General features: G+C 36.3%; 3 protein-coding genes and 2 pseudogenes across 4 annotated transcripts; 4 read left to right on the top strand and 1 right to left on the bottom strand.

The window, feature by feature from the left end:
* The first annotated feature begins 1,421 nt into the window (after window positions 1–1,421).
* Window positions 1,422–2,471, top strand: LOC149403415 (putative F-box protein At1g44080). The gene has a single exon (XM_089608688.1). It carries the CDS (start codon window positions 1,422–1,424, stop codon window positions 2,469–2,471), a length of 1,050 nt encoding a protein of 349 aa, XP_089464814.1.
* A 5,436-nt stretch (window positions 2,472–7,907) lies between these two features.
* Window positions 7,908–8,756, top strand: LOC149403414 (F-box protein At4g35733-like). Its single transcript, XM_089608687.1, has one exon. The coding sequence runs from the start codon at window positions 7,908–7,910 to the stop codon at window positions 8,754–8,756; it is 849 nt and encodes a 282-aa protein (XP_089464813.1).
* On the bottom strand, window positions 8,756–18,845 carry LOC149403413 (uncharacterized; annotated as a pseudogene). The gene is made up of 8 exons (XR_016296012.1): window positions 18,632–18,845; window positions 13,285–13,319; window positions 13,174–13,237; window positions 10,819–10,986; window positions 10,634–10,745; window positions 9,585–10,567; window positions 9,403–9,491; window positions 8,756–9,316 (listed from the first exon to the last, which is right to left on the bottom strand). The product of XR_016296012.1 is annotated as an uncharacterized LOC149403413 (transcript).
* Window positions 18,846–38,735: 19,890 nt separating this feature from the next.
* LOC149403412 (uncharacterized) lies at window positions 38,736–39,176 on the top strand (annotated as a pseudogene).
* Window positions 39,177–46,700: 7,524 nt separating this feature from the next.
* LOC149403411 (chaperone protein dnaJ 16-like) lies at window positions 46,701–50,559 on the top strand. The gene is made up of 11 exons (XM_089609461.1): window positions 46,701–47,066; window positions 47,840–47,963; window positions 48,112–48,194; window positions 48,336–48,447; window positions 48,537–48,641; window positions 48,897–48,947; window positions 49,216–49,305; window positions 49,406–49,514; window positions 49,609–49,757; window positions 49,839–49,892; window positions 49,984–50,559. The coding sequence occupies exons 1-11, from the start codon at window positions 46,930–46,932 to the stop codon at window positions 50,212–50,214; spliced, it is 1,245 nt and encodes a 414-aa protein (XP_089465587.1). The 5' UTR covers window positions 46,701–46,929; the 3' UTR covers window positions 50,215–50,559.
* Window positions 50,560–72,089: the final 21,530 nt, after the last annotated feature.

The raw sequence follows: 72,089 nt of genomic DNA, 5'->3' as shown, positions 1-72,089 counted from the left end.
TTAATTTACTTCGAAAAATAGTCTACCATGCCAAAAGAATTTAATTAACATGGTTAGGTTAATTAATTTACTTCGGCATAATTAATTTACTTTGACTAAATAGCCGTAAATAATGATGTGACATAATACGGATGTGGTTATTTATCTAATATTTACGTCTGTAAATACATAAAAATGACTGTTTACCTAAGATTTACCAAACATTGACTATTTAGCAATATCAAACATTTAAATTGGCTATTTTCCTAATGAACCCATCTATATTCAGTCAAAATCAATTAGAATCGTTAAAAAAATATAGGATGTTAATCTATTATTAAGCGGCTAGTTTTAATCGGTTTAAAATCAATTAGAACCATTAAAAAAATAATCGATCCGAAGAATAGTGGTTAAAAGTCGCTTCTTTACACAACTAATTATTTTTTCATGTTAATGTATTTTAATTGTTTTATAATTTAAATTTGATATTAATTATCCTTAAAATAGTATTAGTTTTCCGTCTAGTAGAGTTACAGAATATAGTAAAATTAGCATAAATATAAAGAATATAAAATTTACACAAGTTAGCAAATGAGGTCTCTTGCTATATTACTGATATTGAAAACATTAAGGTATTATTCTGTACGCATCTTTTTCTTTTTTTGCATCAGTATTTATTTTGTGCGCTTCAAAAATAAAAATAAAAAAGTGATATGGAATTACTCAAAAAGAAAATAAACAAATTGATCGCATAATTCGTGGGGTTTTTTATTTTTATTTTAATAAGTCGGAGTTGTCACTGAAGGAAATATTTATGCGGTTATAAAAGGCCTCCTATTCTTCTTCTTTCTTTCATATTCCCAGCCTCTCATAAGTCTCACAAGTCACAGCCTGATTATAGTGATTTCCTTAGATCTCGACCTTCTTCCTATCCTCACGCCGTCAAAGCTCCGTTAACCGCCGTGCCTTATTCGTCGTAAAAGTCCACCGCCAACGTCTACACACTCTATCCAATAACATAAAAGCAATGAAAGGTACGAATATTGTTCTTATAGTGATTACTATATATGGGGTGAGAATGAAATAATTCGTACGTGACAATGAACTTCAAGAAATATTATGGACGACTATTTTGTTTACAATCAGAAAAAAGTTGGAACTTCAGATATCAACTTCAGGATATAGCTTAGGAGACTAGAAACTAAATTTTGGAGCATGACAAAATTATTGTTGAACATTTTTTTGGAGAATGAAAATCAGAGAATAATATGCTAATATATTTAGTTTTGCAGTGTACTAATATCAACTTTTTTTTTTTTTCTTTCTTTTCAGATTGGGCGGAGTGTCCGGATGATATGTTGGCTATTATTTTTGAGAAATCAAAGTCGTCAATCGATTTTTTGGGACTTCGGTTAGTTTGTAGCTCGTGGCGCAAGATTATTATGGATCGCAAGATAAGAGCTTCATCAGAGCATCGAATTCCTATGTTGATGGTCCCAGGCAAAAAAAAGAGCGTTTGGAAACTCTACCATCCAACTCAAAACAAGTATTTGGAGAATCTCAGTCTCAAAATCCCCGGCGTCGACATGTCTTTTAGCGGCTCCTCGGCGGGGTGGTTAGCGGCGGTGAACGATGACTTCACGATCACACTCCACAAACCCTGTTTTGGGGTCGGCTTTGTCGGTCGTCGAAACCAAACCATTTGCCTTCCCTCTTTATTCCCTCCTGATATGACCTACGTAGATGATCTCGGCCACAGTAAGCGTAGACTGTACGTACTTTTCGAACGGGAATATCACGTCAAAAAGATCCTCGTAACAGCCGATCCGGTGTCGAATCCGGAGAAGTGTGTCGTCTTAGCGATATTCGGAAGAGACGAGAGATTGGCTTTCATTAGGTACGCCAAGGACACAACATGGACCACAATAGATTTGGAAGAAGATCGCGGACAATTCCACGATGTCGTGCAACACAAGAATCACTTTTACGGTGTAAATGAATTCAACAAGTTGGTGTGCTTCGATATTCCTGACGAGGCGGGTCCGGTCACCGTCAATGTCCTCACGCCTAGATTGGATTCTGAACCGTGCATGGTTCAAAGGTATCTCGTGAAAACTCCGGAAGGAGATCTTTTGCAAGTTGCAAGGCAAAAGGCTTGTGAGGATTTTTGTTGGACGATTAGGTTTAAAGTTATGAGATTAGATGCGGGTGAGTGTAGTTGGACGAAAGTGAAGAGTCTTGGTGACGTGGCTTTATTCTTGGGGGACAATGCTTCCATTGCCGTTAGGGCTTCTGACTTTTATGGTTGTCAATCGGATTGTATCTACTTCAACCAAGACAAAGACCCAATGGACATGATTCATCACTTCGGAGATTTTGGCATTTACGAAGTTGGAAAAAAGAGGTTCAGCTCGAATTTGAACATCAATTGGTCTACTCTAGATAGAATGCCCAAGAGACCACTTTGGATTCTACCCTCAAATGTACACTAGCATATTCCGTTTTTGTGTTTTTTTTTTCTTCTTTTCGTTTTACCCGTAAATTAGTTTCATAGTTAAGCCGTATACTAGTATCTAACTTTAGTGATCAGACATTAAGAAATACCTATTTTTTTTGTTTGTTTTTTATTTTAGTGCAATAAGGAAATATAATAAATAGAAGTCTTTTTTCGGTATTCGGCATCTCAGTAAATTTATGATAGATAAGTTGAAGACAATGAAACCAGAGAAAAGAAGGAAATAGGAAGGTCTAGTTTCTCATTACTGAATCAAACGTATTTTGTACAATAATTAAGCTAACAACAACTACTAAATACTCGGAAATAAACTAATAACAAACTAGGAGGATAATAGCTTACATCACACGTAACAACCTCCTAGACTTTAGGAAAAAAGCATAACTAATATCTAAAGACTAGCTAACAACTTCAGATGCACGTTAATCAATTAACTAACTTCAACACTCCCCTTCAAGCTAAACTATACACGTTTAATAAGTTTAGCTTGCAACACAAGTCACTGAACAAGGGTGAAGGAAGAGCCTTTGCCATTATGTCAGCAATTTGTTGGCAAAGAAGGAATGTGATGCAGGTTGATATCCTCATTGTCAATCTTCTCACTGATGAAGTGCTTGTCAATCTCGATGTGCTTGGTGCGATCATGGTGAACAGGGTTCTTCACTATGCTAATGGCGGCTTCATTATCACAGTGAAGAAGAACCTATTGTTCATAGGGAATCTTCAGGCTGTTGAGTAGTCGTCTGAGCCAAATTCCTTCACAAATCCCTTGAGCAAGTGATCTGTACTCGGCTTCGGCACTGTTACGTGAGACACTAACTGCTTCTTACTCCTCCAGGTCACCAAGTTGCCATAAACAAATGTGCAATAACATGATGTAGATATTCTACCAGTCTGAGAACCACCATAGTCAGCATCAGTGTATACTTCAATACTTTGAATGGGACTCTTCTTGAAGAACAACCCTTTTTCTGGAGTTCCTTTGAGGTATCGAAGAATTCTGAACACTGCTTCCATGTGAAGCTCCTTGAGATTACTCATGAACCGGCTCACCAAGCTGACAGCAAACCCAATGTTTGGTCTAGTGTTTTCCAGATAGATCAGCTTTTCTACCAAACGTTGATATCTTCCTCGATCCACTGCCTCATCAGACTCAGCTTCATCAAGCTTGAGCTTTGACTCCATAGGAGTATCAGACGGTTTACAGCCAATCATTCCAGTTTCCTTGAGAAGATCAAGGGTGTCTTTTCTTTGAGACACACAAATACCCTTTTTAGATTTGAGTACTTCCATACCTAAGAAGTATTTTAGTTTACTCAAATCCTTAACTTCAAACTCTATGGCAAGTATGTGTTTGAGGTTGACAAATTCTTCCTCATGAACACCTGTGATTACAATGTCATCAACATAGACACTCAGAATTGTAATTTTACCACCGGTACCATGTTTAGAGAAGAGAGAATGATCAGCTTCACTTTGAGAGTATCCGACTTTCTTCAATACCAAGGAAAATCTGCTAAACCAAGCTCTAGGACTTTGCTTGAGTCCATATAGACTTTTCTTCAACTTGCACACTTTTGCTTGAGAATGTTGATTCTCAAAACTAGGTGGAATGTCCATGTAGACTTCTTCTCTTAGCTCACCATTTAGGAAGACATTCTTGATGTCTAACTGATGCAATGGCCAATCAAGATTTGCTGCTAGAGAGAGTAAGACTCGAATAGTATTTTACTTATCCACGGGAGCAAATGTCTCTTGGTAACCACCTCTAGCAACTAACCTTGCCTTGAACCTCTCGATGGATCCATCAGAATTGTACTTGATAGTGAACAACCAACGACAACCCACAGTCATTTTTCCAGGTGGCAGCGTAATGATATCCCATGTGTCATTCTTCTTTAGGGCTTTGATTTCTTCATAGGTGGCTTGCTTCCATTCTGGCTTTGCTAGAGCTTCTTGTATTGAGGAGGGAATCTGAGTGAGGAAGGCTTTGCAGCCTGCTGAAAGATGGCCATAGTAAAAAAAATCCTCTATCTGATATGGTGTGTGAGCTCTAGCATATTTTCTCAAGGAAATAGGTAAGTCCTACCTGGATCATGTTTGTCAGCTGGCAAGGGACTCGGATCCAATGATTGGTTGGCTTCAGGCTCAGCTGGTGATGACTTTGTGAGGTGGTTGTTGGATTTTGTGATGTGGAATCTGTTTGGACAGGCTCAATGTGAATTTGTTGAGGCACAATTGAAGAGTGAGTACCTTTATCCTGAGATTCTATGAATTTTTCCCCCTGAATCGAAGCGTAGAAAGTATAGTTTTCTAGGAAGGTAATGTCCATGGTGTGAAAATATTTTCTGAGAGATGGTGAATAGCATTTGTACCCCTTTTTTGATGGTGAATAGCCTAGGAAAATGCATTTCAGGGACCTAGGATCTAGTTTGTTCTGATCATAAAGATGAATAAAGGCTGAGCATCCAAACAGTTTATGTGTGATTGTTGAAAGGAGTTTAGAATTCGGAAAGCTCTCAAGCAATTTCTGGCAAGGAGTTGAGAATTTTAGGACTCTTGAGGGCATTCTATTTATGAAATAAGCTGCGGTTAGAATTGCCTCTCCCTAGTATTGTTTAGGCACATTAGTAGTGAACATGAGTGATCTAGCTACTTCTAATAAATGCCTATTTTTTCTCTCTGAAATTCCATTTTGTTGAGAAGTTTTAACACATGAGCTGGTGTGTATAATACCATTTGAGAGGAAAAACTCACTTAGGATTGAGTTGAAAAATTATGTGCCATTATCTGAATGAAAGATCTGAATTTTTGTGCTGAATTGTGTATAGATCATCTGGTGAAATTTTTTGATGAGACTAGGAGTTTCATACTTATTTTTCATTAGATAAACCCATGTGAGCCTAGTGTGATCATCAATGAGAAGCAAAAACCATTTTGCACCAAAAATGCTAGAAATCTTAGAGGGTCCCCAAATAACCGAGCCCTGAGTGTCGCGAGCGAGAATTCCTGCAATAGATCTCTCCAATGTTGACAACCGGGAAGTTGAACCACATTGATCCAACGGTGAGAATAAAGGAAAAAAGTGGGAGTGCTTGCTTGTGCACAAAGTAAGGTCGTTGGAGAGTAGTGGCACATGAATATGTAAGGTCGTCAGCGAAACCTTTGTCTCTCAACTACTTCCCTCAAGCCCCACAAGGCCTCTGAAAAGGTGACAACGATGATCCCCGATAATTCCACGAGTCTGAATTTTAAGCTTCCAAATCTCCCTCCAATCATGCTTAGGATCAAAGGAATCATCCGTCGAGCGGCATATTTGATGGTCAAGGTTTCAACCTCCGATTCCTTCCATAAGCACTTGTCTCTCAGAACCCGAGTCTCATTCCAAATACTGACTTCTTATTCTCTCTAGCGGAGCAGAGAGAGAGAGAGAGAGAGAGAGAGAGAGAGAGAGAGAGAGAGAGAGAGAGAGAGAGAGAGAGGGAGAGAGACCTGATTTTGTTGTTGAGGATGGGTCGGGATGGTGGTGGAGAGCGGATTTTGGTCGAGGCTAAGGTGTAGAGAGAAAACCCGAACCCATATATATATTTTGCATGTTTAATTTTGTTTTGTGAAAAAAATGTGTGCTCCCTGAAGTTAACTTCTGGCTCCGCCATGAAAGCGCAAAAAAAAATAATATTTTCGATTAAAATATTTTATAGGATGTTAATCTATTATTAACCGGCTAATTTTAGTATATTGGGTGTCGAAAACCTTAACGAACGAGCATGTGTATCGAGAGGAGAACATGGTCGTTGACTCGCTTAGTAAGCTTGGTTTTTCTTTGGATTGTTTTACTTTTTTTTAATTCTGATAGTTTACCGACTCATATTCGATATGTGATTGTAAAATATGACACGAGATAAAGATATCATAAAAAATAGGCAAATTAAGCCACTAGCCCAATAACCCACTATCATTTTAAAAATGACTGTTTACCTAAGATTTACCAAACATTGACTATTTAACAATATCAAACATTTAAATTGGCTATTTTCCTAATGAACCCATCTATATTCAGTCAAAATCAATTAGAATCGTTAAAAAAAATATAGGATGTTAATCTATTATTAAGCGGCTAGTTTTAATCGGTTTAAAATCAATTAGAACCATTAAAAAAAATAATCGATCCGAAGAATACTGGTTAAAAGTCGCTTCTTTACACAACTAATAATTATTTTTTCATGTTAATGTATTTTAATTGTTTTATAATTTAAATTTGATATTAAGAATCCTTAAAATAGTATTAGTTTCCGTCTAGTAGAGTTACAGAATAGAGTAAAATTAGCATTAATATAAAGAATATAAAATTTACACAAGTTAGCAAATGAGGTCTCTTGCAATATTACTGACATTGAAAACATTAAGGTATTATTCTGTACGCATCTTTTTCTTTTTTTTGCATCAGTATTTATTTTTTGTGCTTAAAAAAAAAAAAGTGATATGGAATTACTCAAAAAGAAAATAAACAAATTGATCGCGTAATTCGTGGGGTTTTTTATTTTTATTTTAATAAGTCGGAGTTGTCGCTGAAGGAAATATTTATGCGGTTATAAAAAGGCCTCCTATTCTTCTTCTTTCTTTCATATTCCCAGCCTCTCATAAGTCTCACAAGTCACAGCCTGATTATAGTGATTTCCTTAGATCTCGACCTTCTTCCTATCCTCACGCCGTCAAAGCTCCGTTAACCTCCTCCGTTAACCGCCGTGCCTCATTCGTCGTAAAAGTCCACCGCCAACGTCTACACACTCTATCCAATAACATAAAAGCAATGAAAGGTACGAATATTGTTCTTATAGTGATTACTATATATGGGGTGAGAATGAAATAATTCGTACGTGACAATGAACTTCAAGAAATATTATGGACGACTATTTTGTTTACAATCAGAAAAAAGTTGGAACTTCAGATATCAACTTCAGGATATAGCTTAGGAGACTAGAAACTAAATTTTGGAGCATGACAAAATTATTGTTGAACATTTTTTTGGAGAATGAAAATCAGAGAATAATATATGCTAATGTATTTAGTTTTGCAGTGTACTAATATCAACTTTTTTTTTTCTTCTTTTCAGATTGGGCGGAGTGTCCGGATGATATGTTAGCTATTATTTTTGAGAAATCAAAGTCGTCAATCGATTTTTTGGGACTTCGGTTAGTTTGTAGCTCGTGGCGCAAGGTTATTATGGATCGCAAGATAAGAGCTTCATCAGAGCATCGAATTCCTATGTTGATGGTCCCAGGCAAAAAAAAGAGCGTTTGGAAACTCTACCATCCAACTCAAAACAAGTATTTGGAGAATCTCAGTCTCAAAATCCCCGGCGTCGACGTGTCTTTTAGCGGCTCCTCGGCGGGGTGGTTAGCGGCGGTGAACGATGACAATCCACAAACCCTCTTTTGGGGTCGGCTTTGTCGGTCGTCGAAACCAAACCATTTGCCTTCCCTCTTTATTCCCTCCTGATATGACCTACATAGATGATCTCGACCACAGTGAGCGTAGATTGTACGTACTTTTCGAACGGGAATATCACGTCAAAAAGATCCTCGTAACAGCCGATCCGGTGTCTAATCCGGAGAAGTGTGTCGTCTTAGCGATATTCGGAAGAGACGAGAGATTGGCTTTCATTAGGTACGCCAAGGACACAACATGGACCACAATAGATTTGGAAGAAGATCGCGGACAATTCCACGATGTCGTGCAACACAAGAATCACTTTTACGGTGTAAATGAATTCAACAAGTTGGTGTGCTTCGATATTCCTGACGAGGCGGGTCCGGTCACCGTCAATGTCCTCACGCCTAGATTGGATTCTGAACCGTGCATGGTTCAAAGGTATCTCGTGAAAACTCCGGAAGGAGATCTTTTGCAAGTTGCAAGGCAAAAGGCTTGTGAGGATTTTTGTTGGACGATTAGGTTTAAAGTTATGAGATTAGATGCGGGTGAGTGTAGTTGGACGAAAGTGAAGAGTCTTGGTGACGTGGCTTTATTCTTGGGGGACAATGCTTCCATTGCCGTTAGGGCTTCTGACTTTTATGGTTGTCAATCGGATTGTATCTACTTCAACCAAGACAAAGACCCAATGGACATGATTCATCACTTCGGAGATTTTGGCATTTACGAAGTTGGAAAAAAGAGGTTCAGCTCGAATTTGAACATCAATTGGTCTACTCTAGATAGAATGCCCAAGAGACCACTTTGGATTCTACCCTCAAATGTACACTAGCATATTCCGTTTTTGTGTTTTTTTTTTCTTCTTTTCATTTTACCCGTAAATTAGTTTCATAGTTAAGCCGTATACTAGTATCTAACTTTAGTGATCAGACATTAAGAAATACCTATTTTTTTTGTTTGTTTTTTCTTTTAGTGCAATAAGGAAATATAATAAATAGAAGTCTTTTTTCGGTATTCGGCATCTCAGTAAATTTATGATAGATAAGTAGCTAGCGGTATTTAAAATAACTATAAAACAATGCCATTGTTATTCATATTCTCGTTCACATTCCACTTTGCATTTTCGACCAAACATGCCCTAAATTCATCATAAAAATTAAATCAAAGCAATTTCTGCACATGAATACAAATTTTCCCCAAGTAATGAACGGAAAATTGAATTTACATATAGAATTGAAAGCAACATATTTCAGACGAAGATGCACTTGAAAAGTTCTGAAAAGTACCATGTAATAGTTCTGAAAAGTTCTACAATGGTGGTAGAAATGAGCAACCGCGAAAGCAATATCTTCCGTAGTCCTGGAAGGCAATGATTCGCCGAAAGCAAGAAACCTGGAAGAAGAAAAAAGTAACTCATCAAATGACTTATAAATACGAACAGGGACCTAGGTTACATGTAAAAGAAAAAAAAAAAGTACCATCAAACCCAATTCTCGGTCCACATTCTGGGTTTGTTGTACGAGTTCGGGCTGAACAGATCGCAGTAAAATCCATTGCAAGTGTTGATCTGCAACAAGTCACTTGTTAGAATAATTATAAAAAAAAAAAAGGAAAAAAGAGTGTAGAGATCGATGTAATTCATCGGAGAAGACGGTCTCACAGTGGGATCGGAGCATCTTCTTGCTGGCAGATGACCTTCTAAGGACCGTTATCAGTTCGAAGCTCGACTCGAGGGACGAAATGCTCTACACATGGAAACCAATGTTGACATAAGTTGAATCAAAACAACTATAGATATATCTTCTAAATTCTAATTAAACCCAAACTGAAAAACAGTGAGAGAATTTAATACAGTACTAATCCATAGTTCCACTCAGCGCAAGCATAAGGACCGAACCGTAAATGCACATACATATCGGCCTCACCCACGGCCTCGACGAACTGAACAGATCTTTGTTTCCTTTGAAATCATACTGAAAGAAGAGCACGATTATCGAAGAGAAGCATAAAAAAAGGCATTCTATTTCAGGGAAAAAAAGAAAAAAGAAAAAAAAACAGAGCGCTAATCAAGTTTCATTGTAAAATTTTAAATTAACCTGGCCTCGACTTGGCTCGTGAATGTTCCATAAAACGTCTGTCTCGATCACATTAAGACCGAAGGAAAGAAAAAGAAGAAAAAGCTAAACATACATGTAGTTGCACAAAGTAAACATATACATAATTTGCACAGACCATTACTTACTCGGTACAATCAGAAGAAGAAGAAATCATAACCATGAACACGCCATTAAATATCATTAGAACGAACTCTTCAAACTTGCACATGTTTATTTTTCAAGTACCATCGTACGATCGGGTCTATTCTCTTAATATCTCCAGATTGTTCAGCCATTTATTAACAATAAGTCATGTCCATTCTTAAAGCTTAGCTTAAACGTCATGTCCATTTAAGCACTGAACAATTAACACTAAAAGTAGCTTATGAAGCTTCCACTTACAGACCATAAAAAATTAGCGCACTGGAACTGAAATTCAACGATATGGTTGGGAGAGGCGCGAGTGAGGAGTGAAGTCCATAACAACGGGCAAGGCGAGAGACAGAATGGCAGCCGCAGGGAAGTACACAGCTCCGTCCTGGTGAGCCTAATGCCAAATCACACTCATTCTATCATATATACAGAGTGTACACATACAAATAAGACAACCAACCATGATCCCTTGGTTTAGAAGGTACTCGTTTATCAACACGTGATGGCTTCTGGGAATACTCCGCTTATTTCTTCCCTTATTTTCTGTGTAACCTTACTCAGCCACAAAAGCACTACAACAACAAATCATCATTACTATTATTAATTATTAATTATTGCAATTACTCTTTCAAAGGTCACACTCACATGGTTGCGCAATTAGACCCTTCTCATGGACTACACCGCCTATGCAAACAAACTCACTCACAAAATTAGCCACGTCACTCTTAACTCCAACAGGAAAAGGAAAAAGAAGGAAACATACCCCAATTCTGGAGCCAAGGATTTCCACTTGGACACAGGAGATGTGTTGATCTGCAGAGAAGCAAAGTTAGGAAAGAAGACAAGACGGGAAATCACTGAGGGCTTCTTCATCCCTGCTGTAACACCTTGGTTTTGGGCCAAGGTGTTGGCGAGCATACGGCTCTGCTCCATGGCGGCAAAGGAGGCCACGCTGGGCCCACCCATGCGATCCAGCGTCACGAGCTGAGACTGCTCCCGAGAACACAATACACATTGGAATGAGTCAGATGGTGATGACGGGAATGAGCTGAGAATTCGGCATTTTGAACCTGGTTGAATTCGTCGGCCCAGGCGTCGGGGCCGTGGTTGGTGAAGTTGGCGAGCCAGGCGTCGGAGGCGTGGAAGGCGGGCTTCTGTGACTCGTTCCAGTAGCGGTCGAGGTCTCGCGGTCGGGCAGGGGCGGGGTGGGCGTCGATGTCGAGAGAGGAGAAGAGGGAGTCGAGGTGGGCGGTGATGAAGTGGTCCCCTTGGTGGGCGAAGATGTGGCGAGCCATGATGGTGCTCCGGTCCCGTTGCTACTATAAAGATCATTTGTTTGATAACATGTATGTCAATAAATCTTAAATTTTATGACAAATCCTGGATTAATTGACATATATATCACCAAATCCAAGATTTATTAACATATAAGTAAAACAGAAAGGGTAAAAAAGATATTTCAAAAAAAAAAAAAAAAAAAAAAAAACTTATTCATACTTTTGTCATGATTAAGCTTTTGGTTGTTCATGTAAAACTCTTCTAAACTACTAATATTCCCCTGCAAATTTCAATCTAGCAAAACTATTATTATGGGTCTAATCACACCTATATACCCGAGTTCCGTTTACTTGCAAAACTATATACATCTGATATATTTAAATCCTTGCATACACCGAAACAAACGACCTCAATCTAGGACCAACTGGCTAGAAAATGGAGGCCTTTCGACGTAATCAAATCCGACCACAAACTCAAACATTGAAATATGTAAACAATAATACATATATGATACACAGAGCATAAATATAGATATGATCACTTACCTGTTAGGCCTCACCCAAAGAAGATCGTCGCAGTGTCTTTCAAGTCAATCGTCTTGACGCCCAAAAACCAAGAATTTGTTGACCATCAACATTCTTTCTTTCTTTCTTTCTTCATGTACTCTGAGAATTTTGGCTGTGGTTTCGTACACTAAGCACCGAGCGTTCTAGAGTAGAGCTCTTTGAGGGAACCACGAGCACAAGCGATCCCGAGTTCGTCGAGCAGAGATTGTTGAACTCGAACTCGGAACACCTTCATCTCATGAACCAGCCTGATCGCCTCCACATACAACTCGCTCCGTACGTAACCGCCGAGCATCGCGTTCCAACACGCATTGTTTCTTCTTCTTCTGGAGTCCATCACATCTCCTGGGTCGCCGACTTCACCAACCACGGCCCCGACGCCTGGGCCACCGACTTCCAGTGCCACCACCAAGGCCCCGACGCCTGGGCCGACGAATTCAACCAGGTTCAAAATGCCAAATTCTCAGCTCATTCCCGTCATCACCATCTGACTCATTCCAATGTGTATTGTGTTCTCAAGAGCAGTCTCAGCTCGCGACACTGGATCGCATGGGCGGGCCCAGCGTGGCCTCCTTTGCCGCCATGGAGCAGAGCCGTATGCTCGCCAACACCTTGGCCCAAAACCAAGGTGTTAGAGGAGATGTGATTATGCAGAGAAGCGAAGTGATGAACTCGGGAACGTACGAAAGCGTACACTTTTTATCGTTCATTTGTCCAGAAATAGATAAAGGGTGAAACGTACTAGAGTGTCAGCTTCTCCATACAACACGAAAACTATAAAAAATATATCACCACTTCTACGTACAGCTCTGTGCTTTTGTAATGATAACGAGCTGGTTTGCGTTTCCATTTTCTATTAAGATACACATTAAAACAGAACAGTGCAATGCTTGCTCAAACTTTAAATTCAATCATATATCTACATACCTACACTTGTATAGTTACACTATCACCTGGAAATCAACAATAATACATAAACACTTATAAGGAATACTTTGCATTTCCATTTTCTATTGAAGTACACCAAAAAACAGAACAGTACAATTCTCGCTCGAATTCATAATTTCGTTATATATCTAAATACCCAACACCCATATGGTTACACTATCACCTGAAAAGTCACCCTAAAGCATAAAGAGGCAAAAGGAATACGAACCGCCATTGAAAAGGTTTCTGTATGAGTGACTGTCTTCGCTACTTCCTAAAATGTCTCTCACAGACTACTTCGTTCCAGCCGTGGCTGGAACAGAGTCGAGTCGAGCCAAACGAGGCATTCGATTTCATTGCCCTTCTCTTCACAACCTGCAAAACATCAAATTCGAAGATTGCAAATAACATAAACGCTATTCGAAAGAGGCAAGAATTCGATTCTGCCAAACATAAACGAGACAATGCATTATTTACTATGCATTGAAGAACCAATTTAGCTTCCTCTACTGTGGCACTATTCAAAAGCTTAAACACTCAGAGCTCTCGATGCCAGTAACATGGTAGAACAAGTCTAGGTTCTCTGAATATACTCTGATTAACATGTGAACATAACGATTCGTGTTCGTAACCTTATTTTATTAATTTTTTCTTTCAATTTCTGCGAGATTTAATCTGCGACCTGTGTAATGCCATTTTTCTCGGCAGACAAATACGCAATCAAGATCATGATTTTTTTTCCTCTCCTTAAGCAAGAAACGAACAAGATTGAGGATGAAAAAGAAATAGAAACTACTTGTACATGTCCTCGACGGCCTAGATTGATGGTGACTCGGCTCTCTGCCATGGATTCGAAACGCAATATCCGAAAACCCTAATCTTGAAAGACGGGAATTCGGTTCTGCAACATTCCAGGCTTGAAGCCGAAACCCTAAATCATCGTTCACCACGATGGCGAGAGCGAGAAACGGAGGTTGGTCGAAATCGATTTCATGGCAAATCGATTTCACCATAATGCCACGTGGAGCTCCGAGAGACTCTCTCGGGACCACCCATAGTCCACGCATATAAATATATATATACTAGTTTTTTAGCATCGCGCTACGCGCGAATGATTTTAGCATATTATAATGATAATAACAAGTAAAATTTGTAGAGGTTAATTTGTGTTATCAAGATTTGTAAACAATGGACACCAAAGAAACCGGCAATTAAGAAAAAATCCTTAAAAATAATAAACGAATAATAAAATGAAAAAAATTATTTTGTACATTGATTAGACTTTCATGGGTAAATAAGACTTGCGTTCGCTTTCCAATGAAATATGGAGACGCATATAAGGTGAAGGAAAATAAATATCAAAGAGAAACTAATAAAGAAAATATAAAACTGTTGTCGCTGTTTTTCGGACAACGATTTAGGAGTCGCAGGCGGTTAGACCCGAGGCCGGACCAAGTGGTCTCGTCTCGACTCGAGCGTGTCGGACTCGGTGTCCCGAGTCTTCCCTTAACTGTCAGTGGTGTTTGAGCTCGCCGGCCCACATGGAAAAGATGAGAGAACCGTGAGCTAAGAAGGGAAAACAGAGGGGGTGCCTCTGTTTACCTCTCCGACGATCAACATTAGTGGGATTGAGGTGGAGTATAGAGGATTTAGAGGGTGAGAGGCCAAAGATGAGTGAAACGAGAGAAGTATGAGTTCTACAGTGTTTCGGGACTCAAAAATGGGTTACCTTTTGAAGAGAGTGGGCTTCTTGTATTTATAGGCGACCAAGGGGTCATTGGTGGGCCCATTGGCCGAGGATAACATAGGCTCGGCCATTGGCCGAGGATAGCATAGGGTGGCCGAGGATAACATAGGCTTGGCCGAGGATAGCATAGGATGGCCGAGGTCGAGCTCGTGAGGCCGAGGTCGAGCTCGTGAGGCCGAGGTCGAGCTAAGGCCGAGGTCGAGCTCATGAGGCCGAGGTCGAGCTGAGGCCAAGGCCCAGCTCATGAGACCGAAGTCGAGCTCATGAGGTCGAGGCCGAACTCATGAGGCCGAGGTCGAGTTGAGGCCGAGGTCGAGCTCATGAGGCCGAGGTCGAGCTGAGGCCGAGGTCGAGCTCATGAGGCCGAGGTCGAGCTCGTGAGGCCGAGGTCGAGCTCGTGAGGCCGAGGTCGAGCTAAGGCCGAGGTCGAGCTCATGAGGCCGAGGTCGAGCTAAGGCCGAGGCCGAGCTCATGAGACCGAAGTCGAGCTCATGAGGTCGAGGCCGAACTCATGAGGCCGAGGTCGAGCTCATGAGGCCGAGGTCGAGCTGAGGCCGCGGTCGAGCTCATGAGGCCGAGGTCGAGCTGAGGCCGAGGTCGAGCTCGTGAGGCCGAGGTCGAGCTCGTGAGGCCGAGGTCGAGCTCGTGAGGCCGAGGTCGAGCTCGTGAGGCCGAGGTCGAGCTCGTGAGGCCGAGGTCGAGCTCGTGAGGCCGAGGTCGAGCTCGTGAGGCCGAGGTCGAGCTCATGAGGCCGAGGTCGAGCTGAGGCCGAGGTCGAGCTCATGAGGACGAGGTCGAGCTGAGGCCGAGGCCGAGCTCATGAGGCCGAGGTCGAGCTCATGAGGCCGAGGTCGAGCTGAGGCCGAGGCCGAGCTAATGAGACCGAAGTCGAGCTCATGAGGCCGAGGCTGAACTCATGAGGCCGAGGTCGAGCTCATGAGGCCGATGTCGAGCTGAGGCCGAGGTCGAGCTCGTGAGGCCGATGTCTAGCTCGTGAGGTCGAGCTCGTGAGGCCGATGTCGAGCTCGTGAGGTCGAGGTCGAGCTGAGGCCGAGGTCGAGCTCATGAGGCCGAAGTCGAGCTCGTGAGGCCGAGGTCGAGGTCGAGCTGAGGCCGAGGTCGAGCAAAGGCCGAGGTCGAGCTGAGGCTGAGGCCGAACTCATGAGGCCGAGGTCGAGCTCATGAGGCCGAGGTCGAGCTGAGGCCGAGGTCGAGCTCATGAGGCCGAGGTCGAGCTGAGGCCGAGGCCGAGCTGAGGCCGAGGCCGAGCTCATGAGACCGGTCTTTGGCCCCTCGGCCATGGGATCCCGCGGGCGCCGTCGACCCGGAATGGACTGACAACAAAAACTAACATACACTAAAAAGAATGTATGTTATTGATATAGGCTACGTTTGTTTGTGATTAAAAAGCTTTGTTTTTGTTTTTAGGAAAAACAAAACTGTTTATCCGGTGATTGGCAAAACTGTTTATCCGGTGATTGGCAAAACTGTTTTTACAAAAAATTTCAAAAACGTTTTTAGATTTTGTACATGAGATAGAAAAGCTAGGATTCTTAACTTTTAGAAAAAGTGTTTTTAAGTTTGCTATATAAATTACTGTAATATCATCGTAAAAAATATTATTTATATATATGTATATAAATAAGCATATCAATAATTATTATTTAATTATTAAGAACATAACTATTTTAGTTTTTTTACTATAATATATTTATTTTACAAAACGCTAAATCAGTTTTTGTTACCAGAAACAACTGTTTTATAAACAGTTTACCAAACACTTTGTCATTTTTTTTAAAAAAAAGTTTTTTATAAAATCAATTTTTTTAAAAACAAAGCTATGTCAAACAGGGCCATATTATAATATAGCATTAGTAATTATGACTCGATTATGATTATAAAATAACATAAAAAAAATTACACAAAATATATTGATGAGAGAGAGAGGAAAAAATATATATATATATATATATATATATATATATATATATAAAAAAAATACAAAATAGATTGGATAAAAAAAAAAAAAAAACGAACCAATGAAATATGTAGACACATATAAGGTGAAGGGAAATAAATATCAAAGAGAAAAAGAAAGATAATCTAATAAATAAAATATAAAACTTATATACACTCAAAAGAATGTATGTTATTGATATAGTATAATACAACATACATTATGATTATAAAATACATAAAAAAAATTACACAAAATATATTGATGAGAGAGGGAGGAAAAAAACAATATATATAAAAAAAACTACAAAATAGATTGGAAAAAAAAAACGAAAAAAACGAACTAATGAAATATGGAGACACATATAAGGTGAAGGAAAATAAATATCAAAGAGAAAAAGAAAGATAATCTAATAAAGAAAATATAAAACTAATATACACTCAAAATAATGTATGTTATTGATATAGTATAATATAGCATCAGTAATTATGATTATAAAATAAAAAAAAATTATACAAAATATATTGATGAGAGAGGGAGAAAAAAAACAATATACACTCAAAATAATGTATGTTATTGATATAGTATAATATAACATCAGTAATTATGATTATAAAATTAAAAAAATTATACAAAATATATTGATGAGAGAGGGAGGAAAAAAACAATATACATAAATTTTTTTTTACAAAATAGATTGGAAAAAAAAAAAAAAAAAACCCCAAAAAGGCAAAGGCAAAAAGAGGAGAAAAAAAAAAAAAAAAAAAAAACCGGAAAAGGCAAAGAAAATAGAGAAAAGAAAAAAAAAAAAAAAAAAAAAAAAGGAGGAGGCTGGCAGGGTAAAAAAGAAAAAAAAATGGGAAAAAAAAGGGAAAAAAGAAAAAACCCACGGGAAAAGGCAAAGAAAAAAAAAAAAAAAAAAAAAAAAAAACCGCCACGTGTCGCCGCCTGGCGACGCCACGTGGCGGCGTGTGGGTGAAAGTTGAGAATACCCTCCTCTTTATTATCTATGTTATAGATATATCCAAATAAATGTTCAAAAGCCACTAACCTTCTTATCTTAATATGTACTCAAATAACATTATTATATTATTTACATAAAATTAATTATTGATATAATTTATAATTTTAAAAAATTATTACAAATTAAAATTATATTAACTTATACTTATATATATTCAAAAGTTTGATTTTTTCTTACACAAAATGTATATAATTTAATTGTAATATGAATAAACATATATAAATAGATATTGTAAATATGATGTGGGAAAATGTAAATATATATATAATTTATAATACATATATATTTATAAAAAAAATTGCATACAATTAATTAGAAAAGTGATAATCTATACGTATTATAAATATATGTATATATATATATGTAGATTATTACAAGCGGATTTTATATTCTGGATAAAGTATATCATGCATAGTTACATAGGAGGGTTATCATCTAATATTAATATGCCACTATATTGCGTGTACTTTAGAAGAAAAAAAAAAAAAAAAAAGAGAATAGTGCAAAAGAGAAAAGTCCCACATCCAAATTGAAACAAAGCATTGGACGGAATCACACCTTATATATAGCTATAGAGTACATCATTTATGAATCATACGATTTTTCTAAAATATCGTTCGTTAATTTTTGGTAAGTATTTGAAATGAAGAATTTTCTACATACAAAAAATTGGGAAAATATATATCATATAATAATGAAAAAGTAATAATTGGGAAAATATTTATCATATAATAATGAAAAAGTAATAATGTGGCCTGACTAGTATTATAAATATATAAGAAAGAGAACGAAATAAAAAAAAAATTCCATTTATTCTATTCATTGTATTTCCTGGTACAAAATCCTTACAAATCTTCAACACCGATGAGTATAAATATTCCCGGAGTTAAGTCTCAGGCCACATCGGCAACGACGTCCAAATAAATTTTTGTGTACGCACTTAATGTGGTCGTGTAAACCTTTCGTCGTTCCTTGACTCTCCGGCACGCTGTGGAAGTAGCAGAATATTCCCTGCGGACGAGGTACGTTTTCTTCCTCCGCGACCTCCTCGCCGTCCTCTTCCGCGCCGGCGACGATCTCGCCTTCCTCCTCCACGCCGTCTTCCTCCGCGACGAGCTGGCCAGCATCGTCTTCCTCCGCGACGAGCACGACCTCCGCTCCGGCGACCTCCATATAGAATTGTAACCTCAGAGAACGAGCGAACGAACGAACGAACGAAGAAGCAGAAGATCAAGATCAAGATATAGAAGAAGAAAGAAGAGTGAGATCGAGCGATGATGATGACTTTCTTTTATAGGGAAAGATTAGCTAGAAGAATCGGCTAGGCTAACACAGTCTTCTTTTCATTTTGTCACGTAGAAGAAGAAAAAATTAAGCTAATAATTTAGTCCTTAAACTCTTTTTGAAGCATTTTGGTCCCTAATCTATTAATATCGTAGCATTTTGTTCCTTTTTCAAAAAAAAAAATATTTTATGAAATTATATACCTTATAAACATAAAACATGTTTATAAACTAAATTAAATTGTTAATTTTACAAAATAAATTTGTTAAATCATATTTTGATCCTAAAAGCACTAAAAAAATTAAACAAAATTATATTTTTATAGCATTATATATGTTACTTTTTAACTTTTTAAAATTATAAACAAGTTATTTTAGTTTGTAATTAGTATGTTTTAAGTTAATTTGGTGTTGAATTTAAAAAAAAAAAGTTATAACTTTTTTCAAAAATGATCAAAATGCTATAAAATCAATAGGTTAAGGACCAAAATATTTCAAAAAAAGTTTAGTGACCAAAACGGCACTATCATAAAAAATTGGGGACTTTGCGCCAAAAATTCTATACTTTTTGGATTCAAGTTTACCCGACAAGTATGTATATATTTCTTTCTACTTATATGTAACTAATAACTTTATTCTTTTTCTTTTTCGTTCACGTATGTATTTACCAACCGGATGAAAAAAAATATTGAGCTTCTACCACCAACAAGAGTATCTGAATCCACAGAGGAGCAGAAAACTAATAAAAACAGAGAATAAAACTTAGCCAGTTTAAAAATGCTGACCCGGTAGGTCATTTAATATTAACCAATAATTTACGTCTAATTGCTTTATTCTGACAACATTAGTCTAAAAAATCTACGTCTTTCATAATTTACAGAGTGCATGTAAATACATGCAATCACAAACTTTGATACAACACAAGGCTTGTATTACAATGCATGCTAAAACGGTAGTCAAACCTTCAGTTCTAAATATTTAGAGAAATTGCCCCATTTGTCACCAATTTTATAATTTTTTTCTCATTTTCCACCAAAAGACTCATTTTTCCCAAAATGCCACCATCTATCTCAACAATGTTGACATCTATTTTTGCGCTTCACTATGAGATGTCAACATTGTTGATATAGATGTCAACAATGTTGACATCTCGGTGGCATTTTGGGAAAAAATTAGTCTTTTGGTGGAAAGTGGAAAAAAATTATGAAATTGGTGGCAAATGGGACAATTTCTCAAATATTTATAGATAAGCTTCTAGACAATTGAGTCCCCAGTTTTCAACCACTCTAACTTTAGTCCAAAAAAAAAAATCCAAAAGAAGACAAAGGTAATAAATTTGTAATATTTTTTCTTTCAATCCCGCGTACTAATAGACCTAACTTTGTTTTGTAATGCAGAAACACCATCACCATCTCTAAAGCGAAAATTGCTCATGAACTATATTCATATACTAAATTCCTTATATTTTCCTCTATAAATTGTAACTTATAGTGAAGAACAGGAATAGCTCAAGAAAAGAAAAAGAAAATAAAAAAAGGATGGTAACTTTTTGCCATGTGCCTCTCTTTTGAAAAAACCCCAAGCGTTAAAGACAGGTACAAAGCAAGAAATTCAAGTTATGAGGGCTAATATGCGAAAAAAAGTTGAGGAGGGGACCGATTTGTAAATTTTTAGGATAAAAAAATATATAAAAAATAAAAAACGAGAAAAATGCAAACAAACAAAAAAAAATTTGAGGGGCCCCCTCTGGCTCCTTACTAGCTTTGTGCCTGGTTACAAGAGTATATGTATTCAATGTTGTATTATAAAATTACACGGACTAGTCAATCTTAAACGTTGAAATTGCGTTAATCCGTGTTAATTCATTCAATGTTAATTCATATTAATTTGGTTTATTTGTGTTTATTTGTGGGAGAATCGGTGACTCTGTGTCTCCGGTCGATGGTGAAGATCGACAGCAAATTGTGCAAGTTGACTTGGCATTGAAGATCGATGGTGAAGATCTCGTAATATTTATAAAGAATTCTTTAATCTATTAATGAAAGGCTTAATTATTGTAATATTTTTCATTTATCAATTTATTTATTTTAATTAATTTATATTTGTTAACCTAATGAGGGTATTAACCTTTGTTGCGCTTTGATCCATGAGATTGTGCGAGAATCGGTATCGCCTTCGCGATTTGGGAAAAATCCTTACTCACAATGACATCAAGAACCCTCATTTCATCTTTGATATAATTAAGATAAGCAAAACTAGACAACAAGTGCGAGAAGTTCAACTTTTCTCATGCTAACACATATCAAAAAGACAGATTTAAATAAGATCAACAAATAAGAAAATATAACGACAAGAGTAATTAGGACAAAATGGACCTTATGTTGCTCCGATAGTCTTATAAAATAATGCTAAGTTACACTATATGACATCCTTGTAATCTCCATAACTTTTAGGATTTGCTCATTGCTGTAAAGAGAAGAGAGTGAATCAAATGATGTTTGGAATGTTAAAGCAAAAGGAAACAAATATTCTGACTAACCGTTTTTTAAAATGTGGGATTCCAGGACTTCTCTACCTAGAGTCTCAAACATCTGCACAAAAAAAAAAAAAAAAAAAAAAAATACAATTACAAGTTTTAGTTATCTACTTATTTGGTTTTCTTCTTTCCGGCTCGAAAGTTACAAGGGTATGATCACTCTTCTCTACCAACATGTTTTTCTTAGCATTTCATTCAAACGGTTTTTATTTCCGTAATAAAATAAAATATCCACCATACTAGGCTAGGATCCTTGTTGGTCGTTGATTCCACAAAATATGAATTATAGCTTGTCAATGTACGTTTTGTTCCGGGCAGGATAGTAATGTAAACACACAATTAGAAATCAGTGATACATAATAAAAATAAAAAATAAATAAATAAATAAATAAAATTTAAAATTCATGACTTTTGTATCAATGATACTTTAGTGTCAGCTTCTCCGTACAACACGAAAACTATAAGGATTAATTCTGTTTTTACCCCCTGAACTCGTACCTCGATTTCATTTTACCCCCTGGACTGGGGATTGTTGCAGAACTCATCTCAGAACTTAGACACGTGTTACAACTTGGCACTTCCGTCAGTATTTGGACGTTAAGTGGTCACGTGTTTAACACGTGAACTGGTCTGAAAGGGTATAAGTGTATTTTTGCATATACTGAATATTTTTATTGTTTAAATAAATTCTCAGATATATTAATTATTAGAATAATTATTAAATATTACAATTGTTTCAAAAATATAAATACTTTTTTAAAAAATGAAAGAACAAATCCCGCGTACACAAATCTAGGGTTTGTTCTTGTCTCGCGAAAAATGGTGAAACCTTCGACATCCAAATCCCAGGCGAAATCGAACCCTAGCAACAGTGGAGGAGGTTTCAGAATGAAGTCTCCGGCACAGAAAAAGAAAAAAAACCCAGCCAGCGAAGTCTCCGATGGCGTACTCGAAGAAGAAATCACAGGGTCGGAGAAAAAAACCCAAGTCTCCGACGAAAAGAAGAGCTGGTCGAGAGAGAAGTTCATCAGAGAGCGCGTCGGTCAATAATAGACCAGTATATGGTGAGAAACCCTTTTTATATGTGTTTAGTGTTTGAAAAGTGTAGGGACCACATTGTCTAGTTTTGGTTGGAGTTATGTTTCGATTTCGTAAAGAATCTGAGTAGGGACCACCATTGTTTTGTTGTTTCTTTAGTTTTGAGCATTATAATCTTTAATGGGGGGACCAGTGGTGGGTGGTAGTCTGTTATTGGTTTTTTGTCCTTTTTGAATTTGTTTAGTAGTTGTATTTTAATACTGCTTTGGTTGATTTTAATTAAAAATTTGTTCATTTTAATTAAAAATTGGTTGATTATTGTTTCAGTTAAAGGGTCTGGTATGTTCACGTTCAAAGTTCACCACGGGGGTAGAGTGGAAATGGTGAATGAGCGTTTGACATATGTTGGTGGTCGGATTGACTACGTAGACCACGTAGACGTGGACAGACTGTCGTTGTTGGAGCTAGACAAGATTGTAGAGAAAACTCTTGGATACTCAGCGATTCCCGTGTACTATCTGGAACCTTATGGGGAGTTATTTTTCCTGGACTGTGATCTGAGCCTGTTTATAGCAGTGTCAAAGCTGTATGAGGAGTCTGAAGAACTGAATTTGTATCTTGATCACCCCGTACAAGATGCATCTGTTGTACAAGAGCCTGGACTGTTGCCCCAAGTGCCTGTAGTTGAAGAAGAAGAAGAAGAAGTTCAAGAATTTGAAGTGGAAGAGCCTGAAGAAGTTGAAGAGGGAGAGCCTGGACAGAGTCAAGTCGTGGATGAGGCACCGAGTCAAGTTGAAGACCCTGAGCATTACGTTGAAGTTCTTATTGAAGACCTGACTTACCCTGAACCAGAATTGGAGTTGGGCCAGCCTGAAGCACGGAGTGAACAACATGAGTTGGGCCAGAGTCAAGCTGATGACTTGGGCCAGACTGAAGTGGAGTTGGGCCAGAGTCAAGCTGATGACTTGGGCCAGACTGAAGTGGAGTTGGGCCAGAGTCAAGTTGATGACTTAGGCCAGAGTCAAGCTGATGACTTGGGCCAGAGTCAAGCTGATGACTTGGGTCAGAGTCAAGTAGATGACTTGGGCCAGAGTGAAGCAGAGGAGTTGGGCCAGAGTCAAGCACATGACTTGGGCCAGAGTGAAGCAGAGGAGTTGGGCCAGAGTCAAGCACATGACTTGGGCCGTAATCAAGAGTTTGAGGAGTGTCAAGACCATCTTGATGACCTTGAGCAAGACAGTGGGTTTGAGAACAGTGAAGACAAAGTTGAAGTCAATGGCGTTGTCGTGGACCGTGGTCTAGGACTAAAGGGCAAAGAAAATGTAGCTCTTACTGATGATGAAGCCGGTTCTGACGAAGACAGTGACTATAACGAGGAAGAACACATTGTGCTGGAAGATGAGTCGTCTACTGAAGATGAGACTGAGCCTGAGCCTGAGCCTACTAAATTGTCCAGGAAAATTCTCCCCAGGTTTCAAGAATTCCGTGAAGACACTGACATGGCAGACCCCAAGTTTAAGTTGGGCATGGTATTTTCAAGTGGGGCAATCTTCAAAAATGCCATCAGGGAGTATTCTATCAAGGCAGGCAAAGAGCTGAAGTTCAAAGTGAATGATCGAAACCGAGTTCGAGCAGTTTGCAAGGACGAGTCATGCAAGTGGTTGTGCTATGCGTCTGAAATGAAAGATACCACATCATTCCAGATCAGGACCTATGTACCAGAGCATACATGTGCTCGAACAAACAAGAACAAATTTTGTACTGCTTCTTGGATGTCCAAGAAGTACCTGGAGGAGTTCAAGGACAATGAGAGCTGGTCATCTATCAAGTTCATGAATAAAATCCAGAAGGACTTGATACTTGATTGTTCGAGGACTAAGGCTTGGAGGACTAAGAAAAAAAGCTTTGGAAATCATTGAAGGCTCTTATGCTCACCAATATGCCAGGTTGTGGGACTATGAAGCCGAGTTGAAGAAGACCAATCCAGGCACAACAATCGAGTTCTTAACAGAGGCAGATGAGGAAGGTAATCCAATATTTAAGAGACTTTACATTTGCTATGGTGGTTGTAAGGCAGGGTTCAAAGCTGGCTGTAGGGTAGTTATTGGGTTGGATGGTTGCCACATCAAGGGACACCATAGTGGGCAACTTCTCACAGCCGTAGGAATTGATCCTAACAATGGCATGTTCCCTGTGGCCTTTGCTGTTGTGGAGTCAGAGTGTAAAGACTCTTGGGCATGGTTTCTAAACTATTTGAGAGATGACATCAACATCTACAATGGATACCATTGGACTTTCATAACAGACAAACAAAAGGGTTTGATAGAGGCACTCAATGGCATGTGGGAGGAGGGTTCTGTGCAAGCTGAGCATAGGCATTGTGCTCGTCACTTACAAAGCAATTTCACTCGGGTAAAGTAACTTCTAACACTTTCAATTTTCAAATATGATTTCAGTAGCTTGCAGAAGAAGTTAAGAGTTTCTTGTTTGTTTGTAAAATTTGGTTAGGTGTTTAAGGGACAGTTCTTGAAACACAAGGTCATGGCCGCAGCCAAGCAGTATTCTGTGGAGAAGTTTCACCAAGAGATGAACTTAATCAAGGATGAGGATGAGGAAGCCTACAACTGGTTGTGTCAGAAGAATCCCGTGCAGTGGGCAAGAGCCAACTTCAGAACTACCCCAAGATGTGATATACTCATTAACAACCTCTATGAGTGTTTCAATGGTAACAGGGCTATTTTACTAGCTCGACAGAGACCCATATTCTCTATGCTAGAGAGGATTAGGATGTACTTAATGAAGAGGATGACCAAACAACGCCTTGCCGTGGAGAAGTGGCATGGGGACATAGGACCTAGAATCTACAAAATCATAGAGAAGAACAAGACCTTGAGTGCTGAAAACATTGCAGAATGGTGTGGGGATTCATTGTATCAAGTTACAAATTTGCATGGTCGCATGTATAGAATTGACTTGGCATTGAAGACATGCTCTTGTGGTCGCTTTCAGTTGTCAGGTAATTGTCACGACCTTGAACTATTCATTACACTGATATTATTCATGTTATTAATCTTTAAATTTGTCAGGTATTCCTTGTGCTCATGCAATTCAGTGCATTTGGCAAAGGGACGAGCAACCAGAGAACTACATTAGTGAATGCTACAAGAAGTCAACATACATGAATATCTACAAGCACAAAATCTGTGCAATTAATCCCGTGGAGCAGTGGCCCGAGACAGGAAAGACACCTATGCGAATGCCTCCCAACAGAGTAGGACCAGGAAGGCCAAAAAAACTAAGACGACTCGAGCACGATGAGGTTGTGCCACCACGTGGGACTAGAATGACCAGGAAACATGTCACAGTCAAATGTTCTGGTTGTGGAAAGTATGGCCACAACCTCACTACATGTTTTAGAAGACAACAAGAAATTTTGGTAAGATTGTACACATGTTGGTAACTCTGTTGGCAGATTATAAATGTCTATAAATGTGGTTACATTTCTTGATATTGCAACGTCAAGCCAGGGATGCACACCTACGTGGCCGTGGAAGGGGACGGGGACGTGGTGGTGGATCAAGCCAATCAACTCAACAACCCACACAACAAGCAGCTAATACGAGCCAATCAACTCAACAACCGGCACAACAAGCACCGTTAAGGGTAAACTCAACCACTCTTTAACCCAATTTTGTTCTTTGTATGTGGTCATTACTCATAACCTTTCGTATTGCAGCGGAGTCCTCGAATGAACCGGGGCCCACCCAAGCGTTTCGGCCTTCTACCAAGAACTTTATTTGGAGACTGGATGTAAAGAAAATTAAATCTTTTTTTTTGGATGATGTACTGGCTTTGGGTGAAAAAACTCAAGCACTTTTTTTGGGTGACAAGTTCACAAAACTCAGTACTTTTTTTGGGTGACGGGTTCACAAAACTCAATGAAAAAACAATGAATTACGTGTATGAATTATGTGTATCAAACCTAGTTCTTTTTGTATTGACAATGTATCAAATTTATGTCTTTTTATTGGCAATGTATTAGACCGAGCTAGAAAATAACACATTCCATTACAAAATACAATTACAAAGTTTAGACGAAACTTCAATTATCATAATCCCCAATACATTACAACATAATTTGACAATTACATCAGTCTCACTTAACAGACTTAGAATATTCACAGACTTAATAAACAACCACAATTAATTCATAACATATACTTATTTGAAATAGATGACATAAACAAGAGCAAGCATGACGAGAACCATATAAAACTTGATCTTTTGCACTTCTGTAGTTATCTTCTCCCTCAGTCTATTCAGCTCGTCTTCGTCTCCTCCATAAACATCATTCTTTGACACTTCAACTTGTTTCAAAGCAGCTTCAAGATTGTTAATCCTTTTAAGTAACCCAGGAATTATTTGAACTGACCTTTTACACATCTCAGGATCAACCCAAATCAATATACCACAACCTCTATCGTCGGGACTCTGCTAACAAAATAAGGACACGAAATCAGTAACCCAAAACAACAACGAAGACGAGAAATCAGTAAGGACACGAAATCAGTAACCCAAAACAACAACGACGACGAGAAATCAGTAAGGACACGAAATCAGTAATCCAAAACAACAACGACGACGAGAAATCAGTAAGGACACGAAATCAGTAACCCAAAACAACAACGAAGACGAGAATAGGGGAAATATGAATTACCTTGTATTTTGAACACCCATAAAAACGCCGACCAGGATGATCACCTTTCCACGCCGTCCGCAGAACACACGTCATCTTGCATCGACACCGCGGCCTCTGCTTGTCATCGGAATGGCCATCGTCGACTACGTCAGAGAAATTACTCGTGGACGACGACGCCATTGACGAACATCAGAGAAATAAGCTTGGAATAGGGTTTTGTTTCGGGAATAAGGTTTTTTTTCGCGATCTAGGTTTCAGCTGATTTGGGATTTGGGATCTAGGTTTCATCAGAGAAATCGCGTTTTAGTTTTGATTTGGGATTTTCTATTTAAGTTCATTCTTCTATTTATTATTCCTTTTTATTTCATTTAGATTTTAGTTTTCAATTTCCTTTTCACTTCAAATCAACTAAGTCAGGGGTAAAATCATAATTCCACCAATAAAGCCTTTTAAACCATGCCACATCATCAAACCGTTACAATTTAACGTCCAAATACTGACGGAAGTGCCAAGTTGTAACACGTGACTAAGTCCTGAGATGAGTTCTGCAACAATCCCGAGTCCAGGGGGTAAAATGAAATCGAGGCACGAGTCCATGGGGTAAAAACGGAATTAATTCAAACTATAAAAACTAAAGCTACACATTCTTTTTATATCTTTTTCAGGCTGAAATGAAGCGATTCACCGGCAAGATAATCTGCTTGGTGAAGCAAGAGAAGCTCTACGCTTCACAGGGCAGACCCATTATCTTTTATCAAGTTTGATTCTTTTTTTATTTAGGATTTTTTTATCATCGAGAACGAGTATGGAAACATTGCAGAGCCGTACGGGGCTTCAGGGAAATCGTACATCACATAGTCGGCGGGTATGGCTTTGGCTATGGACACTGGAGTTCCGTGGGTCATATGCCAGCAAGAAGACGCTCCCGATCCCACTGTGAGACCGTCTTCTCCGATGAATTACATCGATCTCTACACTCTTTTTTCCTTTTTTTTATAATTATTCTAACGAGCGACTTGTTGCAGACCAACACTTGCAATGGATTTTACTGTGATCTGTTCAGCCCGAACTCGTACAACAAACTCAAAATGTGGATCGAGGATTGGGTTTGGTGGTCCTTTTTTTTAATTCTTTTTCATGTAACCTAGGTCCATGTTCGTATTTATAAGTCATTTGATGAGTTTTTTTTTTCTTCTTCCAGGTTTCTTGCTTTCGGCGGATCATTGCCTTCCAGGCCAAGGAAGATGTTGCTTTCGCGGTTGCTCTTTTCTACTAGCATGGTAGAACTTTTCAGAACTATTACATGGTACTTTTCAGAACTTTTCAAGTGCATCTTCGACTGAAATATGTTGCTTTCAATTTCTTTAAGACATGGTATTGGTAATTGGTATAGATGCACTTGAATATAATTTTCATGTGGTAGTCTATTCTTTTTTGTAACATGTCTTTAGCAAAATTCGTATTTTAGTAGTAAAGATCTGACCTCATTTTAGGCTTGAAGCAACATTTAAGAAGATAAAAGTCATGTTGTGAAAATATAAGAATTTTATATTGAATTTAAGACCTTTGTTGTTGTTAATTTGGTTTTCTCTTGGTTGTCAGTCGATGTATTTTATGAATTTGTATCACACTGGCATAAATCATAACATGAGTTATGATTCCCAAGTACTGATCGACAGGAATAACGTGAGTTTGGATAGTGTATTTGAAAAGACTCTATGCACAGAGAAAGGTATATAAAAACAGCTCAAAAACGTTCTTTATTGTTCATGCCCTTTTATATGCATAAGGGTGATGTGTTAGGGTTTACAAAGAACCAATTAGAAAATTACAATAAACATTTACAAAAGGAATGAGTCATAAAATAGCTGTCACTGTTCTTGTGTGGTCCAGGCAGAATGTCCTTGCTGAATTGCTCACCAAGTAACGGTAACATGCCATTATAGATAATAAGCAATGATGTCACTTTATCAACATACGACATCTTGTGGTAAGTTGTCGTTTGAAGATGTCTTAACAGTATTAGTCCAATTTCTCTTAGATTAAATCATATCGTTGGTCAGTTTCCAATGATCTTAAAGTATTGTGCTCTCTTTTGTTTGACCTGTTTCTATACTCATTTTTTTTAATTAATTATTTTTCTCTGATTGTCACACGTTCATTTTTTATGGTCGTTTGGGTAGCAATAGGTATGTTTAACAACTATTCCTCTCTGGATCTTCATCTCTTCTCGAGGACTCCAAGTCTCAGATATATATATATATATATATATATATATATATATATATATATTATCAGAGAAAGGAAGAAAAGAAAGCAAACACTCACTCAATGCTTTGTGTTTTATTATACTGTGTTGGTATTTTTTTTAGAATTTGATCACTTTTACATTTTATTTACGTCGTCTGTGGTTTATAATACTTTAAAATTTCTGAATTTGGGAGTTTTGGAGTCAATTTTTATTTTGTAAGGTTATAAGTTTGACATAAAAAATGATATACAAATCTGAAATTTCTTTCTATAACAAAACTACAATAAACGCTACATATTGTTATTTGATTAGTTTTTTCATTTTAATTACGTATGTTGTTTATGATATTTTAATTTTAGAATTTTGGGAGTTTTAGAGTCATTTTTCTTTATTTTGTAAGGTTATGAGTTTGAAATTAATAAAGATGCTCAGATTTGCAAAAAAAATTCTCAAATCTAACATTTGTTTATCTATAAAAAATACAAGAAAATTCAACCAAAACCCAAAATTTGAGTAATATTTTGTTACAAAATTACTCTCTTTCTCTCTCTCTGCTATTTACAAAATTAAATTTGGGATAAATGCTCAAATGTTTCATTCAGAAAAATTTCCTCCTATAAAATATTCTTTTATTTTGCATAATTGTATCCACTATATTTTCTTAGCAACTCGCAGCTTTTTTTTCATCGTTATTCATCTCTCTATCACAGGTTCTCCACTAATGTCATCTTTTGATTCATGTATGATAATTCGTTTATCGCAATTCTATATGTAAATTCAATTTTACGTTCATTGCTTGGGGAAAATTTGTATTCATGTGCAGAAATTGCTTTGATTGAATTTTTATGATGAATTTAGGGCATGTTTGGTTGAAAATGCAAAGTGGAATGTGAACGAGAATATGAATAACAATGGCATTGTTTTATAGTTATTTTAAATACTGCTAGCTACTTATCTATCATAAATTTACTGAGATACCGAATACGGAAAGAAGACTTCTATTTATTATATTTCCTTATTGCACTAAAAGAAAAAACAAACAAAAAATAGGTACTTCTTTTTGTCTGATCACTAGAGTTGGATACTAGTACGGCTTAACTATGAAACTAATTTACGGTTAAAATGAAAAGAAGAAAAACAAAAAAACACACAAACGGAATGCTAGTGTACATTTAAGGGTAGAATCCAAAGTGGTCTCTTGGGCATTCTGTAAAACCCCAAAATATTTATGAACGTATTGGAAGTTTTTTTTATAATATTTTTTAAGCATTTTAAAATCCAAAATATTATCGTATATATATTATATATATATATATTATATATATATATATATATATATATTATAGACCAAGAATAATATTACGTTAATAAGTTTTGTTTCAAAATAATTATGTATATGTTTATGTGTGTATGTGATGTGAATATGTATATGTATATAAGTAAATTTATATATATGTACATAATTAACGTGCATTGTGTGCACTGTGTTGTTTTATTAATGTTTATACATATAAAATTTAGTATATGTACACGTAGTAGTTTGTTACGAATGTAAATATCTATATATATATATATATATATATGTTATTCGTTTCCTTTTAAAAAGGAAGTTTGATTTGGTCAAAACAACCTCTGTTGTTTTTCTTCGGCAATAAAAAAAAAAATAATAACAGATAAGTCTATTTTTTTTTTTAAAGGGTAACGTAACTTTTAGGGTTATGATTTCCCTACTATATAAATAACTTCAAACATCTTGTTTCATTCTTTTTAGACTCTGCTCTTTCTCACTCCACCACCGATCTCTCTCTCTTAATTCATAATTTTATCATTCTTCCCACAAAATAAACCCTAGCCACCAAATAGATGGATCTTACCATCTTTGTTCTCAAGTTTTATGAGCGTTAAAGAGTATTCTTTTCACAATCATCTGAGGAAATTAGGTATGAATTTCGTGGTCTTCTCAAATTATTGCTATATTGTTTGTGATTTTTTTTGTGAGTTTTTAGATTAACAAAGGGTTTCTGGTTCGGATTTTATCAAACCCTAATTTTCATACGCTTACCGTGGTTTCAAAAATCGTGATTTTGCATCGATTCTTTTTGGAAAAGTTAGCTTTAGATGTCTTCTATCTAAATAGTTAATCGAAAAATATTTTTATAAAATAGAGAATATTTTCTGATTAAAGTCCGATCAGTGCGCGTACCAGTTTTACAGTTTTGACAAATTTTCAAAATCAATTTTTAGACGCTTACCAATTCGGTTACGTTGATTGTTTTAATACAATTCTTCTTGTAACGTTTATTTATGTATGTTATCTATTCAAAAAAATTAATTTCATAATTTTCGGATCACTTTGATCTGTTTTACAAGCGTTATAAATTCATTGCGCAGATCAGGATTTTTCCAAAATAAATCCTAATATTTTAGTATTTTGTTATTTTTGTCTTTTCTCAAATTTAAAAACTAATTCTGACTTTGTCGATTCAGAGTTTTATTTTTAAAATATTATTTCAGATTTTTTAGAATTTTTCCAGAATTTTCCAGAATGTTAGTTTTTTTCCCGAAACCCTAATAGCCAAGGGTATTTTAGTACTTTCGCGTCTAATCTCGTTTCTGAAAATTTCCAGAACCTAAAATATGTCTTGAATACTTTTCTCAGCTGATCCCAATAGTCTTTTATTCCGATTAGGTTCCAATTCTCTTAGAGCGTACAATTCCTTCGACGATCCACGATCGTAACTCCCGATTTTCAGGTGAGAATAATCTCACTACAACACAGATTAGTTCAAAATTAAATATGATGTTTTGTGATTCATGTTATGGTTTGTTTAAAGCTTTATATGTTTGAGTAAGGTTTTCTTTATTTGTTTGTGTGTTTGATTGTAGTAGTTGGATTTATGTTTGGTCGACTATGCACTGTTAAGTTAAAGTAGATTTGAGAATGTACATGTTTAGTCATGTATTGAATGAGCATATGTTTGAAAGTTTTTATGTACATGTCATATCAGTATGTAACGTAATTTCAAAAGTGAAAAGATAAGAAAGGGAGTCGTATCGCCTCGAGAGGTATTAAGGAGAAGTTTCCCGGGCCGAGGCTCTAATGGGGAAATTTCTCGGGCCGAGGCCCTAATAAGTTTAAAAGATAGAGCGAAGTGTGGGACTTTATAACCCCCACGTCTTCGTATCTAAAGTGTGCACTGAAATTGGTACGACTACCCTAGGGGCACCCCGAACTAAAAGTTGATAGAATCAAGAAAAGAAAGATCAAGTCATCAATTAGTTTAAATTACTAATAACCGGTTCATGCACTGCATTACTCTTTTTTTGTGAGCTTTATATTATTCTCGCTGAGCGTAAGCTCATCTTTTCGAAAAAAATTATGCGTCTGTGTTGTAGGTAAACAACTCGCAAAGAACTGAGTAGGGTGGACTAGCGGCGTCGATAGCGAGAGGGCGGGTCATGGTTTCCATTCACGAAATAAGTCTTCCGCTATAAGTTATTAAGAAATAAATTTGATGGTTTTGTTTTCTTTATTAAGAAATATGTTTTCCGCTACAAGCTACGGTTTTCTAGTTCGTTGAAAGTTATTTTATGGATTACGTTTTACTTTGCTACTATCTTTGGTTTAAAATCGGTATCTCATATTTTATGTTTTCGTCAAGTACTTCTCAAGATATTTTGAAATGCAATCTCTATGTTTCTTTAATGCTTTTGTTTCTTTTTAAAATCTTTAAAATTTTGGTTCACCTTTGTATGATGTGTTTTAAAAAAAAATTTACCCCAAATTTTCTTAAGTTTTAAAAAGTAAGATAAGTAAGACGGTCCGAAAAGTCGGGTCGTCACAGTTGGTATCAGAGCAACGAACCTATGACCCCCTTCGCTATTCGATCGCACGGCTACACCCTACTCAAGTAAGTTAGTACTTTTTTTTGTTTATATCTTAGTCGTAATTTTTTTTTTCTTAGATGGAAAACGTTCAAGCTGCTCATGAACAAGGTAGAGGTAGGGCACGAGGCCGAGGTAGAGGAAGAGGTAGAGTTACCGTTGATGCCCCAGTACAAGATGCACATCATGCCGCTCCGTTTCCCGCACAACAGGGAGCAGCAGAAAATCGCAACGGTCCAGCCCCCGGACCTCAGCCAGCGGCCCAACCAGATCTTGCGGTGCTCGTTGCTGCATTGCTGCAACGTATCGAAGCTCAAGAAGCGGAGATACAAGAGTTAAGGAACCACCTCCCCCAAGTGAATGGAAATGTGGGAGAGGATCAACAAGCACCACCAGCACCTCCTCAAGGCATACCTCAGATGGGCCAAGTTGTTGTGACTGATGATCTTTTCGAAAGGTTCAGAAGGATGAGAGCTCCAGATTTTGAAGGATCGGCGGATCCTTTAGTGGCTGATGAGTGGATGTCAGAGATGAAGAAGATCTTCAACTTCATGAATATCTCGGAAATTGAGAAGGTCATATGCGCATCTTTTGTTCTGAAGAAGGATGCACGATACTGGTGGGAGACAGTAGCAGCTAGAAGAGACACACGCGCTATGTCTTGGGACGACTTCATCGAGGAGTTCAACAGTAAGTATTTCAACATGCGCGCGATGAACACTCAACAAAAGGAGTTTACAGAGTTAAAGCAAGGCACGATGACTGTGACTGAAGCTGTGAGAAAGTTCAACCAGCTAGCAAGACTATGCCCTCACTTAGTTCCTACCGAGTCAGAAAGAGTTCGAAGGATGATGGAAATGTTCCGACCGGAACTGGCTCTAGCTATCGACAGTGGAAGTCATCCACCATCCACTGTTGCAGATTGTCTCGAACGTGCAATACGTGCTGAATACCATTTGGTTCAAGTGAAGGAGGAGCGAGACCGGTACATCAAGGCACGGAAGGAAGAGAAGACTCAAAGTAGGGGAATATGCAACAATAAGAAGTTCGACGAGCGTCTCTTCAACAACCAAGTCGACAAGGCGCAATATCTCGAGAATGAAAACGGGAAGAAGAGGAACCATCCTGAAAATAATGGTAATGCAAATTACAAAGTCAAGATGGAAAATAGGTCATTTCCGAAGTGCAACACATGTGGGAGGATACACCCAGGAGAATGTAAGATGGGCAGTATACTGTGTTACAAGTGCGGTCAGCCAGGACACTTCCTGAAAGATTGTCCGAAGCAGAACTTTGAGCAGAACAATAAGAATGGGCGACTTAACTACATTCAAGCTGAAATTGAAGGGCCACAGATTTTCCAGGGGCGACTAGAAGCACCACCAGCAACTCAGACACCATCGCCGCCTCAAGGTCGCACATACGCCTACACTAATGTCAATACCCTAGCCAGCACCTCGAATGTAGTAGCAGGTCAGATTACTTAGTCCGTTATGACGCCTTTGTTTTGTTTGACTCTGTTGCTATTCACTCTTTTTTTTTAGTTGAAAAAAAAAAACAAATTAGGCTATAGTCTAGAGAAAACTATAAAAAATTTATGCACCGCCTTACCATATTATGATATGTTTTATTATTATCAGCCTCGGAAAAAGAGTACCGATAATAATTAGTACCTAGGAGTTAAGAATTGATTTCATCATTATGCCGATGAAAGATTTCGATGCTATTTTGGCGAAGAATGAAGACATGAGATCGCAATAGCCTTTCTTATTTTTTATTATTTTAGATACTTTGTATGTCAAAGTAAGCGTTTATGTTTTTCTTTCTCGACCTTCTTGTTAATTTTCGGGACGAAAATTTTAATAAGTAGGGGAGATTGTAAAACCCCAAAATATTTATGAACGTATTGGAAGTTTTTTTTATAATATTTTTTAAGCATTTTAAAATCCAAAATATTATCGTATATATATTATATATATATATATATATATATATATATATATATATATATTATAGACCAAGAATAATATTACGTTAATAAGTTTTGTTTCAAAATAATTATGTATATGTTTATGTGTGTATGTGATGTGAATATGTATATGTATATAAGTAAATTTATATATATGTACATAATTAACGTGCATTGTGTGCACTGTGTTGTTTTATTAATGTTTATACATATAAAATTTAGTATATGTACACGTAGTAGTTTGTTACGAATGTAAATATCTATATATATATATATATATATATATGTTATTCGTTTCCTTTTAAAAAGGAAGTTTGATTTGGTCAAAACAACCTCTGTTGTTTTTCTTCGGCAATAAAAAAAAAAATAATAACAGATAAGTCTATTTTTTTTTTTAAAGGGTAACGTAACTTTTAGGGTTATGATTTCCCTACTATATAAATAACTTCAAACATCTTGTTTCATTCTTTTTAGACTCTGCTCTTTCTCACTCCACCACCGATCTCTCTCTCTTAATTCATAATTTTATCATTCTTCCCACAAAAATAAACCCTAGCCACCAAATAGATGGATCTTACCATCTTTGTTCTCAAGTTTTATGAGCGTTAAAGAGTATTCTTTTCACAATCATCTGAGGAAATTAGGTATGAATTTCGTGGTCTTCTCAAATTATTGCTATATTGTTTGTGATTTTTTTTGTGAGTTTTTAGATTAACAAAGGGTTTCTGGTTCGGATTTTATCAAACCCTAATTTTCATACGCTTACCGTGGTTTCAAAAATCATGATTTTGCATCGATTCTTTTTGGAAAAGTTAGCTTTAGATGTCTTCTATCTAAATAGTTAATCGAAAAATATTTTTATAAAATAGAGAATATTTTCTGATTAAAGTCCGATCAGTGCGCGTACCAGTTTTACAGTTTTGACAAATTTTCAAAATCAATTTTTAGACGCTTACCAATTCGGTTACGTTGATTGTTTTAATACAATTCTTCTTGTAACGTTTATTTATGTATGTTATCTATTCAAAAAAATTAATTTCATAATTTTCGGATCACTTTGATCTGTTTTACAAGCGTTATAAATTCATTGCGCAGATCAGGATTTTTCCAAAATAAATCCTAATATTTTAGTATTTTGTTATTTTTGTCTTTTCTCAAATTTAAAAACTAATTCTGACTTTGTCGATTCAGAGTTTTATTTTTAAAATATTATTTCAGATTTTTTAGAATTTTTCCAGAATTTTCCAGAATGTTAGTTTTTTTCCCGAAACCCTAATAGCCAAGGGTATTTTAGTACTTTCGCGTCTAATCTCGTTTCTGAAAATTTCCAGAACCTAAAATATGTCTTGAATACTTTTCTCAGCTGATCCCAATAGTCTTTTATTCCGATTAGGTTCCAATTCTCTTAGAGCGTACAATTCCTTCGACGATCCACGATCGTAACTCCCGATTTTCAGGTGAGAATAATCTCACTACAACACAGATTAGTTCAAAATTAAATATGATGTTTTGTGATTCATGTTATGGTTTGTTTAAAGCTTTATATGTTTGAGTAAGGTTTTCTTTATTTGTTTGTGTGTTTGATTGTAGTAGTTGGATTTATGTTTGGTCGACTATGCACTGTTAAGTTAAAGTAGATTTGAGAATGTACATGTTTAGTCATGTATTGAATGAGCATATGTTTGAAAGTTTTTATGTACATGTCATATCAGTATGTAACGTAATTTCAAAAGTGAAAAGATAAGAAAGGGAGTCGTATCGCCTCGAGAGGTATTAAGGAGAAGTTTCCCGGGCCGAGGCTCTAATGGGGAAATTTCTCGGGCCGAGGCCCTAATAAGTTTAAAAGATAGAGCGAAGTGTGGGACTTTATAACCCCCACGTCTTCGTATCTAAAGTGTGCACTGAAATTGGTACGACTACCCTAGGGGCACCCCGAACTAAAAGTTGATAGAATCAAGAAAAGAAAGATCAAGTCATCAATTAGTTTAAATTACTAATAACCGGTTCATGCACTGCATTACTCTTTTTTTGTGAGCTTTATATTATTCTCGCTGAGCGTAAGCTCATCTTTTCGAAAAAAATTATGCGTCTGTGTTGTAGGTAAACAACTCGCAAAGAACTGAGTAGGGTGGACTAGCGGCGTCGATAGCGAGAGGGCGGGTCATGGTTTCCATTCACGAAATAAGTCTTCCGCTATAAGTTATTAAGAAATAAATTTGATGGTTTTGTTTTCTTTATTAAGAAATATGTTTTCCGCTACAAGCTACGGTTTTCTAGTTCGTTGAAAGTTATTTTATGGATTACGTTTTACTTTGCTACTATCTTTGGTTTAAAATCGGTATCTCATATTTTATGTTTTCGTCAAGTACTTCTCAAGATATTTTGAAATGCAATCTCTATGTTTCTTTAATGCTTTTGTTTCTTTTTAAAATCTTTAAAATTTTGGTTCACCTTTGTATGATGTGTTTTAAAAAAAAATTTACCCCAAATTTTCTTAAGTTTTAAAAAGTAAGATAAGTAAGACGGTCCGAAAAGTCGGGTCGTCACACATTCTATCTAGAGTAGCCGTCATTTAAGACAGCTATACACACATGCTCATACAGACAATAGCTTTCCGTGATATATAAAGGAAGCATAAATGGAAAACATGAAAATTGCAAAACCATGAACATTTTGCTTTGCTGATTTCAATTTACAAAATTGTATGCAATTTTCATGTAAGCTCATGAATGGAAACTAACTGAACAATATTTACTTGTATTGCAAGGCGACGAGAAGGGAGGCAGTGAATTTATTGGAGCTTTCGGATATATTCGAAAATGCATCGAGTCAGCGAGTAAATCTATCGAAATCATCAGCCTTTTTTAGTATAATATGACAGAAGATATTAGATCGGAGGTGTGTCCTGTCTTGGGGGTTCGAGAGGCTGGCCATAGTAATACTTACACGCTATTCAGTGAAGAGTTCAGAGCTGAGATAGTACAGTGCTTTCTCGGGCCGGAAAAGAGGTCTTGTTAAAATCGGTGGCTCAATTGCTCCCTAGTTATGTGATGAGTGTGTTTAGAGATAGTAATAACAAGAAGTCCTAGATCGATTGGAGATGAATCCAACCTAAAATCAGAAAACGAATCGCACAAAATGAGAAGAAAAAGACACAAACACACATGTTTATAATGGTTCACTCTAAGGGCATGTTTGGTTCAAAAGTTAAATTGGAATAAAAATGAGAATCATAATGGTAATGACAATGCAATGGAATGGAAACTATTTTACTTTGTTTGGTTTGTGGTTTTGACGTGTACGGAATGAAAGTTAAATTGACAAAATTAACCTTGTCTTCTTTATTGAAATTTCTTGTCACTGGTTCTATATTATCAGAGATGTCTTTTTTCAAAATGAAAAAACCTTGATGCAACTTCACTGGTTCTCGAAGTGGGCTCCGGGAGCGGCTACGTCATAACCTCCCTCGCCCTAATCCTCCACGAATCGGGCCCCACGAAAGCCCATTTCCTCGCGACGGACACGAACACGTTCGCAGCCCGTGCGACCCGCGAGACCCTCGAGGCCCACGGGGTGGCGGGCCGCGCCGAGGCGGTGGTCGCTGACGTGGCGGCGGGCCTCGAGGCGCGGATCGGAGGGAGGGTCGACGTGATGGTCGTGAACCCGCCGTACGTCCCGACTCCCGAGGACGAGGTGGGCCGGGCCGGGATCGCGTCGGCGTGGGCCGGCGGAGAGGACGGGCGGGTCGTGATCGACCGGATTCTGACAGCGGCGGAGCGGCTTCTGTCGGAAAAGGGATGGAGTTTATCTAGAGTACGCCACCGAGATCCCGTTAAGCAGTGACTCTAATTTTTTTTTTTTCGAAATATGGATATGGGTAATTTCGGGATAAAGATTTGAGTCAGTGGGAATGAGGGATTCTTAATATATTGGGAGGAATGAAAATGGGTGAATGAAGATTCAACTTGAATGGATTAGAATGGTTATTCTTAGTATTTTTAGCAAACCAAACAAAATAATGAGTTTCATTACATTCCTTTCCATTCCATTCCTACATTATTACCTCCAACCAAACGTGCCCTAAGTGCCGCTACAAATTCATCATGAACCAAATCGGAGGTGTTTTAGAATTCTCTCTTCACTTTACAAACAATATGGAAGCATAAAGTATTTATAGAGAAAAATCATATTGTTCCGCGAATTCGTCATAGCCGATCGATTAGACTACGCACCTCAATATATTGTAGTAATCATAGTCCAAATAATAATGATATAGCGGGAACATATTCTAAATTGAATTTTCCAGTAACTAATATAGAGAGTAATATCAAGAAGTCACACACATTGATCAAAAATGTATTCATTGTGTTCATTATCATATTTATATAGGTTATAAGTTACTCATCTCATCGCATATTGTTTCAAGTCCGCTACATTCTTTTTTCGCTCATCAGTTAAGTTCGTTATGAATTTGTTTTGACTTGTCCAACACATATAAACTTATATTCTCTACGTTAATAGAAAAATAGAGTTCAACAATTTGAATTTTTTCTTTTTCTTCTTCACTATTCAAGAAATCCCATATTTGTTACCCTGGCGCTCTCTCTCTCTCTCTCTCAATGTATTTAACCGATTTTTTAAATTGATTTTTAGCCGTAAAAAACCGGTTAAAAGTTGCTTCTTTCCACATAAGTAATTATCTTATCATGTTAAAGTTTTCAGAATTGATTTTCGGCCCGATTCACGATTAGTGACGATCCACTCACGTGTTGACACGTGGCAGTTCGTTGCCACGTGTCAACACGTGAGTGGATCGTCACTAATCGTGAATCGGGCCGCATAGCATCGCTCTAAAGTTTTACTCTAATGACCATGACCTGTGTTTTTAATTCTCGCAATTTTGTTTTTTTTAAACACTTACAATATTGAAAGATATCCCAATGCCAACTTTGACTAAAGTATCGTAAAAAACACACACACACACACAAAAAAAAAAAAAAAAAAAAAATAAAAAAAACGTTGCATGGGACAGATACAGACAGCAATGGAATTGAAGTGCTTGCGCAAATAAATACTAAATTTTGTCATATTTATAATCTTTAGTGTCGTTAAAAAAAAAAAGTACTCTCACATTGATATGTTCTAATGAAACTTGTGTAAAATGATTGAAAAAAAAATTATTTTCACAGCCCACTATATGTTTGAAAACTTTGCGTCCAAGTAATAAATTAAAAAATGGCGGACCCTTTGAAACTATAAAAATCTATCTTTATTTGGGTGATATTTTACTAATTTATGGTTGATTAGTAAGTAATCTGCGAAATAAACACCAAACCACCTTGATTTAGACCAAAAGTACACATAAATTCTAAAATCACCTTGATTTCAGCTCCATATATTCTAATCATATATGAGTTCATTTACCAATCATATAAGCCATCAAATCCAGATCGGGCAAAAACTGTCAAATGATTGCACAGTTTTTTGAAAAGCAGTATATATATATATATATTATTTTACAAGCAAGTATTTTCATTTCCTTCACTCATTTATGCCTTTTTTTTCTCATTTATTGTGCACGTGATTAATCAATAAGATAAAGATAAACTGAAGGTGGAAACAAAAATGATTACCAAATGCCAATTGACATTATTATTTTCCCTTTAATCTCATATTACTTCCCTGGTACAGCAAAGCTAAAATGGATTGTCTAGCTGGTCAAGTTGTGTTTAAATAGATATAGTAAATACAATATTTTCCAACTCACTCTTTGTCATGTTGCTATTATGATTCAGTGGCTGAAATCATTACTTAAACCAAAAAAAAAAAAACCTATCTTAAAAATGAAGGAAAAAAAAAAACTAATTACTCCTAGAATAACTAATGGATTTACCCAAACTGTTGGTTTAAAGTTTAAACTATGCAGAAGGGATTTTTTTTTTTTTTTGTTGATTTTGCGACCCATTTGCTATGAAAATTCTGCTTATTTATGTTTTAAAAAAAAAAAGACAAACGAGCAATATAGCCAAATTGAAACGTGGATTTTGAGATCTAACCCACGTTTTGGTTAATTTTTCAATCTAGCCAATTTTTGAAATTTACGGATATTAAAATACAAAATTACCCTTCATTAAATAAACAATTACTGTACATAAATAAATAAATAAATAAAATAAAATAGAAATAAATGACAACAAAATAACACTCAACATTATAACTGGAAATAAATTACAAAATAAATCTTCACTGCATCCGGCCATAAAAGCTTCACCGTTATCAATTTCTCAACCTTTGACATTTTTGTTGCTCGACTTGTGACCAATTCAGCTTTGTTTCTATTTAAAAAAATTTACTGAAATTAACATAAATAAACATAAATTAAACCAAAATAAACAGAAAATTCACACATAAACTTGAATATGGCAAAGTTGTAGAGAGAGATTGAATTTGGTGGGTCTGAGCCTCAAACGACCAGGAGGAATATACACAAAAATTTACAAAAATTAACAGAAATATACAACAGAATTGAGAAAGATTAAAGCCGAATTACCCACCAGGAAATTGTCGTCGGTCTTCCGCGGCTTGCAAAGATCAAGGTGCATATGGCTTAGAAAAGTCTTATTTTCTCAACTAACAAGATAAATGAATACAAGAATATGATATAAAGACAATGAATAATATATGCCTTCTTAATTTAGATCTTTGTGCAAGTGTGTACGTCAAAGCCTTTATATATAATACTATACAATTATTTATTATATATATGAAGAGAGTGAGAGCAACAAAATCACATGAAAATGTTAAGCAGTTATGGTTGATCTCATTGCAAATATATTAAGGAAGAAAAGAGTCAATGTCATATATAATTAGCATTCACGTCCATTCAGCCTTTTTAATGAGAGAGAGAGAGAGAGAGAGTAAATGTGTTTTAATGAGACAAATATTTTTATTAATTTTTTATTATTTAAGAAATCGTTTAAAGCAAAAAAGGGTAAAATTGGAAGAAAAAAATTGATTTAATTGCCACGTCATCTAAAGTGGTTATATTTGAAACTATGTTCAAACGTGGGCTAGTTTGCAATTGCCATGTTTCAAGTGGTTTATCTCGTGTAATTTTTCAAAAAAAAAAAAAAAGAAGTTAAATTTATAGTTCTTTATATGTCGAAAAACTCATAAAAAAACGATTTTGTATACATTTTTTTTTTTGGAAATTCGTCAATAAATTGAGGACTAGATAAAAAAAAATGTCAGTCCAAAAAAAAAACTTAATTTTGGCAAAAAAAAATCATGGATATATATATAAGGCATATTCATTGTAATAGGCTAAAATGCTGAATATAATAGAATTTTAAACTATAGATAAATTTGTATAAAAATAATGAGAAAAGATGAGACAAACTACAAATAAGCCATTAGTTTAGCTCGCTACGTGAGCGAAAGAAGTTATCTTGGGTAATTTTATCCCCAACACATTACACAAATCTATGCAATTTTTATAAATTTAAGAATTAAGAAAACAAAAGATATTTTATAATAATTTTTTATCTTTGGTTTGTCCAGCAAGTTTCTATCTGTCTCAATACAATCCACAGTATTACATTTTTTCATTTTATCATTTTTTTTTAACATTTGTTGTTTTCTTCATGTAGAAAAAGAATTGTAACATATTACAATACGAGCATAATAATTTTTATTTTATTTTTTATCATTATCATAAGTTGCAGGAGTAATGTACACTGCCTAATATCTAAAAAACAAAGCCTATTCATAGTACTTGCAAACAGATCAATTTCATCACATAACATTTATTGTTATACATATACCATAACCATAATATATAGATAACTTATTAACACAATTTTTAGATCATATAGTTAAATTGTCAAGTTACCTTTAAATCCCAGTGATTGCAATGTCAATATACTATCTTTTTAAAATTATAATTAACAAATATTTGTTGTAACTAGACAATTCTCAACCTTTTTTAAATGATTTGGCCCAAGTTTCTTTTTATTAGAAAAATAACTCAATAAATCGAAGTTAATTAAATTAAATATTCAGTTAAATTAACTGAATAGTTAATTTAATTAACTTCGGGCTGGTGAATTATTTTCTTAATAAAATAAAACTTGGTCTATTATTTAAATGGAGATTGGGTTATTGAGCCTAATTGCCCCTTTAATTAATTCTCTATAATGATTCAACCCCTTAATTTTGAACCCAAGCCCCTCTCTTCATTATAGAGAATTAATTAAAGGGGCAATTAGGCTCAATAACCCCTTAATTTGTAGACCATTTACGATATAATGATTTTTTCATTGCAAAATAAATAAATAAATATTTACACTATCATGTACAACTATTCACAACTGATTATAATTATTTACATAAATTTACAACTACTTACAGACGACGCAAAACTCTCTAGAAAGACTCAGTGTACCTATGCCGGGAAGACCTTAATCGGTATCGACTTCGTCGGTTCCCGCAGTCCTCGGCCTCAACTCTTCGCCTTTGGCCTCGTCGGATCCCGCAGTCTTCGCCTCAGTCATATATCGGAAAGACCGCAACTCGCCTCGTCGGATCCCGTAGCCCTTGCCCTCCACCTCGTCGGATAATAATCTAGAGAGAAAAAAAAAAACCAAAACTTGGAAAATCAAGGCCATGGCTTGTTGGCTCAGCGAGGAAGAATCCATCAGCGGCAACGGGAAATGGACGAGCTTCACAAGCTTGAATATATATGTCAGAAAAATTTGAACCGAATCCTTAATAAAGAAAAAAAGATGCATTATTTTTTATATCAACGATGATAAAGATGGAGGTAATTTTACCTGGTCTCGCGCTCGCTGGAGAAGACTCAAAATAAAGCGCTTGAAATTTGAAAATAAGTTTGCTTATTCTGTTGGATACATAATAATATATAATGTAATTATTACATTTCTAGGTTAGGATAGATAGAAATTGGATTTGAGAATTGGGAAAAACTCACTCTCATCTTGAATGATTGAGAGTGAAAATGTTTATTCCAAAACTGAAGAGAAATGTACAAGTAAATGGCTTTATATAACCATGAAACATTAAGAAAATAAAGGAAAATACAATGAAAGAAATAAAAGAAAAACAACTTGTTGAACTTGTCGTTTTATAGACATAAACGACACTACAAACATATTTGATCTCTAATACACCCCCGCAAGATGAACTTTCCCGAAAGTTCATCTTGGATTGAACTTGGATATCGGAGAAGACAACTCGGAGAAGACCTCGATCGAATGAACGAAGAAAAAAAATGACTTTGTGAAGAACCGGTCTTGTTTTGAGGAAAAAATCTCTCAGAGGCATTTTATCGAACACCTTGAGTGCGCTAAGAAGAACAGGAATTGCAGAACAAAACTGACAATGAAGAGGAACCCAATAATCCACGTCAGCGATGGGTTCTTGAAATCGTTAGTATTTGAGGATGTCTTGGCGATTTTCTCACTCATTCCAAAAAGGTAACCCCCAAAACCTCCGCTTGACGAAGAAGAAACCCATTGCTGCGCGAGAAGATCTCTGTCCGACTGCGAATCGCTCGCGACTTTCTCTCCAAAACGGCGAGACTGAATCAGCGAGCTCTGGTTCGACCTAACGCCCCTGTAACTAATCGTCGTTGAGCTGCGCCGCCGAGGCCGATCCGAAGGCTCGGCGCGTGACAGAGACGTCGAAGAGTCGGCGTGCGAGAGACGGCGCTGCTGAACTGAGGCGGCTGATCGTTCCGGCAGCCATTGTGATGCTAGAGAGAGGGATTTAGAGGGATCGAGAGAGAATTGGGGTTTTAGGCTGTTGAGAAAAGAGAGGGTTTTTGCGAATCGGACCATCGAGCTACGAATTCGCTGCCGCCAGAGGCCAAAGAGTCCGACTTGCGCGTACCCATTTGGACGAAGCATCCTGAGGCGAAGCCGAAGCCGGCGGCGGAAGCTCGTCGATTCTCCGAACCCCTTGACATTTTTCTTGATTTTTGTCTTCGCTCATTCTTCTCTTGAAACTCGAGCCAGAGACGGATTTCGCTTCGTTGGCCATGGATGGCTCGCAGAGAGAGATCGGAGGAGCTGTTGACAGCTTTGACACGGCGAGGACTCACCGGAGAAGGGTCTTGATTTGACAAAATTTGCCGAAGTATAATCTTGATCATATTGGCACGGCGAGACTCGCCGGAGAAAGATCTTGAAGCTTTGACACGACGGAAAATCGCCCGAAGAAGATCTTGATGCTTTGACACGGCGGGACTCGCCGGAGAAGCCTCTTGAATGTTGACACGGCGGGACTCGCCGGAAGAAGATTCTTGAATAATGACACGGCTTGAAATCACCGGTGATGAATCTTGATAAAAATCACTCCGAGTGTCCTATGCGTCTCCGTCGATGAAGCTTCTTCCATCGATGAAGCTTCTTCCATCGATGAAGCGATGGTGAGAAGAACTTGAAATCGAGAAAAAGAGGCGCCAAATAACCGGAACACTCGGAGGTAAAAGAAAATTGACCTTCGTGAAATTCCACCGGGTTCGCGTCGGAGATCTTTTCCGATCGTCGAGGAAATCGGGGAGGACGAAGTGGATTTCTCCATAACCTAGAAATCGAATGCGGAATTTCGCTCTGATACCATATTACATTTCTAGGTTAGGATAGATAGAAATTGGATTTGAGAATCGGGAAAAACTCACTCTCATCTTGAATGATTGAGAGTGAAAATGTTTATTCCAAAACTGAAGAGAAATGTACAAGTAAATGGCTTTATATAACCATGAAACATTAAGAAAATAAAGGAAAATACAATGAAAGAAATAAAAGAAAAACAACTTGTTGAACTTGTCGTTTTATAGACATAAACGACACTACAAACATATTTGATCTCTAATAGTAATCCACAATTTTTGTTACAAAAAAATAAGGATATCGAATCAAACGTTTAAAATTGAACAAAAAAATTCAAAATTTAAATGAAAATTCCAAATATAAAAAAAAGAGGCAGACCAGGAATGCATAAAATACCTGGACTAATCCACGTTATCTTTGTGGTTATTTATCTAAAATTTACGAAACGATGACTGTACGACAATGTCAAACGTTTTAAATTGCTATTTACCTAATTTTTTGTAATTATTAAGCAAAAAAAAAAAAAATAGAATTTACTATACAGTTTTACACTACACTCCCCAATTCGCTTAGAACGTTGACACGTCGACATCACGGTGCGCACTACGCACTACGCGTAGTTTAACGGCAACTGATATTACTTTTAAAAAACTCTTAAAATATTTTTTGAAATGAAAAAAAAAATAAAAAATAATATCTATTACAATTACAGTAAGCAAATTACCAATATAACACCTAATTTCCCCTCCAATTTCTCACCCCTTTTTTCTCTCTTTTCACACCGAAGCTCCAACAATGGAGTTTCTCTGACCTGTATCGTCTTCTAAGACTGAGAATTCGGGAGCCTTGGATTCGCTTCTTGAAGACTTGGTCAAAGCTTTTCAGCTCCGCGTGAAACTGTTTGAGAATTTCGCGGCGTTTATTTTCCCTTTCTCTACCTGTGGTTGTTTCTAGGGTTTTCGAAAATGCCGGGAAGTAGATCGAAGTCGGAGAAGCACGGCGGAACTAAGCCGCTCCGCCGGGATCCGTACGAAGTCCTTGGAGTCTCCCGGAACTCCACTGATCAGGAAATCAAGAGCGCTTACCGGAGAATGGCACTGAAGTATGTGTTAGATTTTTCAATTTTTATTTTATTTTTAGACTATTAAAGTGTTTGAGGAAATGGATTATATTCAATTTTAGCTGTGTAAGTGCCGTGACTGTAGATAAAGCTTGAATTTCATTATAATTGAAACTTTTTCTCCCTGAAAAAAAAAAAATCTTTGGAGACTATAAATTGCAATGTTTCTGGTTTTTTCTGCATTTGCGAATTAGAGTAGATCGATACACTACTACAGATATGTAATATCAAAGGTATATATAGCTGAATGTTAGTGGCTCTCATATTGTCTTTAATCTTGTCGGTTATTTAAAAAGGTGACAATTTTACTCATAGGCATTTGTAATTGGTGTATTTTAGTTACTTTAGTGTGATAGCTATGCTAGGCGACAAATTTAACTTCCATCTGAGGACATCTGGTAGAGCATTTGAATGAGAAACACAAAGGTTTTTGTGATCTTTTCCAAACATTTTGACCTAACGAGTTCACAATGTGAGAGCTATATTTAGGAAAACCTCTTGTCTGTGACATCAGACTCTTGAGCACTTCTATGACCTAAAAGCATATTGTTTACATTACCTTCATGCATCTAAATCTGTATGTGTACTTAAATTATGCTAGTTGTACTTTAATTCTCATTTCCAATGGTCGATTTAGTAGAATGCCTGTGAGCGTTAGTACAGTTAGGGAAACGGAGATTAAGAGTCTCTGTGGTGACGAATGATTCAAAATTGAGGTTGCTCTGCTTTAAGCTATTTAAAGTAAATTGGTGCAGATACCACCCGGACAAGAATGCGAACGACCCTCAAGCATCTGATATGTTTAAGGAAGTGACGTTCTCCTACAATATATTGTCCGATCCTGATAAACGACGCCAGTACGATTCAGCTGGGTTTGAGGTATGAAAGCTATGTCAATGCTAATGTGTTTTTGAAGTTGTGTTTCTTCAAGATCGTTCAGTTGAATCAGTTCAGTGTTTTTTTTTTCTTTGAGATTCTTGCCATGCCATATGTTTATCATTAATCAGATATCGGGTTCTTCTATCAGGCTGTTGAAGCAGAGAGCCAAGAACTAGAACTAGATCTTTCAAGTTTAGGAGCTGTGAACACCATGTTTGCAGCGATTTTCAGGTTAGATTTTTATCTGATATCATTTTTCTCTCTCTCTTTCTCTTCTTCTTAATGTAATTCCCTCTAACTCTTTTATTTTTTCGTGTCCAAAAGTAAACACATTTCGGGTGTTTAATGTATTTTTTTTTCGGTAATTAATAGTAAGCTTGGAGTTCCAATTAAGACGACAGTCTCAGCAACTGTATTAGAGGAGGCACTAAATGGCACGGTCTCTCTTCGCCCACTTCAGCTAGGACAGCCCATGACTAGAAAGGTTTGGTGTTCTATAAGCTGTTGAGTTTCTATTATCTATCGTCTCTAGGGCTTAATCTCCATTTCCATTTTCCCATGTTTTTTTAACAGGTCGAGAAGCAATGTGCTCACTTTTACTCTGTTACAATTAGTGAAGAGGAGGCAGAAGCTGGATTTGTGTGCCGAGTTCATTCATCTGACAAAAGCAAATTCAAGGTTGACTAATAGAATATATGTCAAACCCAAGCTGTCTAGTAATTTTTTTTTTTTTTTTCATAGCTTTGTTCGGTTATGTTGATAGATTTTCGAAAGACTGATAGCGGCCAGGCCCGTAGTTTATGATCCAAGAGGTCTGAATTTAAAAAAAAAAAAAATTAATCCCTTGAGACGTTTTGGCTGATGTGTGATGAATAACACTTTTAATTCTTCTGAGTCATGCATTGACTGTTCCTTTTTATTTTCTTCTTCCAGTTATTATACTTTGATCGAGATGGGAACAGCGGTTTGAGTCTTGCCCTACAGGTATTATATCACGCTGCTTCTTTTTGCAATGCTTTTATTTTGGTCAGTCTGTAGCGTAGTCTATGCATTCTGGGCTATTCAGTGGTTATAAACCATTTCTTTGTCCGAACAGAAACATTAAGAAATTGGTTGTAGGAGGCTTCTTGTAACTGCTATGTTCATAGCTCTGTTATAATTTTCAGAGGACTATTAGTACATTTTCATCTCAACGTTGCATTGAGAGTTTGCCTGGCAATAAAATCCCATTCATAACTTACTTTCCTCGTAGGAGGACAGTGCGAAAACGGGAAAGATTACGTCTGCAGGGATGTATTTCCTTTGCTTCCCAGTTTACCGATTGGATCAAACTACGAATTCGGTGAGCTCTTCGTAAACGACTCCGATTATTGCTTAAACACTCTATTGTTTTTCTTCTCGTTTTCGCCTGAACTTGGTTTCTTTGCGCATTTCGGTCCCAGATAACTGCTGCAAAAGACCCTGATGCAGCTTTCTTCAAAAAATTGGATGGGTTTCAACCATGTGAGATAAGTGAACTGAAGGCCGGGACTCACGTATTCGCCGTCTATGGTGTGTGTGTGTGTGTGTTTTCCACAGAACTTGAATTTCGATGCTTGATATTCAATCATCAATATATATCAATTCTCCGAAAAATTTCTTATAGGCGACAATTTCTTCAAAAGCGCAAGCTACACGATCGAAGCCGTATGCGCCGAGCCTTTCACAGAAGAAAAGGATAGCTTGAAGACCGTAGAAGCGCAGATACTGACGAAACGCATCGAGCTCTCGAGATTCGAAACCGAATACAGAGAGGTAATACTCGACACTGAAGCATTACAATACGTGTCTTTAATTTTATTTATTTATTTATTTATCGATGTCCGGTTTCAACAGGTTCTGGCCCAATTTACCGAGATGACGAGCCGTTATGCACAGGAAATGCAAGAGGTGAGTTAATTAGTAGTTTAGTCTTGGCCTAGTGGGTCTTTTTATTTATTTATTTTTTGAGGTTAACTAATCTAAATTTTTTGACACGAAGATCGATAGCCTTCTAAAGCAAAGAAACGAGATACACGCGTCGTACACGACCGCTCCTCCTACTCCGATCAAACGAAGTTCGAGTAGGAGCCGGAACAAGGGCTCGTTCAAGGAAGATAAAGAAGAAGCGATTCCGTCAGAGAGAGAAAAGAAACCGACGACACGAGATCGGCTCAAGAAGAAAAAATGGTTCAACATCCATTTAAAAGTCGACAAGAGGAAATCGTGCTGAATCAGCTCTTTTTTTTTTCTTTAATTTTTCGGACGGAATTGGAGACCACAACTTAATTGAAACTGCCCCGGAGCTTCTCATGGCCATGTCTAGAGACTTGGAGACAATGGCTCTCTACTGTAAAATTCTTTTCTTGTTCTATTCATGTCTTGGTTGGTAATCTCTCTCTCTCTCTCTCTCTCTCTCTCTCTCTCTCTCTCTCTCTTTTTATTATTTTTTTTTTTCGGCGTTTCTATCAAAAGTACAAATGTAAATTAGGCGATTTATTTGTGGTTATGGTCTCGCTGGATTGCTTGTAATTTTGGGAGAAAAAGAAAATGACAAAATGTCACGACCATGGGATCATATTTATGCTCGCTCTTCATCTTTTCTGTATCTTATTCATAAACTACACTTGTAGGCCTTAATTTAAGTTTACTTGAATATTATAAGGATCTCTACTCTAATGACACTGAAGACTGAACTATTGCGTCTATTATTTCATAATGTAAAATCAGAAAGCTTTCTGAAATTAAAAATAAAATATTGTTTGCATATCTTTTGTTTTTAAGTTTAAACTAGTTCACAATCATATATATATATATATATATATATATATATATATATATATATGTATATATATATATATATATATGTATATATTATATTATATATATATGAAGGAGACCTCTCCTCACAAAACACTATTCAATGAACACTATTTTTTTAACTTTAAAAAAAAAAATTTGAAATCTAAACTAGTGTTCATTCGTATAATTTTTTTTATCAGATATATAAAAATGTCTCTAAAAAACTTTAAATACATTTTTTGAAACCTAAACATTTCTGGACACGTCTCTATATTTCTTCCTCCAGATTAAAAATATATTAATTATTCCGCAGCAATGCAAGTAGCAAATCGCTGCCACCACTTTTCTTGCAACCTATACTTGCATCTAGTGCTGTCAGTTGGGCCGGGCCGCCCGTGTGCTAACCGGCCCGGCCCTCTTTTCAAGAGATTTTGGACCGGTCCGATTTTTTTTTCTTTGAAAAAAAGAGTAGGGCCAAACCGCAAGGGTATGGGCTGGGCTTATCATATAGGCCCTCAAGCCCGGCCAGCTCCATGCCCTAAAAAAGTATACCTCATGCCCGACCTGAACTGTAATTTGGTCCGGTTCGGACCCAATTCTTTTTAAATAATGTAAATATTTATTTTCGCTTAAGAGGAACATTAAAAAATGAAATATTAAGGAATTTAAGTTTATTTACAACGTCACGAGATGGCATCATATTTTCTTTCATGAATTAGTTTTATAAAAAAAAAATCCAGAAAATATAGTATTGATTAATTAGCCTTCTTATTACTATGTTGGTCAAGTTCAATTGATATTGAAAACAATTGGCATTGCTATACTAAAAAAAGGTTTGGTTTATGTGTACACATAACACTCTATTGAATAAAACGTGTTCGTTCAATAGATATATAAAAAAAATGAAGATGCTATTCCCTTCTCTTGGACGACTGGTTCTATTGAGTTTTGAGCTCACTGGAAAGTGTAGTTTCTTATTTTCGAATTTTTTTTGAAAAATTATACAAAATAGTCATGTCAAACTAATTGATTAACAAATTAATCAAAGTTGTAAGTTTTCAATAAAATAATCAAAGTTCCCGATTAGACAGCCAAGAGATGGCGTTCCCGATGAGACGGCGAAGCCGGAGGACCCACGCAAAGTTGTGACAACTTCTTCGATTAGGTTTAACGATGTTCTTGATGGACCCTTCAACAATACTGAAAAGCTCACAAGGCACAATGAGTCCCCGAAGAAACCTATCATCGAAACTTGAGAGAAACGCAGGAGACCAATTGATGATCTCACAAGGCAATGGGATCTCAAAAGACTAGGGTCCAAAAGCCCGTCGATGAAGGCGATCCAACACGGTCCCGCGATCCTACCTGACTAAGACAAACATCTTTCTTTTAATTATGTCATTTAAATTATGTCATGTGATTGCGTCAAGAGCTTTGCTAGCTCTGTTTTTGTTTCCTCTAGCCTTGCTGCCGAGTTAGAGAGCTTAATTTTCAGCATTCTTAATCTGAAATGCAAGTTGAAAGATATCAAAATAATAGAGAGTGACTCCAAATTTCTTGTTAATGCATTGCGATGAAATATTCAGCTCCCGTAGATCTATAAAGCTTGATGGAAGTTCTTATATGAGGATTTGAGTTTGACCGATATTGAATTAGTTCATATGTATCGTGAGAAAAATTTGGCGGCGGATGCTCTTAGCAAATATACGGTCATTCCATTATTTAATGTTGCTTTATAGATCATTTTTATTTTTTTTCTTCTCATGTTTCTTCTTTATATGCAAAAGATTTTAAGGGGTATATATATTATAATTTTTTTTTGTGTAATCTAAGTCATACAATATTTATGTTATTTATTTAATATTGTCATGCTATTCCTCCGCTACAAGTAATGGCTATTAATAAAACTATTTCAACCAACATTTAATTTAGAGACCAGTCTCTCTATATTAGAGAGGCTGAAAAACGAAATTACCACGGCGAAAGAATGCGAGTACTTCTTACGAAGGACAAATTAATCACGAGATCGAAATCCCGGGTTCATAATAAACTTCTGCTCACAATATTACTTAGGGAATAAATAGTATTAAAGCCTATAAAAAAAAAGTTGTCTATCGTGTTGGAGATCCTTATGAGGACAATACCTCATATGATGTTTCAGCAAGAGTTGTCAATTCATCGACCCCGAGACAAAAACCCGGACCATTAATAAAGAGGAAGAACATTATTATTTATCCTTTTGCTCATTCTTTAATTTTCTTACGTGAACCAACAAGAAAAACCAAATCTTGTCATTTGTTGCACGTTCCAAGAGCTGGATTATTACTACATATCTAAAGATCTAAATTTTTTTATTTAAAATATGATTAGATAATGGTGCTACTTATTTCATGGAACATAAATTAATAAGTTTTCATAATAGTAAAGATTGTAACTATAGGGTATCAGGTAAGGTTAATACATGTGTTCAAGGCGCAAAATACGACAAAAAGAAATAATCACAAATTATGAAAGTTATATATAGCTATAATGCAAGGAAGCCAAAGAAGACACTCAAACAAGGACAAATCAGCTTGGTAATGCGTGGTTTAAAAGATAACCAATTTGCTACGCGTTCATAGTTTTTAGCATCCATTGGGAAGAAGGAAGAAAAAAAAAACTAGTATTCTTAATAAAAATGTCAAAGAAGAATCAATGGCATTCGAAGCTTCTTGTAAGCAAAAATTTGTATGAAATTTTGAATTATTACTGAAATTGATAATAATTTTTCAAGTGCACATTTTACATTCGCTATAGTACCAAGTCAAAAGAAAACAAAGAATACTCGTATATATAAATAATAATAAATAAATAAAAATCGTAAAACAAAGAATTAAAGAAAACAAACAAACGTATAGATAAAGAGTATATAAGAAAAACTCCTTTAACCTTACGTACACAGAATATTGAGTATTTCAAAAGTCCTCTGCAAAAAGTTCCACATTATTTGTATATAAGAAATTGTGGATTCCAAACACTTATAAAGCTACAATAACAATGCATGTGTGTGCGCTTATACGTACCGTTATTTATGTGTAATCTAGAACATCTACAAATCTGCAAAACATCTATCTTTTAAACAATATTTAGACAAACACAAGATTATATAAATATCAAAAATTATACTAAATTATGTGAATGAGTGAGTTAATGGATCATCACCCAACACTGAAATTACGTGATCTGTGCGTATGTCACAGAATATGTTGTGACGGATTCTGTGACAAACACTAAAATTCGAGTGATCAAATAGAGAAAGGTTGTAAGTGCGAAATTATAAAGAACACAGAGATTGGTAACCCAGTTCGGCAATTTGTGCCTACATCTGGAGGGCCTTTGCCCGGTGGAAAGCAATTTACTATATGATAACGTGGTACAATAAGGTTTTACACTCAACGACTCCCTCGCTAGCTACCCAACCTACGTCTATCCTCTTCAACAGCAACTTAGGCTCCCCCTAAGCTCGAGATCCCATCGATTCCCACAGAATATCTCTCCCGAGACTTCTAAACGTGTTTCCCAACAAAAACAATTGAAAAACCTAACCTCTAGCTCCTAATACAATCACCCGTATATAGGCAACAAAGTAGAGGTAAATGACACGTTAAAAGCTAGAACACATGTCGTTCTAAGCTCTGCTAAAACACTCAAAAAATAAATCTCTCAAAAACTGTTTCCCAAAAGCGTCTCAAAGAGGTCTATGAAAGGAGGACGCCACTTATAGTCTTCGAGGCGAATTAGGGCGCATTAATTCAGTTGCTGGCATCAGGGATATCATATTTTCTGACCCCTGGAAAATCTCGCGGATAATTGATGACTCCGAGAATGTCGCAGAATACGTCACTACAAAATCTGCAACAAATCAAATATTCTCTGCCGCGTGAAGACTCCACATCAGCAACATATATCCTCATTTTATGAGCAATTTTGCCAATTAAACATCGCCAATAAATGCAAAGTATTTGCATCAACAATCTCCCCCTTTGGCGGTGTTTTAGGCAAAATCAATGTGAGGTTCAAGTGTAACTCGCGAGCGCGCTAAGATGAGCATCAAAACCAATGTGAGGTTCACTTAATATAAACACATAAAAAATAAATCTGATTATATGTGACAGCAGAACATAGAATAATATTTTTATCAATTCATTTGGTTTTCACTGTCACAAAATATTTAAGATAATTAAAGAAGTATAGAGGATAGATTAGTTGGTGTGAGTGTGACCGTCCACAAAATTATTGGTTTATTTGCCTTTCCAGATAGCTTTGGATCCAAACAAAAGAAGAATATATATCTTCTTCTTCTTGATTGAAGAATAAAATAGAACAAAGGAAAAGGAGAGCAACACAAGGCATTCTTCATTTCCTCACGAGAGTACACATTTTGTAATTAAAAGGGATTAAAAAGTATACATGTGATGTTCAATTATTTAAAGAGAAATTGCTCCATCCACCAAAAGACTAATTTGGCCCAAAATACCACCGATATGTCAACAATGTTAACATCTATGTCAACAATATTGGCATCTAATAGTGAAGGGTAAAAATAGATGTCAACATTGTTGACATAGATGGTGGTATTTTGGGCCAAATTAGTCTTTTGGTGGAAAGTGGGAAAATGTTATGAAATTGGTGGCAAATTAGGCAATTTCTCTTATTTAAATTGTTGGAATAAAAGTATTAAAAAACATTTAATACTTTATGAGTGGCTTATTTGTGGTTAAGATTTGAGTGAGGTCCACTAATCAAAATTGATGAATTCCAATGTATTTTTATTCTTTGTTGCGACGCATATAATATTGAATATTTATTTGTCAAAATCAATGCAATATTGAATGAGAAATTTATGCTCAAAGTGTGTACAGTATTTGAGAAAGAAAGTGAATGTGTTGTGGTTGATTGTGCACATACAAAAGTCCCACGTTGAAGAAATATGTGAACTTTGTGTGAGCTTATATACCAATTTTGGTCAAAAGAGTTTGGATTCCCAATGATGACTTAGTTTTGTAGAGGGGCAAGGGCTTAGAGAAGCCCAAGTCCAATACACATGGTGTCGCCGCCGTTATCCGTCCGATCGGTGGGGCGGGTCCGGCTGGGCCAAGTGGGCTGGTCGGTTGGTTGATTAGGCTGGGCCTAATTATATTTTTCATTCCTGAATATTAATTTTATTAGTTTAATTTGTTATTAAATACATATTTGGTATTTAAGTGTGTTGTTTAGTGTTTGTAACCGTGCACTAAGGCTGGTAACGTCCAAGTAATGTTCAGACTTATTGGACGCGTTTGAATGCTCTCAAAACGATTTGTAACCACTGTTTTAATGCACATGTGATTATATCTTTAAGTCTAGTTCACATGTGATTATATTAATATGTATAATATATGTTACAAAATATGTTCGATCAAGTGTGACAAAATCACTTAGCCAGATTTAAATAAAAGGATGTCCTTCGTATATTTACAGACTGAATTTGTTTTCAACTTTTTTTTTTGCGCTCACAATTATGAGACAATTTTTTTTTTTTGTTTATACTGGTCTACAAAGGAAAAATATTTGTTGTAATATAAATTGGAAAAGATTTCTACTTCCATGCTTATAATCACTAACAAATGTCTAATCACCAACCTAGATTAGTTCAAAAACCAACAAATTATATCACTAATCTAGATTTTTATTTAGTGCAAATTTAAATTATCCATCTCATTCTTGCATTCTTCCTCCATAACCGGTGGTCGAGAATTGGCAAGCAACCAATCACGTGAGCACATCAACGCTTCAACCATTCTTGGATGCAAAGAGCTTCTAAATGAGTCCAGAATTCTACCTCCGCCAGAAAACGCAAATTCTGAGGAAGCCGTAGAAACTTGAACGCCCAATATAACTCTTGCTATATGTGACAAGATGGGATAGTTGTGACCATTTAACCTACACCGACCTAGTATATCAAGCTTCCATGAGAATGGTTCACAACGATCACGCAAATAGTTCTCTACTTCATGAGTAATAGATGAGAGATCATCTAGATCCGCGTAATCCGCAAAAAAAAACTTGATTGTTGATATCCGACTTCTAGATCGGTGTACTTTGTGTAGCATGCGCATGTTGTGAGCTTTCTTTGTCATACAGGCTATACAAATCCTTGAGCATCTTTTCGATTTTTTGGCACAAAACTTCAATATAATCAAGAGATTTTTGGCATTTTGAATAGAATTGTTTGATTAATTTAAGCTTGAACCTTAGATCAAGAACCGCAGACACAAACAACACGTCATTGATTTTTTCCGCTTCCCCCCAATAGTCATCGCATGATGTGTGGGATTCTCATCGGGTTGGTCGATCATAATATCAAGCTTTTGAGATATCTCGACGATTTCCGTAAGAAACAAGTTTAACGTCGTGTAAGATGACCCGCTAATCTTCTATGTTTTCATATAAAATGTCTTCAAAAACTCTGTATATTCCTTTGTTTGCTCTCAGTCTTCGAAAGTATGCGATTGTTGCTTTTCTTCTAGAAAATAATTATCATAGTTCCCATCACCGACCATCCCATCAAATGTCTTTCGGAATTTTGTTGCAGTATCCAACATAAGATAGGTGAAGTTCCACCTCGTGGCCACATCAAGACACAATAAGGCATTCGACTGTATTCCTTCTCTTTCACAACACTCTTCGAATGTTTGTTGCCTCGTCATTGAAGATCGCACGTATTTGCAAGCAAGTCTTATGCGAACAACTGACATCTCGATCTCCTTCAAGCCGTCATTAACAATCAGATTGATAATATGCGCATCATATCTCAAGTGTAGAAATTTTGGTTCCAATACCATAGAATCAGGACCGGACCCCAATTTCCTCCTCAAGTTGTTTAGTGCCGCATCGTTGGAAGAAGCATTATCAACTATGGTAGCACATAGTTTTTCGATCTTCCATTCTTGCAAGCATGTTTCCAGCTCTCTACTAATGGTCTCTCCCTTGTGATTTGAAACTTGAAGGAAGTTGATAATCGTCTTGTGTAAAATCCAAGATTTGTCAATAAAATGGGCAGTGACACACATGTAGTTTATGTTTTGAATTGACCTCCAGACATCTGTAGTCAAGGAAACTCTGTACTTTTTTATGCTCCTTGCCAATTTTTCTTCATGTCTAAGAAAAGATGGTAACAATCTCTACTAACGGTTGTCCGCGACGGTGGCTTAAACTTTGGTTGTGGCTTGAAACAAAAATTCTTGAATGTCAAATTCTCGACATGCGTGAACGAAAGCTCCCCACAAATTACATACTCAACACAAGTTTGTCTGCAAACTTTAGGATCAAAGCTCACGTTGACCAACTTCCCATCTTCAGCTCCATCCAATTTTTCAAAGGCTAGAGCCTTTTGCCTTTTAATATCGTTGTTTGGGTCCTTCGTGCACTTTCCTAGATGTGTTCGCAAAGTGCTAATGCCATTCTTGCTTTTATCACACTTGTAATCCATTCTGCAATGTTTATATTCGACTCTGCCAGTCCTTTCTTTAGGTATAAAGTCTTCCCAAACACTAGACCGTAAATGTGGTTTCTTCTTTCCTAAAACAGCACTTGACGAGGCAGTTTCAGTTTGGGATGCATGTTGAACTTCTTCTGCCATTGAATCTGCTGAATCATACACACACACACACACATAAACTGTTAGCCCATATAACACATGTTTTTACAAATTACAAATATAACGTACACGTTATTATATATACATATATATATATATATATATATATATATAAAGAAGTGGAGAGTCTCCCTCTCACGAAACACCGTTCAATAAACAGTGTTTCGTGATTTTTTTTTATTTATTTTATTTTTTAAGAAAAAAAATAAGAGATTGGACCCTAAACACAAGTAGTGTTCATTCGTATCAATTTTTTTTATCGGAAAGATAAAAATATTTTCAAAAAACTTTAAATACATTTTTTTCAAACTTAAATATTTTTGGACATATTTCGTCTTTTAGATTAAAATATATTAATTATTTCGCAGCAACGCGCGGGGCATATATTGCTTGTACATCATATAAATAAGTATATAAAGATTTATCTATAAAACACTATGTGGTTGCCTATTATTGCATAATATTGTACACAACTACACATAATAAAGTTCCCAAAACTCATGTGACTTGCTTGAATGCATATGTACACGTGTCTGTATTAGATTCTATGGCTGAAATGATAAGAGAATAGAAGGTATTTTTAATAGTTTTGATAAAAATTCAGCAACTATTTGCTGGACCAATCACAACTTTTAGCTTTCGTAGGCAATTCTACAAACACATGACCCACACTTTACAAATGAATACAATAATAAGACCTGTAATCTCTACTAACAATCTCACACTCTAGCTCGCTGTAATCTCTCATCTGTTATTCCGGCGTCTTGGTTCCAAGACCAGCCGTATTGTATTTCTGAACTCCTTCTGGCCGATTTGGCCTTTGCCCAAGTTGGGGCTTATTAAAGCTTTTGGTTTTTACTTCAAAAAAAAAAAAAAAAAAAAAAAGACCTTTTAATGAACGCATAACTTTTATTCCATTATAAAAGTAACAGAAAAATATAAAAGATCAGAAGCCAACAAGTTTTACAAATGAAAATAGAAAATGGTACCAAAACGTGTGTCAATTTGACAGACTTTAAGAAAGGAGAGGCTACTAAAGCAAGCAAGAAAGGGACTTTGGAGCGTCGAAATCGCACCGTCGAAGGAGAAGAAGGAGATATATTTCGTGTGTCAAGGACGGAGAAGAGACGATGGTGACGTAGGATTTGAGAATAAGAGGATGACGGGCCGTTTGTTTTAGTTTTCTAAACTCGTTTTCTGTTTTTAAATTCTATTTTCTTATTTTAATTTTTAAATTTAAAAAACAGATTTAGAATTACGTTTCAGAATATTTTAAATGTTGTTTGGTTATGTTTTCTATTCAATTGTATAGAGATAAAATAGAAATCAATTTTTCATTGTTTTCTGTTTTCTAAACAAATTTCAAAGAAAACAGAAACATGATTCTAAATCTGTTTTCTAAATTCATAACCAAACAGTTTTTCTAAAACTGTTTTCTAGAATTTAGAATCAGAAAACAGAAAACGGGAACAGAAAACATAACAAGACTAAAAATTGAACCAGAATAAAATATAATCGATTCACATTTTAAAGGCAAAAAAAACATATATAAACGATCCGATCCAGCTTGGACTGGAAATTATAAACCGGACTGAACCGTTTTCAAACTAGTTAAAAAAAAGCGGACCGGACCGTTTAAGTGCAAAACCGTTTAAAACCGGACCGATGGTTTAAAAACCACCGATTCACAGTTTAAATGGTTTTTCTGCAAGCTTTCGCTCAAGTAATCCGGCACTCGTGTGAGAGCGATAAAAGCTTCAAAGAAACCGTTTTCTTTTCCGATCACTTCTTCTTGTGTTCATACCGGTTAAGGTTTATCAGATTTTGTAATTTATTTCTTTTGTCTATTTGTTTTTCCATTTTCTTTTCTAAAATTAATTTTATAGTTTTTGGATATTTGTTAAATTAGTCTTTGCAAATTGTCTTTATTTTCTGCACAATATTATTATAATATTGCTAACATCACTAATATGTAAACACAGTTGAAAAATATAGAGACTACTGTAAATTGTTTAATTATTTAGTTGATGATTTTTTTATTAATTAAATAAATTTGATCATTTTAGTCGATATCAATTTCATTATGATTATAATAATACTAATTATGTAAAGTAAAAATAAACAGTTTGCAACAATTTTGTACTATTTATACAATATAGTTTATAGTATTAGGGTGGGCCGTCGATATTGATTTACAACATCAATTTGAATTAACAGCAAAAACTAACATCATATATACAGTTCACCCTGTAAAAAAAAAAAAAGGAAAAGAAAAATACTAAAATCAATTACAACTTCGTAGAGAACATCTAAAAACAGTGAATATTCAATTAATTGTAAAAATACCCATTATGTAAGGAAGAGGTTATTAATTCCCATATTTGGACTTTTTATCCTCAAAATAAGCTTAAGATCTTGTTAAGAGTCATGGTCGAGTGGACATCACTTAAATCCAATTTATAAACGTCTCGTCTTTTATTTATGTTTACTTTTCTTTTTATCCACGTGCAATGTAATATTGAGCATTTCTAATACACCAAAATGAGGTGTTTTTATACTAAATTTAATATAATATTTACACTCTGAGACAATTAAGTCAGTAGTCTAATAATTCACTCTCTTTTTAAAAAATAGTCAAAATTTCATTTTATTAAAAAAAAATAATACATCAAGCCGAAGTAAATTAAATTAAGGTTTAGTTCTTTTAATTTACTTCAATTTAGTGGGCTATTTTCTTAATAAAATAAATTTTTAGCTAAAATCTTAAAAAATAAATAAGAGATTAACTAGTTGCAACAAATTCTTCAATTTTAATTTCGCAATGATATTACATTATCTTCACCAAAAACAAAATCTAAAAATATGCTTTTATTTTAACTAATTTAATTTAATTATCTATGTTGAAATCGAGCTCGTCAGCTCGCCTTTCCGCGTCGAACTCGTCAGCTCGCCCTTCCGCGTCGAGCTCGTCAGCTCGCCCTTCCGCGTCGAGCTTGCCTCGGAAGTCCTCTCCTTGGAACTCATTCCTCATGGGAAATTGTCGCATTTATTTCTCATGTTATTTCCGATGTCTTGCTCTCTGTGTATATTTATTATTCTCTTTTTCCTAGAAGTAGTTTTTACACATGTATTTATTACACTCTCTCTTGTACCCACCTTATGTATAAATAGGTGATACAAATTAATATTAAATACAAGAAATATTCAAAGTCTCGGAACAATCTCTCTCTTCTCCGATTCTCTCTTTCTTTATCTTCTCTCTCTAAACTTCAACATGGTATCAGAGCAGGGAAAATCAACCATCATGAACACCACTCAGACCACGTCCACTCAGTCGCAATCTGAATCCTTCTCCCAACATATCACGAGCCACAAACTCAATGGCCACAACTTCCTACAGTGGTCTCAATCTGTGCTCATGTTCATATCGGGACGAGGTAAAGATGACTACCTCACAGGCGTGGCCACATCTCCTGTGATCGAAGATCCGACGTTCAAGAGTTGGAAGGCCGAAAACAACATGGTGATGTCCTGGCTCATAAACTCTATGCTCCCCGAAATCGGAGAAACCTTCCTCATTTACCGAACGGCAGCAGAAATCTGGCAAGCAGCTAGAGAAATCTTCTCCAACTCAGAAGATATGTCCGAGCTGTTTGAAACTGAGAACACTCTCCACGACCTACGTCAAGGAGAGATGTCTGTTACTCAGTTCTTCAGCTCGCTCACACATCTATGGCAGAAGATCGACCTCTACGAACAGCACCAGTGGACCAGCTCCGAAGACTCAAAAATCTACCGCAGGATAGTGGAGACCAAACGTGTGTTTAAACTACTATCCGGCCTCAACCAAGACCTTGATGAGGTCAGAGGTCGGATACTTAGTACAAAACCACTACCATCTCTCCGTGAAGCCTTCTCCGCGGTCAGACACGAGGAAAGCAGGAGGAAACTCATGCTGGGAGTTATCAAATCGAGCTCACTTCCGGGCTCATCCTCAGACTCGTCCGCCCTCACCACACATGGAGACGAAGTTCTTGCAGCCCGCGTCTCAACAGAGAAACCTCGCAAACCTCGCCCCTACTGCGATCATTGCAGACGACCTGGACACCTCCGAGAAACCTGTTGGAAACTGCATGGGAAACCATCGAGCTCGAAGTCTACCCAAGATACTAAGGATCCTAACTCAGTCGGAAACTTAGTATCCACCTCGTCCGCTGCCTCGACCTCGACCTCAGACTCATCTCCCTTCAGCAATGACCAGCTCGCTATTCTCCAGAAGCTTCTTCAACAAGTCCAACTCAGTGGAGAACACTCGGGCATTGGCCCTCTAGGTAACTCTCCTAGAGCCCTCAATGTAAGCTCAGAGAATCCCACAGCATGGATTGTCGACTCCGGTGCCACTGATCACATGACTGGTAATCGAAATCTATTCACAACTTACTCCGCTTGCAATAAAAGCATATCAGTCACCATCGCCAACGGAGCCAAAACTCAAGTCACTGGTATTGGCACCGTTCTCTTGACGAAGTCCATGAGGCTAGACTCGGTGTTCTTTGTGCCTCAACTACAATGCAATCTCTTATCTGTGCATAAGATCAACCAAGACGCTAAGTGCCGAACTATTTTTTATGGAAGTTCATGTGTGTTTCAGGAACAGGTCACGGGGAGACAGATTGTTAATGCCGAGCTGAGTACCGGACTCTATGTCATCAAGCCAGATCAGCCCGCCATGTGTCAGCTCGCCCAACATTCACCCCAATACAAAGAGATCATGCTCAATCACCTTAGACTAAGGCATCCAAATATCATGTATCTCAAAAGAATGTTTCCTTCTTTGTTTATCAATAAAAATATCAATTCCATTCAGTGTGACATGTGTGAGTTCGCCAAACATTCTCGAAGCTCGTATCACCCCACCTCGTACAAATCATCTCGTCCTTTTGCCACAATTCACAGTGATATATGGGGGCCCTCAAAAGTTCCCAATATCACTGGAGTTCGATGGTTCCTTCTCTTTGTTGACGACCACACTAGACTCAGTTGGATATACATGATGAAACAAAAATCTGAAACATCCAATCTATTCAAAACCTTTCACAAAATGATCCAAACACAGTTCGACACATCCATTCAAATTATCCACACTGACAACGCTCGATATTACTTTAATTCTGAGCTCGGCGATTTCTTCAAAACATATGGCATAATTCACTCCAGCTCGTGCGTTCATACCCCGCAACAAAATGGGGTAGCCGAGCGGAAAAATCGACACATTCTCGAGGTCGCCCGAGCCATCATGTTCTCCTCAAACGTCTCATCTCATTTTTTGGGAGAAGTTGTCCTCACAGCCACCTACCTCATAAACAGAATGCCATCACGTGTCATTGGCTATAAAATCTCATCTCAAGTCCTTCTAGAGACATACCCTCACTGTCGACTCATCTCAACCCTACCTGCGAAAGTGTTCGGTTGTTCAGTCTTCACCCATTCTTATGGCCAAGGTAAACTTGAACCAAAATCGCTCAAATGCATCTTCCTTGGCTATTCAGCAACCCAGAAAGGCTACAAATGCTATGAACCCCGATCACAAAAATTCATAGTCTCAATGGATGTATCTTTTCATGAGTTCAGTCCTTACTTTGCCAATTCAGCTCGTCAGGGGGAGAATGACGAAAATGACTTCCAAAATTGGCTCATCATAAACCCAGAATTCAGCTCGCCTCAAAATCCGACCTCACCTGTTTCAGAAATTCCCAGCTCGCCTCAAAATCCGACCTCACATGTTCCAGAAATTCCTAGCTCGCCGACCTCACCTGTTCAAGAAATTCCCAGCTCGCAAGCCTCTGAACCCTCTCTATGCGAACTGAATATCACCCAGAGTCTGGTACAAGCTCGCGACCAAGATGTCTCTCCGAACCTGAACCACGACACTATTGAACAAGGTAACATCGAATCTCCAGACTTACCCATTGCATCGAGAAAACCTCCTCGGTCGTGTGCTCAATACAAGATGGCAGATTACGTGTACTATGGGAATTTATCTACGAGCTACCAAGCCTATGTGGCGAAGTTAGATGAAGGAAAAGTGCCGAACTCCATCGAGGAAGCCCTTCAAAGTTCCGAGTGGCGAGACGCAAGTCATGCTGAGATCCAAGCCCTCGAAAAGAATGATACGTGGGATATCGTCGAGCTACCACCAGGCAAGCGAACTGTTGGATGTAGATGGCTCTTCACCATCAAACACAATCCAGCTGGGACAGTGGAGAGATACAAAGTCCGACTTGTCGCAAAAGGGTACACGCAGGCGTATGGCATTGACTATCAAGAAACATTCGCTCCAGTTGCAAAGTTCAATACCATCAGAATCCTCCTTTCACTAGCAGCCAACTTAGATTGGCCTCTCATCCAGCTCGATGTAAAGAATGCTTTTCTAAACGGCGAACTGGAAGAGGAAGTCTACATGCAACTCCCACCAGGATTTGACAAAGATCAAGGAACCAATAAAGTTTGCAAACTCAAGAAGTCACTATATGGACTAAAACAGTCCCCTCGAGCATGGTTCGAAAAATTCACCAACGTGCTCAAACGTTGTGACTATGTCACGCCCCTAAAATGGGACGTGAGTATAAAAGCGATATTAAGAGAAAATTAGACCATTAACGCTAACAGAGCCAAAACATACCCACGGTGCATACTCAGTAGTTATTTACTTACAAGTCCAGAGAAAGATAAACAGAATACAAAACATACTATATACATATATATATTTATGAAAAAATAAATTGAATGCTAATATTTGATTTAAAAAAAACAATAATTTATGATATTAAAATTCCGAGCATTACAACTTTCCCCTCATTAGAGAAATTTCGTCCCGAAATTTAGAATTTAACTGGGTGCATGGAACGAGTATGGATATTTTTCTATCATATCGCTTTCCAGCTCCCAGGTCGCTTCTTCGCTTCCATGATGTGTCCACAAAACCTTCACCAACGGAATCTCACGGTTGCGAAGAATTTTCATCTTTCTATCGACAATCTGAAATGGCACTTCATCGTACGATACATCTTCTCCAACATTCCGCGGTGACTCCCATTTCAAGACAGCTTCAATCTTATAGAAGGATCTACAGATACTCCATCTTCGATTGTTACATGTCCAAGAAACCTAACTTCAGTCAACCAAAAGTCACACTTCTCCTTTTTGGCATATAATTGATGATCCTGAGGAGTCTATAAAACAATTCTAAGATGTTGCTCGTGCTCTTCTGCGGTCTTTGAGTAAATCAAGATGTCATCGATAAACACAATGACAAAGTGATCCAAGAACGGTCGAAAAACTCGGTTCATCAAGTCAATGAAAGCTGCAGGAGCATTCGTCACAGCAACAAGGTGGGAAGAATACTTGCCCGAATTGATTTGAGATCTAGGGTTACACATTACAATTTGGGATTTTCGTTTTCTTTCTTTTATCTTTGGACTTGTAAAATAAATAACTGAGTATGCACCGTGGGTTAGTTTTGTAAAGTTTATCAGTGTTTCATTTTATACAATTATCACACCCCATTTTTCCCGGGGCGTGACAGACTACGAGCAGAGTCAAGCTGATCCAACACTCTTCTCAAAAATCTCCACATAAGGCATGCACACCATTCTTAGTGTGTATGTGGACGATATAGTCATCACCGGAGACGACCTGGAAGAGATCAGGAGGCTGAAGCAAACTTTGTCATCTGAGTTCGAAGTCAAGGACCTCGGCAGCCTACGATACTTCCTCGACATGGAGGTAGCTCGATCAGAAAAGGGCATCTCTGTTTCCCAGCGCAAGTACACGTTGGATCTCCTCAAAGAAACTGGCATGCTTGGCTGCAAACCAGTTGACACTCCGATGGATGCCAATGTGAAACTTCTAGCTCGCACCAACGAGGCCGCCACCGACAAAGAAAGATTTCAGCATCTCGTAGGAAAACTCATCTACCTAACTTACACGAGACCAGATATTGGATTCGCAGTGAGTATGGTAAGTCGATTCATGAGTAATCCCTCAGAAACTCACATGGACGCAGTCATGAGGATTCTCCAATACCTCAAATCTGCCCCAAGGACTGGTCTCTCCTTCAAGAAAAGACAAAGTCGAGGTGTCGAAGTATTCACAGATGCAGACTGGGCCGGATATGTTCCAGACAGACGATCAACATCAGGCATGTGCACATACGTCTGGGGAAATCTTGTTACCTGGAGAAGCAAGAAGCAGTCCGTTGTCTCAAGAAGTAGTGCTGAAGCCGAGCTCAGGTCCTTAGCAAGTGGAGTATGTGAAGGCATCTGGCTGAAGAGAGTTCTCGACGACCTCAAGATCATCACCGAAGGTCCAATCAAGCTCTTTTGCGATAATCAAGCTGCTCTCAGCATAGCCAAAAATCCAGTCCATCATGACAGAACAAAAAATATCGAGATCGACCGATACTTCATCAGTGAAAAGATTGCAGAAAAAATAATCGATATGGAATACATTCCGTCAGGTCATCAGCTCGCCGACATTCTCACCAAAGCCCTTCCGCGAGCAACCTTTTCCGAGCTATGTAGCAAGCTTGACCTCCTCAACATATACAGTCAAGCTTGAGGGGAAGTGTTGAAATCGAGCTCGTCAGCTCGCCCTTCCGCGTCGAACTCGTCAGCTCGCCCTTCCGCGTCGAGCTCGTCAGCTCGCCATTCCGCGTCGAGCTTGCCTCGGAAGTCCTCTCCTTGGAACTCATTCCTCATGGGAAATTGTCGCATTTATTTCTCATGTTATTTCCGATGTCTTGCTCTCTGTGTATATTTATTATTCTCTTTTTCCTAGAAGTAGTTTTTACACATGTATTTATTACACTCTCTCTTGTACCCACCTTATGTATAAATAGGTGATACAAATTAATATTAAATACAAGAAATATTCAAAGTCTCGGAACAATCTCTCTCTTCTCCGATTCTCTCTTTCTTTATCTTCTCTCTCTAAACTTCAACAATCTACTAATTTTATGTATAATCTAAAATAAATACACTTTAATTATTTTGATTATGAGTTGATAAGATTATAATAATGTTTAAATATTTGGTGTAATTTTTGCACCAAATGAATAATGTTACACCAAATTTAGAATTTTTGTGCTACACTAAAGCACTTCAACTCTATTTATAGACTTTTTTGTTCTACAACGAAGATGGTCTTATGTGCGTGCAAAGCAAAAAAAAAAAATCATAAATTGAAAAAAATTACCGATTTTTAAAACTGTCAATTCGGTGCAATTTTTTAAAATTAAGTTAAGTGCGAATTTCAAGAAATTTGTAAATAACTAAAGTCATCATAATCTTAGCGTTTGGAATTTAGCCAACGTTTGAAGAATTATAGGAAAATAGCCAAATATATGAGTTACAGTTGGGATAATGAGTTCCAAATGTATCCATAAATCAATTTAGCAAAAAAAAAATTCTAGATTTATCACTTTCTCCCTCTCTTTGTTTTGAATTCGTATCTTTCTCTCTCCTACTTTATTTTCAAACATTTTTTTTCATCAAAACTTCAAAAATTCATATCTATCTCATATGAACTTGAAATTGAGTAATTCCAAATCCTACGGATTCGTGGCGTCGAGATCTTCAAAAATAGATGTGTTAGATGAAAAATAATTTTTAATGCCATAGATGTAGAAAAATCACGTTACTGTCTTAGATATGGAAATAACTGAAAATTTTCGGAAATAAAAGTCATTAAAAACACACGTAAAAATGACATATTAAACATGATTTTTCATCAAACATAATGGATCTATTTTTGAAGATCTCGGTGCCAAAAAACCGTAGGATTTGGAATCAATTAATTTCGAGTTCGTATGAGATAGATATGAATTTTTGAAGTTTTTATGAAAAAAAATGTATGAAAAAAAAGTAGGAGAGAGAAACTGACGAATTTAAAAAACTAAAGTCATAAAAGTAATTTTTATTAGCTATCACTTATGCCACCTAAGCTGTTTGGCTATTTTTTAAAGAATTTGCAAACGTTGGTTATTTTCAAAACATGAATATTTTTGTTGGCTATTAAACTACAATGCCCACTTTTCAAATAAGTCTCAAACAATCAGGTTCAGTTTCAAATATTGAAACCATGATTTAAATATAAGGAGATTTGTAACTAACTAAGTCACTTTAAACATGAGATTTTGGATCTAGCATATGTTTGACAATTTTTAGGGATATATCCAAATGACTTATGTGGCAATAATTAAAGTCTGATTTGCCCTTATTTATTAACAAATTCGTCACTTTCTCTCTCCTATTTTTTCCAAATAATTTTTTTTGCATCAAAACTTCAAAAATTCGTATCTTTCTCATACGAACCCGAAATTGAGTGATTTCAGATCCTACAAAGTTGTGGCGTCGAGATCTTCAAAATAAATCCATTGTGTTTGATGAAAAATTATAATTATGTCGATAATTTCAAAAAATTTCAGTTATTTCCATATTTAAGGTAGTAGCGTGATTTTTCTACATCTATGGTATTAAACATGATTTTTCATCAAACACAATGGATCTATTTTTGAATATCTCAGCATCACGAATCCGTAGGATTTGGAATTACTCAATTTCGAGTTCATATGAGATAGATATGGTTTTTTGAAGTTTTTATGTAAAAAAAAAAGTGTAGGAAAAAAGTAGAAGGGAGAAAATGATGAATTTGTTAATAAATAAGGGCGAATCATACCTTAATTATTGCCACATAAACATGTTGGCTATTTCCCTAAAAGTTGTGAAACATAGGCTAAAAACAAATTGCATAGTTTCATTTTGGCTATTTTGCTACACTGTCCTTAAATAAGATTGAAGTAATTCTAAATTATATTTTAAAAATTCAACTTAAGACATTTAAATTCAATAGTTTTTTTTTTTACTTTGGGCTAAACGTGTTAATGCTAGCATGTTTATCTTAAAATATAGGAAAATTAATCTTTTTTTTTTATTTTAACAGTAGTTAAAATACCAAAATATATCAATCCGTCTCAATATTTTAGTATAATTTAATTGATTTTTTTATGTGAGCAGGTTCAATCTTAATTCTTCAATCTCTTCAAAAAGAATTCCTGTGATATAAAAATGTGATTAAAAAAAATGTACTACGCCTCATGCTGGCTTCTCGGAACGGTACTTATCGGGAGGAAGAACTTTCGATTGTTTATTTTGCCTCATGGAAATGGCCGTATTCCGTACCTGCGGAAGTGGCAAAATTATTTCCGTGACATATCGGTAATAACAGCTGAAGCATACGGAAGAAAGAAATTCGCAGGTTTGTTTTGCTTTGTTTCTGTTTTTTTTATTATTAAATCTGGGCCGTTGGATGTTACATCCAACGGCCCATATTCAGTCTGTCATTAATGACGACTGATGTTTTTTTTTTCTTCACTTTATTCTAGATTTCCGCTGCTTGTTTTAGATATCGGAAATTACCACTTCCGATAGCACGAAAGTTCCGAGCTTAACAAAAAAAAACTTCCATTTCCGTCGACGTCGGAAATATGATTCGTCGGAAACGGTCCTTCCGGTACCATATCCGATAGCCAGGTTGAATTACGCCTCATATTTTGTAAGGAGATATTATATTTGTGTCATATTATATAATATTATATGAGCTGGACTATTTCTTGTATAATTGATTAATTTAATTATAATTTTAATAAAAAGTAGTCTTTTGCTAAATTTTTTTTTTCTATTTTATAACTCTCCACATCCACATCCACATCCACATCCAATTTTCTCACGTTTAATTAATATATATATATTAATAACTTTATATGTATCAGATATCTTTCTTATTGACATACAAATAACGGTCCCACTCCTCTGATATATCAGTAGTCTAGTCCTTCTTGGCAACTTGGGGCCCACTTGTCACTCACTATCCTCCATTATTATTTGCCACGTTTCTTTTTTGTTCATCGCTATCCATGCTCACCCAACAATTCCATAGGATTGTAGAACACTATAAGTAACAAAGAACATAAACATTATTACGCAATTGATCATGTGACCTAATAATTCTAAAATATTGTGTTTCCAAGTAATTGCGACCTTAATAAAATTGTGAGAAAATTGGTTAATAGACCGAAAATATTTTGCCTACAAATTATTGATTCTATGTAGGCAAAAAAAAAAAAAAAAAAAACATATATGTATCTATTTTTTTTAATAAAATACACTTAACGGTTAATTTGAATTTTACTGCCTAATTATAATTAACCGTCCAAATACAATTTAATCGCCGGCGGTTGTTTCCCACTTTTATTTCCAAGATATTTATATTATTTTTTTAAGGAGATGTATATATATATATATATATATATATATATATATATATATATAATATAGTATTATTTAAGACTTAAGACATGCATGCATTATTACTCTGGGTTTTTTGTTTTTTTTTTTTGGCCATGAAAAAAAATAGTTTGTAAACACTACTGCTAAGTTGACCAAATTAGTAAATTTAGTAATACCAGTTAAAGTAAATTTAGTTATAAATCTCTTTCTTTCTCTTTTCAAACGTGCATGTTTCCCTTTGAAATGCCCACTCAACTGCTAAATAGTAAATATTACCGATTGGATTTTTACTGTTTGGTGGATAAAAGTCAATTAATAATAGTAAAACATCAAAGTCTTTCGAATTCGCATGAGAAAGATACGAATTTTTGAAGTTTTGATGCAAAAAAAATTATTTGAAAAAAATAGGAAAGAAAAAGTGACGAATTTGATAATAAATAAAGACAAATCAGATCTTAATTATTGTCATATAATCCATTTTGCTATATCTCTAAAAATTGTCAAACGTAAACTAGATCCAAAATCACATGTTTAAAGTAATTTAATTAATTACAAATCTCTTTCTTTCTCTTTTCGAACGTGCATGTTTCCCTTTGAAATGCCCACTCAACTGCTAAATATTACCTATTGGATTTTTACTGTTTGGTGGATAAAAGTCAATTAATAATAGTAAAACATCAAAGTCTTAATCAATACCGGCGTGATACTAAATACTAACAGCCACCCTAGTAAGTCGGTGTCACAGTGACAATGCTAGTGCTCCAAATTTTATTTTTCACATTTTAACCGTCCAATTTTTAAACCTTTATTTTGAACATTTTAGCCCTGAAATTATTTATAACAAATAGATGTTAAAAATTCAGTCCTGGGTATACTATTGAAATTCATTCAACAAAATAACACTTCAAAAACTTTAGTATTCGAACTCATTTTTTATGAAAAAAATATCAACCACAAAAAAAAAAAAAAAAAAAAACACTTTACAATTAATTGATCAAGATTATAGCTAACATTTCATGTTTTTTTTTTTAACTATTGGAGACATTAAATGATTAAAATCTTTTAAACAAAATAACTAAAGTTTTAACATTTGTATGTAAAATATGGATATTATTAATAAATTGTATGTACATAGATATATATACATATATGTATATATATATATGTATATATATATATATATATACGTATTGGTAGTTTCGTATTCTATTAGATTTTGACGATTTTATTCATTCAGAAAATTTAACTACATGAAAATTTATTAATTTCCCGCTACTTTTA

The sequence above is a fragment of the Urtica dioica genome, chromosome 3 (assembly GCF_054948205.1).
Source record: "Urtica dioica subsp. dioica isolate 48M chromosome 3, U.dioica_male_clone48M_v1_H2, whole genome shotgun sequence".
Taxonomy (NCBI): domain Eukaryota; kingdom Viridiplantae; phylum Streptophyta; class Magnoliopsida; order Rosales; family Urticaceae; genus Urtica; species Urtica dioica.
The sequence above is the reverse complement of the archived record's forward strand: the minus strand, read 5'-3'. Positions and strand labels throughout refer to the sequence as shown.

What these genes read in the sequence shown, in the direction of transcription:
- LOC149403415 (XM_089608688.1), top strand. Translation starts at nt 1,422, where the DNA reads ATGGATCGCAAGATAAGAGCTTCATCAGAGCATCGAATTCCTATGTTG.
- LOC149403414 (XM_089608687.1), top strand. Translation starts at nt 7,908, where the DNA reads ATGACAATCCACAAACCCTCTTTTGGGGTCGGCTTTGTCGGTCGTCGA.
- LOC149403411 (XM_089609461.1), top strand. Translation starts at nt 46,930, where the DNA reads ATGCCGGGAAGTAGATCGAAGTCGGAGAAGCACGGCGGAACTAAGCCG. An exon ending in TACCGGAGAATGGCACTGAA is followed by an intron (nt 47,067 to 47,839) that starts GTATGTGTTAGA and finishes AAATTGGTGCAG; the next exon opens with ATACCACCCGGACAAGAATG. An exon ending in ATGCACAGGAAATGCAAGAG is followed by an intron (nt 49,893 to 49,983) that starts GTGAGTTAATTA and finishes TTTGACACGAAG; the next exon opens with ATCGATAGCCTTCTAAAGCA.